The 64,074-nt window shown below is 40.6% G+C and overlaps 1 non-coding gene across 1 annotated transcript; it reads right to left on the reverse strand.

Annotated features, from left to right (window-relative positions):
• Positions 1 to 22,576: 22,576 nt before the first annotated feature.
• Positions 22,577 to 22,649, reverse strand: TRNAC-GCA (transfer RNA cysteine (anticodon GCA)). Its single transcript has one exon. It is a non-coding gene; the product is annotated as a tRNA-Cys (tRNA).
• Positions 22,650 to 64,074: the final 41,425 nt, after the last annotated feature.

Genomic DNA, 64,074 nt, shown 5'->3' on the forward strand with positions numbered 1-64,074 from the left:
ATCTAATTTTACCTTGGCCTCAAAGAGAAAACCATAGTAGAACTACTGTAAAATTTTTTTTCTTAAGAGAGGAAAAAATCCCTTAAATAGAACACCATAAGATGGAATTATTTAAAGTTTGATGGATAAAAACACATCTTAAATAACAAAAGTTGGGTGTCACTCCAATGTCTCCATTTCAGCTCTGCTTGAAGTTGTTTGTTGGTATAAATTTTTACCAGGGTACAAATTTTTCATGTGAGGAGATATAATTGCTTATGTCTCTCCATACTGAAATGACTTTGCTCCATAGCACTCAATTCTGCCAATGGTTGCAAGATTTAATATTAGCAATTCAGGGTCCGTTAATCAAGCAATCTCTTTGGATTAAATGCTGAGGCAGAAATATGAGTCTTCCCTGTCACATGAAGGGTGAGGTTGGGGGCAAGGGTGCTTCTGGAACATTTGGCACTGGGGCAGGGTGCAGGCGCCACTTGGCACTGCTTGTCGAACTGAAGGGCATCCCCTGGTCTGGTCCCATCAACACACCTGGTGTCTGTTGCTTATCTCTGCAGCTTTGCCGGCTGCCCTCAGGACCTTGTTACCTACTCCCCTTGGGGCCAGGTCACCTGCATCTGCTTTGTCTCAGCAGTCCTTTCTGCTCCAGGATCTCCCAAGCTTACTTGTAGTTTTTCCTGTTCTCCCCACCCTCTTTCTGGCTGGGTCCAGAGAAGCAGAGGGCAAGGCACTGGCATTTCTCAAAGACACAGTGCAGCTGAGCCTGAGTCTCAGAGTCCAGGGATCTCTCTTGCCTTCCTGGGTGTGTAATGCCTCTCTTTTTGGTGGGAATGGCTCTTATATAATTACGTACTTTTTCTGTTACATGGTTCATGATATAAATCCTATGCTCTAATTTGACCAGCTTGTGGCTCCTGATATTTAAAAGGAAGTTTTGTGTGTGTGTGTGTGTAAAATTTCAAAAAATCCTTTACCCTCAATTCCAGTCTTCCAGCTAGGTGCGGGTCTCCCTGGGTGCTCAAAAGCCAGGTGCTGAAAGGGTCTTTCTCTTTCCAGCCATGTTACTCACACCCTGAGAACAGTGCACAAAGAAAGCTCTCAATATAGCAGGCTGGGGATGGAGAGAAGAGCAAGAACAAAACGCCGGACAATACATTTTTAAACCAAAACACGATCCTGCCAAACTCCTATAAACCAGGCCATATTTTAAGTCCAATATGCCACCTTGATTCTTAAGGCGTCTATTTATAAGAGACAGAGAATTCAGTTGTATGAACTGTCTTTGAAACCGTTGTGCAGGACATTTCATAAGGTCCTACACAGTATATATTATACTTGTCCTCAGGTGTCTATTAGGTACCTCTTACTGTTGTAAAGGACTATCACAAACACAGAAACTTAAAACAACACAATTGTATTATCTTAACAGTTCTGGAAGTCAGAAGTTCAAACCTGGTTTCACTGGGCTAAAATCAAGGTGGGCTTCCCTGGTGGCTCAGACCGTAAAGAATCTGCCTGCGATGCAGGAGACCTGGGTTTGACCCCTGAGTTGGGAAGATTCCCTGGAGGAAGGCATGGCAACCTACTCCAGTATTCTTGCCTAGAGAATCCCCAAGGACAGAGGAGCCTGGTGGGCTACAGTCCATAAAGTTGCAAAGTGTCAGACACGAAAGTGACTAAGAACACACGCACAAAATCAAGGTGTTGGCAAGCCTGTGTCCTTTCTGGAGAGTCAAAGAAGGACCCATTTCATTGTCTTTTGCACATTCTCAAGGCTGCTTACGTTCCTTGGCTCATGGTCTCTTCCTCCGTATTCAAAACCAGCAGTGGTGCCTCTCTCCTCTCTGGCCTCTGCTTCCATCCTGTCTTCACTCTCTGATTGTGACCCTGCTTGTTGTTGTCCAGTTGCTAAGTTGTGTCTGACTCTTCGCGATCCCATGGATTGCAGCATGCCAGGCTCCCCTGTGAAGACTATCTCCTGGAGTTTGCTCAGCTTCCTGTTTATTGAGTCAGTGATGCCATCCAACCATCTCATCCTCTGTCGTCCCCTTTTCCTCCTGACTTCAATCTTTCCCAGCATCAGGGTCTTTTCCAATGAGTCAGCTCTTCACATCAGGTGGCCAAAGTATTGGAGCTTTAGCTTCAGCATCAATCCTTCCAATGAATATTCAGGGTTGATTTCCTTAAGGATTGACTGGTTTGATTTCCTTGTAGTCCAAGGGACTCTCAAGAGTCTTCTCCAGCACCACAGTTTGAAAGCATCAATTCTTCAGTGTTCAGCCTTCTTTATGGTTCAACTTTCACATATATACATGACTACTGGAAAAATCATAACTTTAACTATATGCACTTTTCATGGCAAAGTGATGTCTCTACTTTTTAATATGCTGTCTAGTTTTGTCATAGATTTCCTTCCAAAGAGCAAGCGTGTTTTAATTTCATGGCTGCAGTCACCATCCGCAGTGACTTTGGAGTCTCCTGCCTCCCTCTTATTAGGACTCTTGTGTTTGAGCCCCTTGGGCTCCCTCAGAATATCCAGGATAATCTCATCTCATGATCCTTCATTTAGTCACATCTGCAAAGGCCCTTTTAGGGTATAAAGTAGCATAATATTCACAGGTCCAGGGATTAGGATGTGGACCCCTTTGGGTAGAGGAGGGCATCAGTCACCAAGGGGTGCCTGAAGGACAGGACAAGGTTGAGAAATTTCCTGTGATACAATTGATTTTTGTTGTTGAATTTTTAAATTATTGTTTTATATTGGAGCACAGTTGATTAACAATGTTGTGTTAGTATCAGGCATACAGTAGTGATTCAGTTAGACATATACATGCACCTATTCTTTTTCACATTCTTTACACAGTTAGGTTATTATATTAGGTTATCCAGAATATTATGCTGAGCCCCCTGTGCTCTACAGTAGGCCCTTGTTGGTTATCTATTTTAAATATAGTAGTGTGTACATGCCAAGTTGATGCTTTTCTTCCTGTATCTTTTTCTTTATCTTCCTTCATTTAAGTAGGGAGCCAGGTTCTGACTCTGCCTTAGAGTGGGGAGGAAGCAGAAATTGCTGGCAGGACACTTCCCTTTCTGATTTTTGATTTTTAAAAGCCTAAGTGCAATGAGGAAATTGCACTGGGAGATCAAGGAGAGGTGGGAGGGAAGCAGGAGGTGCGAGGGGTTTCCCTAGCCTTGGAGGTGAGTGGGATTAGGAATGGGGTGCGGAGCCCTTGCTCCATGGAGGTGGTGAGACCTCAGAAATAAGACTGCGTATCTCTTGGTCTTGAATAGGACCCTAGTGCCCTCAGGCACTGCCCAGAATCAGCCCAGCGGCTAACTGTGCACGTGTCCAGTGTCCTGGTGACTGACATCCAGAGGAACCTCCCCAGGGTCTTGGTCCTGCAGGGCGCCTAACAATGTGTGAAACTAAGATACACCCCAGCATGGCAGGATGGAGGCTTAGAATCAAAATAAATTGGATGGAAGAAAATAAGGAAATTCAGTATTTCTTGCCCAATTGTCTAAATCATAAATATAAGATGAAATAGGATCACTGCTTAATAGACACATAGTGAAGAAAGCTAAGTTTCTTCGTTCCCCCCAGCTCCCTTTATGTCTAAGGTGTTGTGAAGTCAGATCATAGGGGATTGCTCTAGTGTGCGCGTGGTGTAATGGAGAGGGAAGGGCAGAGTGCAGAGGCGCACCTAATTCTAGCTCGGGGGTCAGGAAAGACTTTCGGAAGAATTGGCATCTAAGCTGACTGGGAGATGCCAGGTCTTAGTGACTGAAGGAAACAGTGACAGTAAAAGGAAAGACGGGAAGAAGAATGTCAGCCCAGGGGTTGAAATTCAGCAGGTGTTTTGCAAGCCAAGCTAAGCGCCCTGGCCTGCACACCCTCCTCCCTATTCCCCTGGAGCAGGGGGAGGGCATTTTTCATGTTTCTCTTCACTTCCTCGTCAACCCTCCCTGCACCCTCAACTCTAGGGAGCTCCTAATTAACATTCCCATAGGTCTCTGGGAAACCTTCTGGATGTCCTGGTATGAGATGTGTCCAAGGCCTTGGACAGTGTGTGTCTGGTGCTCAGACAAGTTGCACCGGAAGCTAGGATTTGACCACGTGCATAGAGGTGTGACCCTAAGCTGAGAAACTCGATGGGCTAAATAAGGTAGAGAAAGTAGAGATGCAAGAGAGGAAAATGGTGAAGAGAACCATGAGTTTGATTGTAGGTTGGTGGAGTTTAAAATGCCTCTCACCTATATATATATATATTTTAATCAAGTGTTGATTTAGTTTTCCTGGCCAGTCTTCACATCATGATGTAAGAAGGCCAAACTATAATATTCAAAGCAGTAGAGAAATCCCTTCTGATTACATTTCTATTTGTTCCAGTTTCCAACCAGGGAGTCCAGGAACTCTTATTTCCCTGCCTTTCACTCCCAGCCTCTTAGTTACACAGGCCTGACTTCCACATATGCCCTAATGACAGTGGTGTGAGATGGGGTAGGGGGCTTCCTCCTGGCACGGGCTGCAGGGGAGGGAAGGAAGCATCTGTGGAGATGGTGAGGGGGATGAAAGAGCAGGAGCAGTGAGGCAGAGGCCCCTGCCTGCTGGGTGTGCAGGGGAGGAGCTCACACAGCTGTGGTTCTTAAGAAGCTGGTTTCTGGGGTGCTAGGCAGCATACCTCTGCTTTTCCTACAAGGATTACAAAAAATAATCTATAGTATGAATCCTTTTATTTTTCACTCAATTTCGTTTCTGACTCTGTCCCCCTTCACCTGTTTACTGCTACATAAAAAGCATAGCATCAGGTCCTCTCAGGTTTCTCATCTGGCACCCCACTCCAGTACTCTTGCCTGGAAAATCCCATGGACGGTGGAGCCTGGTGGGCTGCAGTCCATGGGGTCACGAAGAGTCGGACATGACTGAGCGACTTCACTTTCACTTTTCACTTTCATGCATTGGAGAAGGAAATGGCAACCCATTCTGGTGTTCTTGCCTGGAGAATCCCAGGGACGGGGGAGCCTGGTGGGCTGCCGTCTATGGGGTCTCACAGAGTTGGACACGACTGAAGCGACTTAGCAGCAGCAGCAGCATCTCTTCTTTAATTCAGTATCTATGGTTTGAGGTCTTCAGAAGGGCACTGGAGGTAGGAAGGAGCATGTGGCCCTGGTCTACCCTGGCATCTGTGGAAAGAGATGAGCACAGCTCCTGAGGCTTGGCCAATGCTTGGACCACAGGAATTTTGTGGGGCTGCATCTTTTCCTTCCATCAGTTCAGCCTGGTGTGGCCTGTAGGTTGAGTTTAACCAAACACAGATACTGCAGTGGAAGAACATTTATGTCCCCTCCTCTCTCCCAATCCATAAATTAGAATCCTAACCCACAAGGTAGTGGTATTTGGAGGTGGGGCCTTTAGAGGGTGATTAGGTCATGAGGGTAGAGCCCTCAGGAAAGGGACTAGTGCCTTTGAAAAAGAGGACCCAGAGAGCCCCTTACCCCTTCCGCTATGTGAGGACACAGTAAGAAGGGGGCTATGAACCAAGGAGCAGGCTGAATTGTCTGGTTCCAGAATCTCAGACTTCTCGGCTTCTAGAATTTTGAGACATAAGTTTTTGTTGTTTATAACCCCCTCAGTCTGGTATTTTGTTAGAGCAGCCCAAATGGACTAAGACAGGTATATAGTTAGTTTGACCTGTACAACTGAGCCCATTAAAAATTGTTTGTCTTAAACTCTGCATTTGAAAAATCAGAAGGCAGTGGTGGGCCCACACTCCCGTTAGGCAGCTATCAGCAGACCGTGGGTTCACCGTTGCCATCCCACGGGGGCAATTCCGCTCCAGGACACTACAGCCTACAACTTCTTGCTGACGTTTTACAACCATCTCTGCCTCCTTCACTGATGTCAACTATTCAGCCCCTGTAGGCCTCTGAGTTGTAACTCCTAGCCTAGATACAGACATTTATTTTCTGGAATCTTCCCCTTCTTACCCCTGTCTCCTGCCCCACCTGGCAGCTACTGAGAACAGCGAACAGCGTACAAGTTATTTCTGTTCTAGAAACTGGAAAGATCTCTTTCTCCCTCTGAGTGCTTCTCACATTCTCTCCCTCAGCTTCTCCATCCAGTGGCCTCTTTTCCTGTTTCTGACTCTGCCTTCCCCTCGCTGTTCAATAAGACAATTTGCTTAGGCACATAACAAATTCTCTTCCCCTAAGAGTTTGTGCTTTTGGAACATAACAGCCAGAATGACTGGAAAGGCTATTTTTAATTTTTGTTACCTTCCTGGAGGGAATGAAAAACAGAGCCTGCTTGAATAAAAGAGAGGGAAGAAGAAAGACAACTCCACTGTAAATTAATCTATAAAAATATCACACAACCATGATTACTTGTTTTAAAAAGTTAGACATGCTCACTGTGATAGTTCAAGCATTACACAGATGATCTATCAGGAAAAGGAGGTTTCTAGATATCCCACCACCCAGAGATGACTGCTATTCACGTATTCTTTCAGAATTGCTATTAGGATTTTCTTCAGAAATGGGCTTACACAATTATATTGCTCTATACCTTGATTTTTTTTTCACCTTTCTATGTCAGTCCACACTGATTTACCTCATTGCTTTTATTGGTACTGAGTATCCCTGTACATGATTGAACCCTTGTTTAGTTCTCAGATCCGACATTGCTGGCCCTTTTGGTTGTTTTAGATTTTTGTTATAACAGAAGCAGTGAACGTTCTTCTACACAATTCTCTTCACAACTTGTGTAAGTAGGTCCCAGAAGAGGATCAACTGGGGCAAGGAACATGGACATTTAAAATGTTGGTAGATAGTGCCAATGAATCTCCCAAACCCTACAGTGTCAATAACATTGAGTTAGAATTTCTTTTTCCACACCCCTGCCAACATTAAGCTCTATCAAATAAAGCTGATTTGAGTCATTCTTTGCATATTAAAATACAAACAAAATATACTTTTCTGCCTTAGAAGAATATAGTAAGTATATTGGCAACAATGGAAATTTTCTTTAATGAGCAAGCATTTTGATGTGTTCCACTAAGGAGAGGCTTAATGAAAAATGATCAGCAAGAAGAAACAGACATTCAGGGGTCTAACAGAGACCAAGTCCAAGCAAGGGTGTGGAGATGAGGCCAGCCTCAAATCAGGTGATGGGGACCAAGTAGGTGTGCAATTTGAGGGAGAGAAAAATAAAATTATTTTTTAGTGCAAATGGCCCTCTAACTAAATGTAGGGAAAATATTTATGAGTAAAATTTATGAATAAAGTATCATCATATCTATTAAATACAGAATACCAAAAAAAAAAAAAAACACCTTCAATCTCTGATGGAAAAGCCATTTAAGCTTTTGTTGACTTGATCATGAATCAGTTAAAATTTTTGAGTTATGGGTTTCAGAGGACTGGAAATAGAAGTAGGAGGTACAAAGGAATGTTAAAAATGGTTTATTTACTTACAGTTTGAAATCTAATTGGAAGACAAAATTTAAATACAGGAAAGTTGAATAACTTTCCTAGATTAGAATATGAGGATTTATCATAATTTAGAAAAGAAAACTCCTTGATGAGGTTTTCAAAGACATTGGCAAGATGAGGCAGTCACTGGCATGTACAGAATTCTGGCTGAGTTCTGGGATGATTCTGACCCGAGAAACGAGAAATTATATTTCTCTGCTACTGCTCCCACTGCAAGCCCAAATAGTCAGACAGAAGGTAGGCCAGATTATTACCCACTTACAATTGAAAATTGTTTGATTTGCTCGGGCTTATGCATATGGCAAACATTTGGAAATTCTGGACTTGCTGCCTGCAGAACGTTTTAACTAAAAGCAGGAAAATGAACACAGATTTTGGACTTTTAGCCAGATCATTTTTTCTGTACACATTGCCATTTCTGCTTCATACTGAGAGTTTTAGCTGGCAACCTTAGGGAGTTTGCATGAGAGAAAAGTTGACTCCAAAAGAAACGCAGAGAATGCGAATCTCGTTCAAAGTTTGGCCAAAGTAAAGAAGTAGTTACACTTAAGCATGAGTTGCCAATAATAATGTTATAAAAAATGTTTTCCGGAAGCCAACAATCTTTTTTTTCTTTGGTCTGCATGAAATAACTGAAACCATACTTAGTAAACAGAAGTTCTGGATACAATTTAAAACAATGGATCTCCATTGTGTGACACATACAAATAGAAAGTTAAAGATGGAGAACTTATTCATGCAAAGGTAACTAAGGTTTCCCACAATAATTGGATCTGAGTCAGCAAGTACTCATTGAATGCCTTTTATGTGGCCAGCACTATGAAGGGATTGTGGAGGAGGGGAAGGGGACTAATGAAACACCATACAAAGCCCCTGATTTGAGGACCCTTCACCGATATGGAGGGATAAGAAAGAAACGCATGAAACTGCCAAGTAACCATATAAAGCAGTGTGAGGTGATATATTTGTGCGAGTAGTGAAATTCTGTAAGTGTGATGAGTGGTTGCAGAAAGTGAAGGTATTAGAGACTGAAGGAGGTTTTCATGGACTAGATAGTGTGGAGAGGATAACCCCAGTGAAGGACATTCCAGGATGGGAGTAGCAGGAAGCAAGGGGGCATGTAAGGGTGGGAGGAGTGGACTGGTCTGGAAGAATGATCGGGTCAGAGTGACCCAGTCACTTTCTAGCAGGTAGAAGTCTTGGCTGCCTGCCCACACCTGCTTACTGTATCCGTCCCTTTTGTTTTACACCCAACTCTATCTCTTAGCGCTGCTGGAACCATTTGTTTTTTCTGAATACTATGTTCCTCTCTCCCTACTTAGGCTGTTTAAATACTGTATCAGGAGCTAGACTGCTTGGGTTGAATCCAGGCTCCTCCACTTACCAGTTGCGCAAATTATTCAATTTCTTTTTGCCTTTGTTTTCCCATCTTTAAAGAGGAGTCGATAATGATTAAATTCATTAATGCATATAAGGTTTTTACAACCATGACTAGTACATAGTCAGCAATCAGTGAATGTTAATTATAATATTAGCTATTCCTTGATTGGTGGCAAGGATTCATTTAAAAAAATTATACTGGTAATATATGGGGATCATCTTTGGAGGCACTAACAATAATCCAGAGTCCAGGTAAGAGAGGCTGAGTGAGGGTGGATATAGTGGCTTAGTTGAGGTGCCAACCTTGATGCCCTCCCAATAGCCTCATCAGTACCAGTGTCATATCTTGGCACTGGCCCTGTCTGATATCCCCCACCCTCAGGAAACACTTCTACAGGTGGTGATGGTCAAGAGTAGATGGATGAAGACGTAGATTTTGTTTATGGACAAAGAGGAGACACTGAACGGAGACAGGATAAGATCCAAATAGCTTCTGAGAATAGTTTAAGGAATTGATTCTATAGATAGAGGATGTGAGACTTGGAATTAGGAAACCATGTCCATGAATGTGAAGTTTAAGGAAAGGGAAGAGAAAGAGGAGTCAAAGAACAGCAGTCAAAGAGAAGGGAGACAAACTAGAGAAGATGACCTTGTGGAAGCGGGGAGAAGAGTTTCAAGCAGAAGAGATTTTTATTTGTGACCCAAATGAATGTCGCATTCTTTGCTCAGAACTTAGGCTTCCTTTGCCTATGGTTTTTCAAACATTTCTCACAAACCCTAACATTTGGTGGCCCTGTCAACACTTTTCAGTGGTTCTTGTGATTTTGCTCATTATTGGCAAATTCTTCTGCACACGCTCCAAAACTAAACTTGACCTTTTGACCCTTAAACTCAAAAGGACCTAGTTCATGGGGTGCCCATCACTACCCATTCTTTCTGCCACTAGTCTGGTTTCTTCTTTCCTTAAGCAGAAAGGCCAAAATATATTTGTGATGATTTTGAAATTATAGCCATGTATCAAACCAGTCAATCTTAAAGGAAATCAACCTGAATATTCATTGGCAGGGCTGAGGCTGAGGCTGAAGCTCCAATACTTCAGCCACCTGATGCAAAGAGCCCACTCATTAGAAAAGACCCTGATGCTGGGAAAGATTGAGGGCAGGGAGAAAAGAGGGCAACAGAGGATGAGACGGTTGGATGGCATTACCGACTCAACGGACATGAGTTTGAGCAAACTCCAGGAGATAGTAGAGGACAGGGAAGCCTGGTGTGCTGCAGTTCATGGGGTGACAAAGAGTCGGACACAACTTGGCACCTGAACAACATATTTTAAACTCTTTGCATTTTTAAATGATGTAGTCCTTGTACGTAATTTCCATTTTCTTTCCTATCTCAGCTTTTCACATGTGGTGGACTGAGATGTAGCTGCTGATTTATGATGTTCCCCTGAGCAAGTCCCTTCCCCCTCTGTCTTAAGCTTCTCATTCAGGAAGTTACCAATTAATGTTTAGTAAACTATCTCAGAATGATCCAATAAAACAAACCTATTCCAAGGATTTCTAAATTTATTCAAGATTCTCCATCTTTCTCTCTGATGCCATCATTCATATTTTTGCTTTCCTTGAAGCTCCCTAAATGTAGCCACAGCCCAGGGCTCATGTGTTAGCTCTCTGTTCTCTCTCAAGGTGTTAATCTACCCTAAGGGCTTTATGTATCTCTTCTATACTGATGTCTTCAAATCTGTATCTCTGCTCATCTCACCTAAACTCTAGCTCTACCGTTTTCATTGCCCTTGGTTGGATGTGCCACCATCAGTCCAAACTGAGAAAGACCAGGCTCAGCATGGCACCAGCTGCCAGTCACTGGGACTCTCGTCCAACTTTTCACTTTCCCCTGCCCTCGTACAAGTTCGGTGGATGAGCCCTAGAAGTTTTTATAACAGGGAGCATCCTATTCTGCTCTCTAAAACAGTCCCTCTTAAACTATAATTCCTGTTTGGTTTTAAGCTTTTTGAGGATAAGGATTATACCTTGTTCACCTTTAAATTCCTATAATCCTTTATCTTTGAAAATAGACATGCAAAAAATATGTTTGAATTTAGTAATTGAGTTGCAAAGAGTATTCCATGCTGAAATATGTTTATAAAGCCCGAGTTGAAGTTAATTAGGATTCCTTATTAGATTGCTAATGGTTATTATTATTAATTCCTAAAATGAGCATTATAGTACACAAGTGGGTCAAAACTTCATTGATCTTAGGATCCATTTTCCCCAGCACCAACTGCATCTCTCTGAACAAAAGTCCCCAGAACAAAGTTTGTCAAATGTGCTAGGATGACTGATTAACTATCCATATACAAAATTATAAAATACAAAAATTAAACCCACATGGATCAAAATGTTATCTATAAAATACATACACATATACATACATTTAAAACAACTAAAGAACTTGAAGAAAATATACGTGAATATGTCTCAGTCTTGTTGTGGGAAAGAATTTTCTAAGTATAACACACATAGCAAGAACCACAAATATTGACATATATAACTATATATTTAAAATTTTTTTTTAATATTTCAATGCATTTAAAAAATTTTGAGATTAATTCCAACACCAGAAGATAGAACATTGTGAATAAAACATTGTAATGTATGTGACAGATAAAGAATGGATATCCTTATCATATAAAAAACTCTTAAAAAATAAGAAAAAGATGTACATCTCCAAAAGAATAATGGGGAAATACACACATAAGCCATTCACAAAAGAAGGGATATCTACAGATGGCCAAAAACAGCTGCTCAACATCACTAATAACTAGAGAAATGCAAATCAAAACTACAAAGAGGGATCACCTCACAAGTCAGAACGGCCATCATAAAAAAAATCTACAAACAATAAGTGCCGGAGAGGATGTGGAGAAAAGGGAATCCTCTTACACTGTTGGTGGGAATGTAAATTGGTACAATCATTGTGGAAACCATTATGGCTGCCCTGGTGGCTCAACCGCAAAGAATCTGCCTGCAGTGCAGAAGACCTGGGTTCAATCCCTGGGTTGGGAAGATCCCCTGGAGAAGGAAATGGCAACCCACTCCAGTATTTTTGCCTGGAGGATCCCATGGACAGAGGAACCTGGCAGGCTGCAGTCCATAGGGTCGCAGAGTCAGGACCCAACTAAGCAACTAAATTTTCACTTTTCTTTTCGTTATGGAGAACAGTGTGAAGGTTGCTTAAAAAGCTAAATATATAACTACAATATGATCCAGCAATCCCACTTCTCGGCTAATAGCTGGAAAAAAATGTAATTCAAACAGATACATGCACCCCAATGTTCACTGCACCATTATTTACAATAGCTAAGACATGGAAGCAATTTGAATGTCCCTGGACAGATGAATGTATAAAGAAATGTGGTACATTTATACAACAGAATATTACTGAGTCATTAAAGAGAATAAAATAATACCATTTGCAGCAGCACAGATGGGCATAGACATTGTCACACTAAGTGAAGTGAGTCAGACAGAGACAAGTCATAAGATGTCACTTATGTGTGGAATCTAATTTAAAAAGTGATACAAATTAACTTATTTACAAAACAAAGACAGACTCATAGATCTCAAAACCAAATTTATGATTACCCAAGGGGAAACGTGGGGAGAAGGGACAAATTAGGAGAATGGAATTAACATATACACACTTCTGTACATAAAATAAATAAATATACATATCTGATTCACTTTGCTGTACACTTGAAACTAAACCCTACATTATAAGTCTACTCCAACAAGTTTTTTTAAAAAAGAAAAGAAAACAAATTAAAAAACTAAAACTGATAAAAAGAAGAAACGCCAATGGTCAATAATGTTAGGGGACAAAATTCAACCAAGCTATGTATTTAATGAAATACAAGTTAATATAGAAGATTTGACAAGAATATGAGGGGAAATGGGCGCTCTATTACAATGATGGTGGAAGAGCAAATTTGTATAATTATTTGAAGAGTAACTTGTCAATATTTACCAAAAGCTTTTGAAAGTTGCCTCTGTTTTTACCCAGCCCATCTATTTACATGAATTTATGTTAAGAAATTATTAAAACAAGTATTCAAAATGAACGTATAATAGTATTTGTCAGAATGTTGTTAATAATATTAAAGAACTGAAAAAAAACTGGAAAAATCCTAATTGTTCAATTGCAGATGGAATTTTATATACCAACATTTAACAGCTAAATTGGGGTTAGAAGTGATCTGATTTTCTTTGCACTGTGTGCGTGTGTGTTTCCACACTTTCTAGTTTCAGCATGCATTTTTTTTTTATTTCTAGAAATAAGTGACTTCAGTTATTTTTAAAAGCAGGTTATTTACACATAATGCAATACTCAAGTTTCTGAATAAGGAATTGGAATTTACTGCTTCAAATATCATTGTTTTCATACAGTTCCCTTTTTAATTTTCATTCCTAATTCTTTCCCTTCTCCTAATAAAACACACTCGGAGGAAAACAAAAGTGTCTTCTGGATGTGGTATTCCAATTCCCCTACCGTAAGTCTCCCCTTTCCCTAAATAATCCAGCCCTCCGATCTGCCCGTGTGTGAACTTCCTCTCTTTGAATGTCAAGTTTCTTGGCTCCCTTTACTCCAGCTCCACCTCCACTCCTGAATAGACTCCGGAAGGAAGCCTCAAGGCAGTCCAGACCCTGCCTATGGGGTCAAAGCCTTCCCTCTCCTAGAAACCTGAGAGATTTTTAGTCTAACCCATGTGACAAGTGCCTGTTCAAACTAGAGACCCAAATCTTGCTTAACTGGTAGCACCGTTTGCTTGCAAATCTCTCCTCAGCCTCAGGATCTGCTCCTGGGGGTTGAGCAAGGATGAAAGATGTGTTTTTAATTTGCCACAAGATAATTGTTTCTCTGAAACCAGGTTAATCATCACCAAAGATTTGGTTGATCATTCTTTGACTTCTCTTGCAAGCACATTTTCTCTTTCATTCTCTGACCTTCCCAGACTCTGCTCTGATTCCTGTCACTACCAGATCCCTAAGTGTGCTTCCAAAGGTCCTGACTTCAGCCCCTCCCAAACACCCTCAGCCCAGGCTGTCACATCTTCAGTGCTCACCTGCCAGCTAACACTACCCAAAGAAGCTTTGCTCCAGTGCAATGGCTTTCCTGGCTCCAACTCCACATGCCCAGCCTACTTCTGGAAAGCTACTCCAGGCTGCCCTCGTGGTGCCTCAGACTCAATAAATTAGGTCTGTAATCAGCTAACTATGCCTTCCCCAAATCCCCCGACCTTCCTGTTTCTGAAGTAAAACTGCCTTTTTTCCTTTTTACTAAGCCCCAAACCTTAGTCACTTTTGACCACTTTCTCTTTTCCTTCCTTTCTGAAGCTCTCTCTACCTCCCATCCTCAAGTCCAGTTAAACCTTTCTTCATACCCTTTCTTCCATCCATCTTTTTTTCCCTCTAGTGCTACCATCTTCCCCTGAGCCCAGCTCTATCACTCAAGCACAGAGGCTGCTGTGATCTCTTGACTCCTCCCTGTCACCCCAACTCACCACCAAGCGAATCTTCCTAAGGCATTGCTTGGATCTGGTCATTCCTCCCTTCAGACACTGAGAAGGCTCCTGTTCAGTCCAGTCCTGCAAGCCTGGCATTCAAGGCCTTCTGTCATCTTTTCCCAATGGCAATCATCAACTCCTATGTCTTACTGCTTTGTAAAAAAATTTGGGGCTTCCCCAGTGTCTCAGTGGTAAAGAATCCGCCTGCCAATGAAGGAGACTCAGGTTTGATCCCTGGGTCAGGAAGATGCCCTGGAGTAGGAATTGGCAATCCACTCCAGTATTCTTGCCTGGGAAATCCCATGAACAGAAGAGCCTAGTGGGCTAAAGTCCATGGGATCACAAAGAGTAGGACATGGCTTAGTGACTAGACATCAATAACAATAACAAACACAAACTTAGTATCCAGTTCACCAGATATTTTGACCACTGTGTAATTCCATCTAGCCCTTCTTGTCTTCATACTTTGGCAAAACTTCTTCTCTCATATTTCTTTCCCTTCTACATAAGTACCACCTCCTGAAATTATCACTGCTAGGTTCCTAGAGAGGACTTTGTTTCAAATGGCATATAACCCATTCTCTATTGCATTACTGTCTATGTTCATGTCTAATCTCCCCTACAGGATTAAAGTCTTTGTCTTACACATCAATGTATATTCACATCTCCTGGCACATATTAACTACTGACTATGAAGTACTTGTTTAATGAGGAAATGAATGAACACTTATAACAAGTTGGCAGCTTATGTTTCAGCCTTTCTGCCTCTTAGTGGGAATCATCTAGGGATGGCCAACTGGCTATATCATTAAAATCAGCCTGTTTTGGCAAAGATGCTCACATACAGCTACCATTTTGTAGTGTGACTTCTGTCTCTATAAAACAAAACACAAATTGTTGTGATGTGTTAGTGGAGAAGACACCAGAAAAAAAAATTGCCATATGAGCAGGAGTAGGGTCAGCTCTTCTGCCTTAGATGCTTTTGTTCCTTGTCTATGTGGAAACCCTGCCACCTTCTTTCTAGTAATGGACCCCGCATACTTTCTTGGCCCCATTACCTCCAGCCACAAGAATCAGAATGTGACAGGTAACATGCAGTCTTAGGAGTCTATTTGCATGTGGACTCTGAGCTCAAATCATACCAGTTAGATACTTCACAGAGACTTTCTTTTGGAGCTAGAAAGGAAGTGGAAATAGAGTATTGCTTCCCTGGTAGCTTAGTCTGTAAAGAATCGGCCTCCAGTGCGGGAGCCCCGAGTTCAATCCCTGGGTCAGGAAGATCCCCTGGAGGAGGAAGTGGCAACCCACTCCAGTACTCTTGCCTAGAGAATCCCATGGACAGAGGAGCCTGGCAAGCCCCACTCCATGGGGTCGTAAAGAGTCAGACATGACTGAAGTGACTGAGCACACACCATGGAGCACATCTCCAACTAGAAAACAATATAGTTCTCTTAAATTTTATATATCCTAAATAGAGTTCTTTATCATGCTAATGTATTTTTCTCCATCTTTTCACATCAAAAGAAATGGCACCAGGATCCACCTGATTAGCCTATCTCAACAAATTCTACGGATTTTCGTCTAAATGGTCCAAATCTGGCCCTTTCTTTGTCTTCTCTGTCACAGAACAAACTCTCTGCTGGCCTCCTGGCAGCTGTTTGTCCAGCCTCATTTCATACCAGTCCTCTGCCTGTTCAGTAGGCCCCAGCCACACTGGTCTCCTTTCTGCTTCTCTGATGTCCCTTTCTAATGACTCCACACTTTTGTTTTTGTTGTTCTATCTACCTAGAACATTCTTTCCACAGCTCTGGAATAGCTAACCATTTGCGGGTCTCATTTCAAATGTCGCTTCTTTAAGAGCTCTCATCTGGCAGACTCTACAGCCCTCTCCCAACTTCTTCGTCCTGTTTCTTTATGACACTTATGACAATGAATAATTATCATGCTTAATTTGTTTACCTTTGCTTTTTACTGGAATGTAATCTCTCTGAAAGTAGATTCTTTTTTGGTCTGGCACTTAATGAATGTTTATGAATTATAATAACAGTAATTATCTATAATATTTCTACTCTTTCTTTCTTAACATTTCTCCTCCTTTAATATCTGAGACATGAAATTCTGTTTTCTGTCTTGCTTTTCTTCCTCTTCCATCTTCTAAGAGTATATATTCTCTAAATTCTACCTTTTTTTCCCTTCTCTTTGGTCTACATTCTAGAAAATAAATTCCATGAAGGCAAGACCTCTGTTACTCTTGTGTCCCTAAGATCTCAGACAGAGATCCTGTGTTTGGTACAGAATAAGGGCTCAATAAAAATTAATTGAATGAATGAATGATTTCTTTCCCATGGTACTTACATGACTTCAGTTCTTCCTGCATGGGACACACTCTGATCTTCTGATAATCTGTCCCACACTTTCAGTTCCTACTCGGTGTTTGCTCCTGAACTTTTTGTGAACACATACATGTTGGTATATCCATAATTGAATTCATCATTTCTCTTTAAGCCCTCTTCCTTCTTGGTTCCTTTCTGAGTTCCATTATCATTTCTGATGCCAACACCATCATTTTTCTAATCAACCGGAGTGAAAAATCTGAAGAGTCAGTCTTACTTATGCCCCACATTTGTTTGCCAACTCTTGTTAATTTCACTTCCCATCCATCCCCTTTCCCTTAGTCCCTCTATCCCTGCCCTGATTCAGTTCTCTACCACATGGCTGGAGTTCTCAGCCTTCATAGATTCCAGCTTCCTTAATGTTCTTGCTCACTCAAGCTCACCCATTTTCAATTCTCACTGCAGACCACTTCCAGACTTCTTTATTGAAAGCACTCTCCTGCTTGAAAATATCAATTGTTCTCTGGAATGAATACAGTCAAATCTAGGCTGGAAATTTAAAGTTCTTCTTTAACCATCTCTAACTTCCATTCTGACTGCATCACCTCCTACCTCCTTTCAAATTTTCTCCTCTCTGGCAGTCCAGAATTAATCAACATTCTGGTATCTATCTTGTACTTTTCGTCTCTGATACCTGTGCTCATGCTATTCACTCTGTCTCTAATCACTATGAAAGTGAAAGTGTTAGTCACTCAGTCATGTGTGAATCTTTGTGACCCCATGGACTACAGCCCACCAGGCTCCTCTGTCCATGGAATTCTCCAGGAAAGCATAGGGAGTGGATTACCATTCCCTTCTCCAGGGGATTTTCCTGACCCAGGGATCAAACTCAGGTCTGTTGTATTGCAGGCACATTCTTAACTGATTGAGCCACCAGGGAAGTGATGTTTTAAATTCCTATTGCAATTAATTCTCCTTTATATTTTACCTATTTGATTGGATCCTGTTTATCCTGTTAAATCATAAACTCCTTGAGCACAGGAACCATGTCTAATCATGTGTTTAACCTCCAGAGGTCCAATATGGTGCCCAGCACATATCTGTCGAATGCTGAGAGGCACCATAATAGAGTATTTAAGGGTATGGAGGACTTGGGTCCAAAATCCAGCAAACTTGAGCAAGTAATAAGCCTTGTTAAGAGTCAGTTTCCTTTGAGTTGAAAAATTGGAAGAATGCTGCCTACTTTGTGCAGTTGTTGTGAGAATTAAATAGAACATTTAGAGCACCTGGAGCCTGATAAGTACTATTATAAAATGAAAGGGACCTCTCTCTCTCCTTGATCATGAGGAGGTATAAAATTTAAAGAACCCACTATGCAGTTACAGCCATTTCTTTGGGGGAATTAAGGCAATTCCATGGGAAAAGTTCAATATAAATTATGTAATTCTACATAACGGATCATTTCCACTTTCATAACAGGTTACAGTATATTCATAGAATTTCAGAGTTTAAAAGAAGCTTAACCATTTTCTCCTTGAATTCTCTCTTTTGATATGAGGAGACTAAAGCCATAGAAACAAAGAAATCTGGCCAATGTCATACAGTTAGCCCCCTTTGCATTGTGCATATTTTACTTGTTATAATAACAGTTTTAGGTCATTACCATAACAATCTGATGAGAAGTTTCATGTAATTCTTATGAAAATTACAACTTAAAAACAAAATGACATTAACCAAAGAAAAAAAAGTCATTAATTTTCTTCAAGATTTTTATGGATAACATTTAACAAGTATAATACAATCCAGTAACCCCACTTCTATATACATCCAAAGGAATTAAAATCAAAATCTTGAAGAGCTATCTGCACTCGCATGTTCATTGTAGCACTATTTACAATAGCCAAGATGTGGAATCAACCTAAGTGTCTATCGACAGATTCATGGAGAAAGAAAATATAAATATACAGTGGAATATTATTCAGTATTCAAAAAGAAATCCTGCCATTTGTGACACTATGGATGGACCCAGAGGATATTATGCTAAGTGAAATAAAGCAGACAAGGAAGGACAGATACTACAAGACACTATTTACATGAGGAATCTAAGATAGTCAAATCCATAGGAGCAGAGAGTGAATGGTGGTTAACAGGAGCTGGGGGGAACAGGAAAATGGGGAGGTGTTAGTCAGAGGGTACTAACTTTCAATTATGCAAGATGGATAAGCCCTTGAGATCTACTTCACAGTGCAGCAGCTAAAGGCGGCCACACTGTCTTGTTCTCTTAAAAACTTGCTAAGCGGGTAGAACTTATGTTAAGCGTTCTTATCATATACATGCAAATAATAATAATAATTTTGTAGGAGAAAAGTTTTGGAGGTGATGGATATATTTATGGCATAGATTGTGGTGATAGCTTTACAGATGTGTACTTATTTCCAAACTCATCAAAACTGTACACATTAAGTATGTGCAGCTGTTTGTATGTCAATTGTACCTCAATTACCCTAGCAACTGAAAAAGAAGATGATACGGATATTATATAACAACTTCACTAGCCTATGTATTGTTTTGCTTCAGTAAATGAAAATTCTAATCTATTGACACTTTTTAAATGTTCTGAGATCCTCGGTTGGGTGGACCAGTGGTGGTGGTTTAATCACTAAATCGTGTCCAACTCTTGTGACCCCACGGACTGTGGCCTTCCAGGCTCCTCTGTCCATGGGATTTCCCAGGCAAGAATACTGGACTGGGTTGCTGTTTTCTTCTCCAGGAGATCTTTCTGAGCCAGGGACTGAACCTGGGTCTCCCGCACAGCAGGCAGATTCTTTACTGACTGAGCTACCACGGAAGCCATGGAGCAGTAGATACTTGTAACGTGGTCACTTCCTGCCTTGGTGTTCTTTGATAAGCTGAGAACTAGATGTCATGTTTGGCCATAGAGGAATTTAACTTTCTATTGATTGTGTGACTTGACTGAACAGCAATTCATCTGTGGCTTGCTGTGAAATTTCTAGGTTTCTCATACCCCCAAGAAACACTGAATAATCTACTGTGGGAACAAACTTAATTCATTTTAGCACCACTTTGGAGCAAAGGTCATAAGGACAGCGTGTCTCTGGTCTATTATTACCCAGTTGCTCCTGTCCATAATGGATGTGTATGACTCATTTCTTACTGAGGAACCACTTTTTTTTTTTTTTTTTTTTTGAGGAACCACTTCTATGGAAAATTGCCAAATACCTTCCAAAAATCCAAAACAAAATGTCTTGGCTCCCAGGGTTTGGGGTTAGATCTGAATGGCTCATTTTCAAGTTGTTCAGGGTCATACCTCAAGCTATTGGTAGAAAAGATCAAGGAAGCTTAGGAACCTAAGCCTAGGCTGGGGGTGTGGAGTGCCAGTCTCAGAACCCAGGCCCTGCTGAAGTTCTTAGAGGAGGAAGACTTCCTGATGCCAGGCTCGGAGGAGAGGTGATGTGGGCGTGGTAACAATTCTTGTGCAGTGTTTTCAAGGCATGGCAGACCAGAGAGGATCTATCTATATCTTCCCACACCAGGCTTAAGGGGTCACTGGCCTACTCATTCTTGGAGCACTGGTCACAAATGATGCTCCGTGGAAATGTTAAGAAGAACAACTTTGGGAAATAAAACAAAATTAAACAAATTTCTTTACCGCAAGATTTCTATGAGCCTTCAATATAGATTCATATTCATTATGGTTCATTGTGAATCTTCTGTAGATGCTATTTTTTTTCCCAAGTCTATTTGACCAGGAGATCTCCCCTCCTTTTCAGTGGCACAACTATTAGCATTTGAAGAATTGTTTATGGGGTTAATGACATTTCAATCTTGAGAAAAACACAGGAAGCTCCAAACCAATTTTGTTTTGAAGAGTTTCCAGGACTTTTTGATGGTTATCTCAAAATGAATGGCAGGTCGAACCCTTAGGTTTTTGGGTTTTTGTGTTTTCCTTCAGATTTTGAGTCTGGGTAGTGGGTCTTAAAAACTAGAATGGCTCCAGAAGCGATCTAGTCTCCCTGAGGGCTTTGTACCTGACTGGCCCTACTGGAGCTGTGAAAAAATAGTGTGGTTTAGTGCTTGAGAGCACTAGCTCTGGAACTGTGAAACATGGATACGGTACTTAATCTGTCTCAAATTCCTCATCTGTAAAATGGAGATAATAATAGCATCTAACCCATGGAGAAGGCAATGGCACCCCACTCCAGTACTCTTGCCTGGAAAATCCCATGGATGGAGGAGCCTGGTGGGCTGCAGTCCATGGGGTCGCTAAGAGTCAGACACGACTGAGCGACTTCACTTTCACTTTTCATGCATTGGAGAAGGAAATGGCAACCCACTCCAGTGTTCTTGCCTGGAGAATCCCAGGACAGGGGGATCCTGGTGGGCTGCTGTCTATGGGGTCGCACAGAGTCGGACACGACTGAAACGACTTAGCAGCAGCAGCAGCAGCATGTGCTTATATGAGAATTCGGCAAATTAATACATTTTGGTGGTAGTGGTTTAGTCACTAAGTTGTGTCCAGCTCTTGCAATCGCATGACTATGCCCACCAGGCTCTTCTGTCCATGGGATTCTCCAGGCAAGAATACTGGAGTGGGTTTCCATTTCGTCTCCAGAGGATCATTCCAGATCCAGGAATTGAACCTGGGTCTCCTGCATTGCAGGCAGATGATTTACCAACTGAGCTATGAGGGAAGCCCTACATTTTAAAAGCACATAAACAGTGCCTGGCACAAAGTAAATACTAAAGAAAAAAAAATTAGCTATTTTGGGGCCTGGACTTCAGTCTCTGAGGCTGCCCTGTACATGGAGATGGTGGGAAGGGAAGCCCTCTGTCTCTGCATTTGCTCAAGTTAGAGGCTCTTGACTGTGGATCCAGTCTAAGTGCAAATTAGCAACAACATTTTTTCACAAATGCAATCTTGCCTCTCAAAACTGACCACACATAAATAGCACCGATAGGGAATGCCTAGAAACACAGGCTTTTTTCTCAGAAAAATTAAGCATTTGTTTCCATCTGAATGAAATATGATACCCGGCTTACATGATTATTATTTATGGCAGGGTACCTTTGTGTTTACGAAATGTTCAGGAAGCACAGATCCTCTGCATAGGAAATAAAAGTATCCATAAGGCTGAATAAATTTTCCTTATCTCATCTCGCTATGACCTTCAGAACTTGCTTATTCAATTTAAAAATTACTGGTGCTGATATACAAATTGTGGGCTGCTTCCTTCTGATTCAGCCTCAGCAGTACAACTTTGAATGGGAGAGAATCTAGGGTTTCTGGCCCATTCTGGAACAACATCAGGTCGTCAAAAGTTTAGGGAATATCTATGAAGACAGGGATGAACAACACATTCTACTTATTCCCACTGCATTCCACTGGAGTTAAACTTATATATATTTTTTGCCAGATAATATCATCTAATGGTGGTCTAAGTTGAGACAACCTGATTTATTTTAACTAACTGAATTAAATGAACTCAAACCAACAGTTTAATCAGTTTAACTAAAGCTACACATCAGCTCTCACATTTCCCCCAAGCAAATATGAATGAAAGAGTCATCTCGTTATCTACTTGTGGATGGAAAACAAGACAATGACAAAAAGGAAAAAAAATGAACTATGAACAGTCATTAGAGACCTCTTCATCAGTTCACGTGCTGTTCTGGGTTTAGTTGCTCAGTCATGTCAGACTCTTTGCGACCCCATGGACTGTAGACCACCAGGCTCCTCCATGGGATTTCCCAGGCAAGAATACAGGGTTGCCGTTTCGCACTCCAGGAGATCTTCCCTACCCAGGAATTGAACCTGGGTCTTCCTGCATTGCAGGCAGATTCTTTACCAACTGAGATACAAAGGAATCCAACAATTCATAATTTGCACTAATTATTGATTTATTTTGCTCTTAACATTGGATTATTTTCTTTTCTCTCATATCTTTCTAGGTAATATACGATCTGTACATATAAATGGTTGTAATGAAATGCTTTAATGGTAATTATTTATGTTAACATTTAATATGTTAATAATTAAAATCATGCTTGGCTTCCCCGGTGGCTCAGCAGTAAAGGAATCCACCTGCAATACAGGCGATGCCCAGGAGACCTGGGTTCAATCGTTGGATTGGGAAAATCCCCTGGAGAAGGACATGGCAACCCACTCTAGTATTCTTGCCTGGAAAGTCCCATGGACAGAAGAGTTTGGCGGGCTACAATCCATGGGGTTGCAAAACAGTCACAGCTTAGTGACTAAACAACAATAACACAAATCATGCTTAGTAATTCAGAAGTTTAGGTTTTACGGGTTATTTCAGCTGGGTTCTAGATGTTACTTAAGTGGATTTCCTTGAAGAAATCACAGAATAGCTAAAATATTGAGATTCTTGGTTTACAGCTGAAGTTAACACAGTATCATAACATCAACTACCTTTTAGAGATCCAATACTTGGATTGAGCAGTCCTTATTAATATAAAATAAGAAAACCTGTAAATTTATTTGCAGTTTGATAGAAAAATAGTTCTTGGGACCATGGAGAAGGAAATGGCAACCAACTCCAGTATTTTTGTCTGGAAAATCCAATGGATGGAGGAGCCTGGTGAGCTACAGTCCATGGGGTCACAAACAGACACGACTGAGAGATGATTTTTTTTTTTTTATGAAAGAGAGAAGGTTATGCGGGTCTAAGATTTCCCCAGGGGAACTAAGATTTGTTTAATTAAATAACCTGGGATGAAGGGAGTATATATACCAACAAAATTGAAAGTTATTTATGGTAGGTAAATTATAATATGTAAATAATTATATAACCCTTAACTAATTAAGAAAATTGTAATTAATAAAGCAAGTGAGCAAGGAAGCAATGTCCTAATGTCTCATAAATGAATATTAATTATCCCACAAGATGATATAATCCACCAACCATCCTTGATTCTGCTGAATATCTCGGTCACCCCCAAGGTCAAAGCAGTTTGAAGATACATTCTGCACCTAAAGATGCTAGAGTAATATTTAGATTAAAAGTTGGAAGCAGAAATTCCACTTGTTGGAGTCAATCTTAGAGAAACCCTTGCACCTACACACTTAAAGTAACGCACAAGGAGGTTCACTCAGCAGTATAACCTGTAATATTTGAAAGTTTACAAGTTTAAAATTCCTACTAGCAGGTCTAATAAATGAACAAATTATAGTGTGTCCTCATAATGGAATACAACCAATAGTTAAACTGAATAAACGGGCTATATTATGAATCTTGAAAAAACAATATTAAGTGACCAAAACATGTTGCAGGCTAAAAATTTATAGTGTGATAGGACTTGGATAATTTATTGTAAAAATTGTTTAAGATGAGAAAAACTATACTGTATGTTATATTTCTCATACATGTATATTCATATACATTTCACATACACATGATTTTCGTATCTGTGAAGTCACCTTTCCATCTATATACAGTAAATTCAGGAAAGTAGTTGCCTCCAGGAGGGAAGGAGACTAGCTTCAGGGAATGATATGAAAGGGACTTCAACTATATGTGTAAAGTTTTATTCTTAAATAACAAATACATGAATCATCTGTTAAACTTTTAATATCTAAGTGGCAAGTATCATTGTACTTCACATGTTCTTCAAGTATTTCATAATTTAAAAAAGAAGGGGACTTCTCTGGTGGTCCAGTGGTTAAGAATCCACCTTGCAACGTAGGGGACACAGATTCAATCTCTGGTCGTGTAACTAAGATCCCCACATGCCACGAGGCAACTGAATCTCTCTGTACCACAACTACTACAGCCCACACGCCAGACCTAGAGAGTGCTTGCACCGCGACAAGAGATCCCACATGCTGCAACTCAACTAAGACCCAATGCAGAGAAAGAAAGAAAGAAAGAATTTTTTTTTTTTAAAGGATTAAGCCATAGGTATAGGCTCTTTTAGACTCACCACAGTTGTTCCACCTTTAAAGGATAAGGAAACAGACAGATTTGTTTCGAGGAGGATGTTATTTGCCTAGCCAAAGCCAAGAGACAATCCAACTGCTTCTTTTGGACAGAAGAAACAACATGTTTTACTATTGCTCCGAGACAAGTTTGCAGTCTGGAAGGACTCCTAGCTAATAGTTAATACTCCTCTAGGAGTATTACTTTGGGGAATTCAAGTAATGCACTGTTGTTTGTAAATAAGCTGGAGTCTGACCTTTCATCCAAGTTTATATGTGTTTGGGAGAGCCTGGCCCCATTTCCCTGGCCCTGTCTCTCCCAGCTTTTCCCAGCTGGCCCTTCAGCTCTCTCCATCAGTAAATGGAGCACCGCTGACTTCAATCAGGAAATGCCTAACCAGCTTCTCTCCCTGCCTTACTGCCTCTGTCTGGTCAGGCTTGGTAAGGAGCCCATATATCTGACAGATTAACATATGACAAGGCATCTGTGTGGGTCCCTAGAGATTCTGTCTACACCTGACTGGCCTCTGGGCCCATCTGGAAGCTGGCTCCAAGCCCCAAACCTTCAAGTCCTCTCTTGCTACCAAGTATTCAGCTGCTTCTTTTCATGAGCTCCCAGGGTTCTATTGCATTTGGGAAAAATACATTTCTCCTGCATTTGGCTTGGCCATCACTTCCCCAGCCAAGGCCAGATCTCCTGGTGTTAGATATTCTCCTCACAGCCTAGACTTCTCCTTTGAGGTCTCATCACAGCTTCAGTTAAGTAATTAATTTCACAATTAAGTTAATGTTTGCTTCCTTGTCTCCAGTGTAGGTTCCCATCAGGGCCTAGATTACATTCCCAACGTGAGGAGCAGCACCAGTCATAGAACATATATACTGATTAATGAATGACTGAGTAAAAGCAAACTTCCTCTATACAAAGAAAATATATGTATATTTTAAGAATAGAAGTGGAATGTCCTCAAATTTTAGTTTTTACAAGTTGTCCCTTTTAAATTTTTTCAAAAAATTTCAGAAAATAGATTATAATGAACTCTTTCTGCAAACACTTCTCCGTGAGTATAGTGATCGATATTTTGCCATATTTCATGCTTTTCTAAATCTATCCTTTTCTTTGCTGAAATATTTAAATCAAATCCTAGATGTCATGACATTTCAACCCTAAATCCTTCCATACAGAGTACTCAATACAGCTCCACACAAAAAGCTAATTGCACATAACAAAATTGACAACAATCCCTACAACATTCAGTAGGTTTTCAGTTTTTCTGATTGCCTTCCTACAATTGTAAAAAAAAAATTCTTTCCACAGTTACTGAGATTCAGGATTTCCTTTTTTTTAACCATTAAAAAAATTAAGTATAGTTAATTGACAATATTGTGTTAGTTTCTGGTGTACAGCAAAGTGATTCAGTTATTCAATTATTGTGTATATATATATATATATTCTTTCTCAGATTTTTTTCCATTATAAGCCATTACATTGAATATAGTTCCCTGTGCTATACAGTAGGCCCTTGTTTTTTATCTATTTAATACATAGTAGTGTGCATATGTTAATCCCAAATTCCTAATTTATCTCCCTCTCCTCACCCCCCTCTATATCCTTTGCTAACTATGAATTTGTTTTCTATATCTGTATATCTATTTCTGTTCTTGTAAATAAGTTCATTTATATCATTTTTTGAGTTTCACATATAAGTGATATCATACGATATTTGTCTTTCTCTGACTTATTTCACTTAGTATGATAATCTCCAGGTCCATCCATGTTGCTGCAAACAGGATTATTTCATTCTTTTTTACAGGATTGATTTTCTTTTTTTTTTTATTTTTGAGGCAAGGAATATGACTTTATTTGGAAACTCAGCTGACTGAGAAGGTGGCAGAGTAATGACTCAAAATAACCATTTTATTGGGGTCTGGATGCCAGGTTCTTTTATAGAACAGAAATGGGGGGAGGTGAGGAAACAAAGTAAAGAAACCATTAATCTTACAAATATCTCCTATAATGGCAATCCTAGGAGACTGTGTTTATTTCTTCCATCCTGCCACCCACAGGTGGACAGGGGCCTGAACAAAGGCATTTTGGTTTAACATTCAGGCAGAGAGGTAGGGTTTCCTGAGGCAGGCTACTTTGTATGGGCAGTGTCCTTTCAGTGAACAAAAGCAACAGGAAGCAAAGGTTAAAGAAAAGGATCCAAATGAAGCTGTAATTGGCTCTTCCCCATAACACAGCTTCTGGTGGCATGCTGGCCATCTGTGGTGTCCCTGGGCTTATGGACACTGCATAACACTGATCTCTGCCTTCGTCTTCACACGATGTCCTCCCTGTGTGTGTGGCTGTGTCCAAACTCCACCCTCTTCCTTTTTTAAAAAAAATAAAGACACCAGTCATGTTGGATCAGGGGCCACTCTATCCAGTACGACCTCATCTTAACTAAGTTCCATTTTCAACAGCACTGTTTCCAAACAAGGTCATATTCTGAGGTTCTAGAAGATAGGACTTTAACAAATGAATTTTATGCAGGCTAAGTCGCCTCAGTCCTTTCTAACTCTCTGCGACCCCCTGGACTGCAGCCCGCTTCCCTGTCCATGGGATCCTCCACGCGAAAACACCAGAGTGGGTTGCCATGCCCCTCCCAGGGGATCCTCCTGAGCCAGGGATGGAAACCAGGCTGCTATGTCTCCCACACTGGCAGGTGGGCTCCCCACCCCTAGCACCACCTGGGAAGCTTGGGGAGAGACAATTCACTGCACAGCAGATGATGTCTCTGCGAACCTGTAAAAAGCCACTTAGAGCCTAAGCTGTGTTTAGCACCCCTTATCCTGAACTTTGCACTGCAGGGAATAATCCCCAATGTAGTACCAGCACAAGCCCGTGCTCTTGCTATTTGGCTCTTGTCTCCAAGAATTGATTTTTTTTTTACAAGACTGCTTCACAGATGGTGCCACGTCCTTCAGATTGCAGCAGCTAAAGAGGGTCACCATAGCTAGTTTTCCCACTGTTTAGGGTCAGCAAGATTCATCAGTGTGGTCAAGGTGTCAGCCTAAACCCTCCAATAGGAAGTTTTTCTTTCCTCCTTATAACCAGTAAGCAATCAGTGCTTGGCACCCTGCCAATGTCTAGTTCTCATTGACCTTTCTTCTAGAATTTTAGCATTTGTTGATGGCCATAGCCTGAATCAACTATTTCATTAGGGTTTGTAGAACAGATGTTTTTGCATTCTACCATTCCTTTCCACACTTAGCAGCTCTAAGCATTTAGTAATGCAGCACATTCTGACATCAATTAGGGCTATGTAAATACTTTGAAATAGAACTTTTGTAGGAAAGGCACAGTAATTCTTTTGTGCTAATTTGTGCTAATTCTTCCTCTTTCATTACCAGTAGTAATAGAGTTCACACACAAGCTATTTCCAATGGACACAGATTGTTTCTTGAGGGCTTTTTTGAATATATTATAAATGCCTGGCTTTTAAAATATTTAGTATGATTTCAATCAATTAGCCTTGATTCTTTTTGATTCTCAAATTGACTGTGGAGAGCACATTCAAGCTGGCTCCCCCATCTTTTATAAGTGACTGTGTTAATCTTTAAAACACTTCGTTATTCTCTAGCACAGCAGAATGCCTGGGGTCATGTTGTATATTTTCTTTCTTCCCTCCTTACCCTCCTGCCTCCCTCCCTCCCCCTCTCTTTCTCACTCTCCCTTTCTTTCTTCTTTCCTTCTCTTTCTCCTTCCCTTTCTCTCTCTTCCTTACTGCCTTCCGTTCTCCCTCCTTCTCTCTCTCTTCTTTCTTTTTTTCTCTGCAAACTTTATTCATTCCTCCAAGAATTCTCTTTAGTGTTGTTTTTTGCTTTATTTTTTCTGGTAATGAAGATGATATTTAGAGACCACATTCTCAGTATTGCAAGTGATCATTGGTATTGGAATTTTCAGTGGTCAGAGGCAGAAAATATATTTTTAAATTTATGAGCTAATATTGATATTTCCAATAAAAATATGATTACAGAATTCTTACTTAAATTGTTCGATTTTATTCTTGTGTCTATTTTTAACCTAAAAACTTTATTTCTCTGTAATATTAACAAAATCACTTACTTCATCATGAAATATATAAAAGTTTCAAAATAACAGTAATAATAATATAAATATTACTAACCAAACTAATAAATTATACTGAAAATTATATTCAGTTACTGACTATATTGTTTCCAATAAACTGACTATATCCTATCAAGTACATGTGGTCAAACCACTATATTCTGAAGTTCCTTGAAGCTTTGCCTTTCTCTGTAAAGCTATGTTATCAATATGACATATAATTAGTTCCATTTATTCCAATTTGCTTTCAATCTATAGAGATTTATTTTTTCATTTTGACTTAATTTTTTGAATGAGTTAAAAGAAGTACATGTCTTCTGGCCAAACTTTAAGGAGGTATTTTAAGAGAAATATTGTTCCATCTTTGATCATTCCATTCTATTTTCTACCTCTCCTATGTGTAATGATTTTTACTAATTTTTTACTTAATCTTTTAGTATTTATACTGTGAAAATATAAGGACTTATTTGTATATATGTATTCCCCTTTCTTACCTAAAATATAGCATATTAGCACACTATTCTGCACTTTGCTTTTTAAAATAGTAATTTAATACTATATCCTGTGCGTCATTCTATATCAATAAATCAAGTGCTGCTCTAATTCTTTTTATAACTGCATAGATTCTACTATGTGAATGCACTTTAGTTTTTTTTAGCCAATATCCCACTGATGGACGTTTGAACTGATTCCGATCTTCTGCTGTTATAAATAATGTCACAATAAATAATTTGTGTATATATAATCTTTTCCTTTGGGATACATTTCTAAAAATGGAATGACCGAGTCAAGGATAAATACATATCATTTTCCTAATTATTGCTAAATTTTCCCATCTTCAGTGGCTGCACAGTTTTCATTCTCACCAACAATATATTTAAGTTCCAGTTTCTCTACAACCTGGTGAACAGAAGAAATTGTAGGAGTTTGCATTTTTGTCAATCTGTTGGTAGAGAAATAATATCTCACTGTATTTTAATTTTTATTAGTGTGAATGATGTAAAAAATTTTTTTCCTGTGTTTAAAGGGCATCTGTTTTTATTTTTCTGGATAGTATCTATTCATGTCTCTCCCAAGTTTTCTATCAGGTTGTTATCATCTTCCCTCCAGTTTTACTGAGATGAATTGTTCAATTGGCATCACCAGTACACCTTAAACTTACCTTGTGTAAGTTCAATAAGTGCACAGGTGATCATTTGACACACATATTGCACAATGACTATTGTACTAAGATTAGTTAACACCTCCGTCACCTCACATAATTACCATTTTGTTGTTGTGAGAATAGTTAAGATCTACTTCCTTAGCAACTTTCAAGAAGTATATATATTGTTAACTATAGTCATCATGCTGTACATAGAGCCCTAGAACTTAATTCATTTTATAAATGGAGTTTTGTACCCTTCAACCAACATCTCATTTCCTCCACCCAGGTTGCCAGTCTTTTTTTCTCAGTCTATGATAAATCTTTCCGAGAAGGCAATGGCAACCCGCTCCAGTACTCTTGCCTGGAAAATCCCATGGACAGAGGAGCCTGGTGGGCTGAAGTCCATGGGGTCACTAGGAGTCGGAGACGACTGAGTGACTTCACTTTCACTTTTCACTTTGATGCATTGGAGAAGGAAATGGCAACCCACTCCAGTGTTCTTGCCTGGAGAATCCCAGGGACAGGAGCCTGGTGGGCTGCCGTCTATGGGGTCGCACAGAGTCGGACACGACTGAATGACTTAACAGTAGCATGATAGATCTTTATATTTTACAGAGATAAGCTCCATGATAAACATTGCAAACATATCCTCCAATTTCTCCTTTGTCTTTTGCCTTAGCTTATGAAGATTTTTGCCATGTGAAGGCTTTTTTTTTTTTCTTATTGTGTCTGGATATTGAGTCCTAGATAGGAACATTTTCCTCACTCCCAGGTTTTAAGAGATTTCACTCATGTTATCTTTTAATACTAATAAGGGTTATTTTCATACATTTAGACCCTTGATCCATCTAGAATGTATCCTGGCATATGCTATGAAATATGAATCCAATTTTACCTTTGTTTAAATGGCTATTCATTCTAAATTTTCTAAGTCAAAAACGTTTTAATTAAAAAGATGGACTTTTAAAGTGGTCTTCTCTCCTGATTTGAAATACCATCTATATCATTTATTATATTTCCCTATCATTTGGCTCTAGTTTTGTACTTTCTATCATTCCATTGGTCTGTCTTTTCATGTAGCAGTACCATATAACTGAATTATAGAGGCTTCTATAATACGTAATGCTTGATAGGGTCTATGCCTTTCCCCCATACTGTTCATCCTTTTCAGACTTTTGCTTTCCTGGCTATTCTTGCTGATTTATTCACTTATCTTTTAACACAAAGTTTAAAATACATTTATCTAGCTCCAGAAAAGAAATCTGATGTTATTTTTTTATCGAGATGGCATGCCATTTATTGCAAGCAGATTCTTTACTGTCTGAACCGCCAGGGAAGCCCAACTAACTTAAAACTGGTATTTTTTTCATGTTGCATCTTCCTATCCAGAAAACAGAATATTAAATATCTTTCTATGTGATCTGGCTTTGTTGCTATTGTTTAGTCTCTAAGTCATGTCCGACTCTTTGCAATCCCAAGAACTGTAGCCTACTAGGTTCCTCTCTCCATGAGATTTCCCAGGCAAGAATAGTGGAGTGGATTGCCATTTCCTCCTCCAAGGATCTTCCTGATCCAGGGATTGAACCCGTCTGTCCTGCATTGGCAGGCAGATTCGTTACCACTAAGCCACAAGGGAAGACCATGATCTGGCTTACTTGCATATAATTTTTAAAAACTAAAGAGACAATGTTTTGTAATTTGCCTTTACATTTTTTAAAAATTTATTTTTATTTATTTTTCATTAGAGGGTAATTACTTTACAAAGTTGTGTTGTTTTCTGCTGTGAAACAACATGAATTGGCCATAAGTATTCATATACCCCCTTCCTCTTGGGCCTTTTCACTTTCTTAACTGTGTATCTTGGAGAATTCTACCTCAATCTACATAGCTGCATCTCATTTTTTAAGGTTGTGAAGCATTCCCTTATACGAATGCAACACAATATGTTTGTGTTTCTTTTGATGAACATTGTTTTTGCTACTATAAATACACTATGATGAAAATTTCTAAACATGCATGGGCAAGTATCGCTGCAGAATCAATTCCTAAAAGGGAAATTTCTGGGCCAAAGTATATGCAGAGTTTTGCCAAATTGCCTTCCAAGAATCATACTATTTATCACTCCAACAAAGGTCACGTGAGAATGAGTTTTTCACATGCTTGCCAGTACTGTACAGAATCAACATTTATCATCTGTATCATCTGATGCTTTAATACACTGGCACCATCTCACCTAGGCCAGCTTCTCTAGTCCCCACTGAGCCTTCTGTGAAAAGACTGAATAGAAGCTACCAGGACTGCTCTGCCTAGGAGTATGTTTGATGGTATTACATGGATTTGCATGGCACCTGGGGAACCCTGGGAGATGATGGAGAATACGCCTCAGGGTTATACTAGTCAGGAGCGAAGAAGTTTTATCTTTCAATTTCCCATCTACGAAATGGATTGAGTGTTACTCTCAGGGTCACTAACTCTAACACTTGTGGCTCAGCCTCCAACCACGCTCCCTGTCCAGGTGGAGAAACACGGGCTTTCCAAGCCATCAGTGAGGCGAATGCTGAGAGGATAGGAAGGGGCGCCAACAGTGGTGGCTGGAGATCTCTGTCAGGAAACCACACTTTATGCCTGAAGAAGGAAAATAAAATAATTTTTATATTGCCACAGAGGATAGAACACAGCACAAAAAGAAATATAAGATATAGAGTTCTTGGAACAGATATAAAGAAAACGTTACAGGATTGTGCAATGGGGGAGGAGACGAGATAAGAATGACAGAGAGAAACTATTCACTGAGGTGAAAGGAAAAGGTGGGGGAGGACTTCCCTGTGGTCCAGTGGTTAAGACTTTGCCTTCCAATGCAAAGGTTGGAAGGGATCAATCAGGGTTGATCCCTGATCGGAGAGCTAAGATCCCATATACTTTGCGCCCAAAAAAACCAACACATAAAACAGAAGCAATATTGTAACAAATTCAATAAAGACTTTAAAAATGGTTCACATCAAAAAAATGTTTTTAAAAAAAGTCTACAGCAGGCAGTGTGCAAACCTCAGTAATCTATTGATAATGATGTCGAGCCTAAACTTTGAACAATTCCCGATCACCTAGGGGCAAGGACACTGTGAGATAAATAGACTGGGAGAGTGAACAATGAGGAGAACATTTCCACTGGTCCAGATAAAAGGTGATTCTCTTAACCTTAACTGGTGAAAGGTTTTCATTAACCCCTCAGAGAGGAGAAAGTTTATGTATGAACCTCACTGTATGTTTTTATGCGGTTTATGCAGTATTTTAAACTAACCCAGTCATTCTCAACTAACTCTTCTATAATTTTCACATAAAGCCCTGCATTAAGTTGTAGGCATTGTTATTACTTAATTGTATGTTTGTTTAGTAAATTAAATTTTTTTTAAGTCTTTCACTTCAAGAAAACTACTTCCCAAAAGATGGTACAGTCTCTGGACTCAAACTGCTTGCAGTAGACCCTAGTCTCTACTGGAGTCTCTACTGGAGGGACTAGGTTCAATGGCTCAGCTGGATGATCTTGAGCAACTTTCTGAACTTCTCTGATCTTTCGTTTCCTCATCTATAAGATTAGGAACCTACTCCTTAGGAATGTGGTGAAGATGAAATAAGCCAAGTCTACCTAAATGCCTGGCATATAATGAGTACATCATAAATATCAGGTATTTTGTTAGAATATGATGAAAGTCAAGGTTCAGGTGCTCCAAAAAATACAACTGGTGAAACAGCTCTCCTGGCAGAAGGCTGCTTCATCAAGCCCATCTGTGCCTGAGCATGTCTGCACTGATGCAAGGATAGCCTGGTGGGTCTGGGTATTTCACGTTGTTCTTCTAGGCCTATGGACACACTCAAGGTCATGTGTTTGGTGGGGAAAGACTCCAGGGCTGTGAGTCTTTACTGACCTAATAAGAGTAGAGGCTTGTCCTGAGGAAACAGCACCCAAAGCGGCCCAGAAGCAGTATACATTTTGAAAACTGACTGAAGAGGTACTTCATTCCTACAGTAAACAGCCAGGCTGCTTTGTCACCTGGTGAGGGGCACTGTCCTGTGCGTGCAAAAATGCCCCTGGTAAAAATAAAAGGAACTGTATCCTGAGCATCAAAGCACAGTGCTTCCTGGCATATTTAACAAACTTTCAAAAAGGAATCAAAGCAAAAATAAACAAACAAACCCCAAAGAATTCTCTGGATGATTACCCCCAAGAATTTAATTTTTTGCCATTAATTAGTATCTGGCTTATGATAGAGATCAGAAGAAATGAGAGTTGTTTTCTTTAAGGAATTGTGCAAGCTAAGGAACAGGCCAAACGAGAAAGTGGGCTCCTGGGAGATAAAAGCCACGCTGGAGCCCAAGGGTTTCATACCTCCTTTCTTGATAAATAAGCTTAATTAAAGCTTTTGCACTTGAATTCAATTCCCCTTGTGCTAACTTTTGCTCAGAGCATACTTCTCTCTCTCATTTCATCACTGAGTAGAATAATTCTTAGAGCCAAGAGAAGTTATGGAAGCATCATAATTTAGTTTAAATGTATTGAAGTTTCATTCTGAGATGACAAGTAGCAATTTCAGGCTCCATTCCATGGCTGGTAAGAGACGCTTGAATAACTAACTGGGTAGAAAATTTCCTCATGGAAGATCGTTTAAGACATTAATGTGACAAGTCATTGGAAAAAAGAAAAGTCTCATTCAGAAATGCCACAGTTAAGCACTGAAAGTCTTGCTTTTTTTTTTTCATTTTGGTTACGCCTCCTTCAGTGGAAGTATGGGCAGGTCTGCCAGATGTGTGTGTGTCTTCAGTTGCTCAGTTGCATGATTCTTTTTTCCACCCCATGGACCGTAGCCCACCAAGTTCCTCTATCCATGGGATTTTCCTGGCAAGAATACTGGAATGAGTTGCTATTTCCTCCTCCAGGGGATCTCCCCGGGATCGAACCCACGTCTCTGGTGCTTCCTGCATTGCAGGCAGATTCTCTACCTCTGAGTCACCAAGGAAGCCCAGGGAAGTCCCTGAAAATCTTCCTTTTTATCCATATATACTTTATGGAAGATAATTCTGAAGGTCAGATAATATGAATACCTAGGATGGAGCTGCCCATCAGGATTTAAGGGCACTGGGTTGGGATGCTTATGGCCAAGTTCTTGTGAAAGGGATTTTATCTGTGGCAAGTCTATAAAGATCAAGACACCAATTTTTAAAAAGCACCAGCCTCTTTAAGACATCTTTACTCTCAATACAAATTTTTCCCTAGGAAGAGCAATGAACTTTTATATGACAGCAATGAGGTTAAAAGGGAGTAAAGAATCCATCTGAAAAAAATGGAAAGTCACCAGTTTTCATTTTTTGCTATGCTCATTGGGATACTGATTTAATCAGTTTGTAAGAAACTACTACTCTTGAACTGTGGTTGTTCTACAGAAAGTAGAAACACAGAACCTATTCTAATTACTGAGAATTTGTTGCTATTTTGTTGTTGCTGTTGAATTCTTTTCCCTAGTTTATGTTTCAGAAATGAATAAAATTCCATGAATGGAATTTGGTAACCTTCCACACTGAGTCATAGACAACATGTAGTCAAATCCCAGTTCTCAATGGGCTTTCCTAATGACTCCCCACCACCACCCTCTTTGCTGCTCAAATGGTTAGTCCTACAGCTTCTTTAATCTCAAGTGTTTCATTTGGTGGGGGGCTTTGTCCTCCACATACTCAGGACGGTTCTGTGGAGACCTGGGCAACTTGAGTCACTGAATTCTATGCCTTCCAAGGCCAGTACGTGAAGCAAGCCACACTACTGTGTGCATGCAATGGCTGTTGTCCAGTTGGGAGATAACACACAGCTGGGTTTATATTTTGTGAGTTGTCTATAAAAGTGGGAGAATCAGTAACCCAGGCTAGAAGGGAGTAGCCAATTTGTTATTCTAATCACCATGTCTCTATAAATTATTTGTGCCTCTCAGATGGGAAAGTAGGCCTAAGTGGATAACTTGGGGTGAAGAAAATTTAAAGAAAAGAAATACAAGGAAAAGGTCAAAATCAGTGTTTAAGATAAGTCATTTTAGATTGGTTCTTATGGATGTAATTTCCATGATTTTTTGGCAGAGTTGAGAAAAGTGGGGAACTGGAGGAGATGCAAGCCGGGCAAAGTGTCCAAAAAGTTCTACAGTCCTTTAGGGCCAGAGGGAGGTTATTTTAGGAGCAGAAACATATACTTTTAAAATGCGCCTATATTAGGGTTCTGGATTTTCCTGATTTCCTACGTTCTCTTTAATTTAGTCAAGTTTTTTTTTTTTAATTTTATTTTTAAACTTTACATAATTGTATTAGTTTTGCCAAACATCAAAATGAATCCATCACAGGTATACATGTGCTCCCCCTCCTGAACCCTCCTCCCTCCTCCCTCCCCATACCATTCCTCTGGGTCGTCCCAGTGCACTAGCCCCAAGCATCCAGTATCGTGCATTGAACCTGGACTGGCATCTCGTTTCATACATGATATTTTACATGTTTCAATGCCATTCTCCCAAATCTTCCCACCCTCTCCCTCTCCCACAGAGTCCATAAGACTGTTCCATACATCAGCGTCACTTTTGCTGTCTCGTACACAGGGTTATTGTTACCATCTTTCTAAATTCCATATATATGCGTTAGTATACTGTATTGGTGTTTTTCCTTCTGGCTTACTTCACTCTGTATAGTAGGCTCCGGTTTCATCCACCTCATTAGAACTGATTCAAATGTATTCTTTTTAATGGCTGAGTAATACTCCATTGTGTATATGTACCACAGCTTTCTTATCCATTCATCTGCTGATGGACATCTAGGTTGCTTCCATGTCCTGGCTATTATAAACAGTGCTGCGATGAACATTGGGGTACACGTGTCTCTTTCCCTTCTGGTTTCCTCAGTGTGTATGCCCAGCAGTGGGATTGCTGGATCATAAGGCAGTTCTATTTCCAGTTTTTTAAGGAATCTCCACACTGTTCTCCATAGTGGCTGTACTAGTTTGCATTCCCACCAACAGTGTAAGAGGGTTCCCTTTCCTCCACACCCTCTCCAACATTTATTATTTGTAGGCTTTTGGATCGCAGCCATTTTTTTTAATGTCAATGATAAGCCACAATAGCAAAATCAAAAGCAATATGAGTATATGCATTCATAGTATAAAAGACAATACTATATCTACTTCAACTGGGTCAAGGGGAGTTAAAGATTGAGAATGGGAGCCAGTGTGTCTCTTCTTGAGTCAGAGCTTCAGTGGGAATTAACATACAGGAAACCTAAATGACTTCCTTGGAACTTTTATTTTCTGCTAAAATCTTGGAAGATGTGTGTTTACTCATAAGGGAGGCTGTTTCCATTCACAACATATATAATACCAAAATTGTATTCATAAAGCTGCTTACTAGAACTAGAAAAATAGAATATGTAAATAAACTTTCCTTCATGTTATCAAAGAAGAAATGTTTTCTAGGTTATTGTCTGTATAAACCCAAGTTTTGGTGTATTAAGTTTGCTAAAGAAAGGTGGAAGGTAGTTACTCTTTAGTGATTTTTCATCTGAAAAATCTTAGTCATAGATTTCAACTAGTTTCTATTTTACTTTTTCTTTTCCCTGGAATAAACTTGATTTGCTTGACTGATTAAAAGAACTCCTGTGTTTGTATAACTACTTGTCAGACAATAAAATGGGCAGAACCATGTCGCATCATACCATTTTATTTGTAGTATTGCAGGTGAAAGATATCAGTAATAGTATTACTAAGGTACTAAAAATGTTTTCTAGGATGTTTGACATTTAAAACTAATTGATAACCTAAAATCTGCAAGTTTTTATTTAAAGTGAACTACAGTATCACAATCATACCAAATAGCCTAGCTTAATCGTTCTCTTGGGAGAGACCTTCTTTCCTCTTTGTTCTCCACCTCCCAGCCCTAAGCATCCCAAGTCATAACCTACTGTATATTGTTTTGAGTTAAGTGAAAAGTGAAAGTGTTAGTCGTTCAGTCATGTTAGAGTTAAAGGAGTGATTTATCATGTACGTTATGTGTGTGTGTGCTAAGCCCCTTCAGTAGTCCAACTCGTTGCGATCCCATGAACTGTACCCCTCCAGGTTCCTCTGTCCATGGGATTCTCCACGTAAGAATACTGGAGAGGGTTGCCATTTCCTTCTCCAGTGGATCTTCCCCACCCTTGTTGAACTGGCAAGCAGGTTCTTCAGCATTAGCGCTGCCTGGGAAGCCCATCATGTAAATTACTCCTTTTCAAAAAGGATCTGGGGTGATTGCTCTAGAAGCTTTCGACAAAAGCTGAATAATGGATAAAAAGAAATGCTGATATTTTTAGCAAGGGTAGCAGTGAGTGGAGAAGAGAGAGAAGAATCTGGCCATTAAGGGTGAGGACAGCACTTTGGGGTGGGGATACCATACCCAGCACGTCTCAGCTCTGGAAGGGCAGGAATGGTGTTTGGTTTCCCGGGGCAACGCTTTGAGGTACCTCCCCCTTGGAACCCACAGTCAGAAGAAAAGTGAGGTAAGTACACAAATGACTGTGGTTCTAAACAAGCCAGTGATCCAGTGAGCTTTAAATGTTTGAGGCTCTTTTAAAAAGAAATACAGTGGTAGTGTTGTCAAGTATATAAACTGAATTAATTGCCAAGAAATATTATCTAATTTTAGTTACTGGTGATGACTCAAGTTTTTGTTGAAATGTTAGACAGTTTTTGACCTTTAAATCATGATAATATGTTCTAACTAGTTTAAAAGGACTAATTTTAATTGTGAATGTATGTAAATTTTAGTTTTCTGATGTTTTGGGCTTACGCATAGGAAAACGAAGAACAAAGAGGTTTTGCTCAGAATCAAACCATTGTGGTTGTTTTACTCCCAGGGCGACAGTCTTTAAGGACATATAAAAGCTTTGAGGAAAAAAATTTTTAAAGCACAGTGTTTACATAAGCAGTGGTTGAGTCACTTCATTGAATGTAAAGCTGAGAAATCTCCGGATAATTGATCATCTGTCCAAAGTGCTGACAATCTTTTCTGCTTACTGACATTTATACAAAGCCCAGTGAGCCAAAGAAAATCAAATCTGATTTTAAAGCAGTAAAAAGAATGACATAGTTAAAAGATAAATGTCTTTCTTAAAAATTGGTCATTTCTAGAGGGGAAAAAATATCAGGTTGTTGAGAGGTGAAATGTCTCAGGTCACTCACTGAACCTCTGTGAGCCTGTATGCTCCCGGAGTGGCAGAGATGTAATTCCATGGCTCAGAACATCACTGTCTCCCTCACAGACCTTCCAAGACCCAGGATGAGAATTCCCAGAGCCAACTGCATGACGGGAGAAAACTCACCATGGGGGAAGATAAATGTTTTGCAATAAGTGTGAGCAATTGGTTGAAGGGAACAATTACTTTTATCTTTGCTACTGAGCCTTTGGTTTCTGCCAAGTATATTTATGCTCCTTGGCGAAGACTCCATTTTAATTTCTTGGCAAAACAGATGCTCAGACATCTCTTTTTACAATATCTAGTAAAAGATGCTGTTTTGTAAACACTCATTCTGCAGGGCTTAAAAGCTACAGTGGGGGATTGAATTACATCTGCCTCCTTGAATCTTTAGAGAGGAAAGAATTCTTCAGGAAAAGAACTTTACATAGGCTGTTAGAAAAGAGCCTGTTTAGTGAAGATACTTGGTCAGTTTCCTCTTCTTCTGAGTGTTCTCACTGACTCTGAAAGACAGTGTCAATTTTTGATGCCATTAAAAAAAATAGAACAATACCCACCCCCAGTCCACCTTTCTATTCCTCATAAATTCTGGGGCAGGACAGGCTCATATTATCTTATTTCCTGTCTGGTATGAATGCAACAGGGTACTTTCAGCTCTGGGAAGTCACTGAGAACACTGGAGCAAGCGATTAGTGAAGTTATTATGTGTCACTCAGGGAAAATTTCCTATAAAAGTCAGGCCAAAGATCCAGGCGTAAGTGAGCTCCTGGCACATGGTACTAAACAAAACTGACAGAAACAAAACTTGGAGTTCTTGAAACCAACGCCTTTCTCCTACGAGAAAGTGCTCTGACAACGAAAAGTATTTTGTGTAGTGACCCAGATTGCCTCCTGGCTGTGACCACGCTTCTTAGAACAGGATGGATGTTTGACGCGGGTTTGTGATCCATCCCTGAAAAGTTACTGTTTTGTTCGAAGGGAAAAGTATTGGGTAGAAAAAACACTGATTTCTTTTTTTTTACTTCTAAATGCTAGGTATCTTGTCTATGGTAAAATGCAGCCTACCCACAACCCCCAAGTTACATGTCATGTGTTACAAGCAGACATGAAAGGGATATCCCTTAATTCAGGTTGTGATACCATTAACAAGGATTTAAATTTTCATAGTTTAAGCCCTATTTTGATAAGAAAAAAAAATTATTTACACTCAGTCATACCACTGAGTGTATACACACACACACACACACACATCATCATTGTTCTATATTAAAAATTATAGAATTGGCAAGGCTGAATGTAAAGAATTTTTTATATATAAGAAACTGTTTATATATATGGCCTCCCTGGTAGCTCAGACAGTAAAGACTCTGCCTGCAAGGCAAGAGACCTGAGTTTGATTCCTGGGTTTTGAAGATACCCTGGAGAAGGGAATGGCAACCCACTCCAGTATCCTTGCCTGGAGAATTACAGTATTCTTGCCTGAAGAATTCCATGGACAGAGGAACCTGGAGGGCTACAGCCCATGGGGTCACAAAGAGCCAGCCACAAATGAGTGACTAACATTTTTACTTTTCACTTTCACACACACACAAACACACATGTATCTCAAATAAACAAATACAACTCTCTCGTGTGATAACCATGTTAGATATTGTTAATTATGCATTTCAATAAACTTTCAGCATTCTTCTCAACAGAGCTTCCAGGCAGCTATCACCCAGAAGACTTCTTATAAGAATGTAAGAAATGTGTCATGACATGGGAGGCAGGGATACTGGAACACCTTGACTTGGTCCAGACGTTGGAATCTTTTATTTTTCTTTTTCTTTCATCTTTGTTACTCCATGAGTATTTGTGATAGGCAGAATAATGACCCCTAAAGATGGAATTAGGAATACAAACGCCAGTTTATGTGACAAAAGGAACTGTGCTGATAGGATCAAGTTAAAGATCTTGAGACAGGGAGATTGTTCTGGGTTCTCCAGGGGAACACAGTTTAATCACAAGGGTCCTTAGAAGAGGGAAGCTGGGGGTCAGAGTCAGAGATGAAGATGTGACAACGGAAGCATAGGTTATAGTGATACAAACATACATCAAGGAATGCAGGCAGTCTCCAGAAGATGGAAAAGGCAAGGAAATGGAATTTCTCCCAGAGCTTCCAGAAGGAATACAGTCCTGCCAACTGGTTTCAGACTTCTGATCTCCAAAATAGTAAAATAATAAATATGCTTGTTTAAACCACTAAGCTTATGGTAATCTGTTACAGCATCAGTAGGACATTAATACAGTTTTTACTTCATTGAATTCATTGTCCCCTGGCTGAGAGAATGGCTGCTTTTTTTATTTTCCTGCTCCTAGTTCATGTGGCAAAACACAGCCTCCCCAGAGCGCCCAAGCTTACAAGTCGCATACAGATTCTGACTCAACCTTCTTGGCTTTCATTTCCAAATTCCAGAAAGAGAATGTGATCGGGGGCTGGGCAGTTCTCAGAGATGAGGAGCAGGGCAGATATCTCAAACAGGCACCCACAGCATTGTTCATGCCTTTGTTTACTGACTTCCTAAATTTTAAATTTTATTTTACAAATTCCACATATCTGGGGTATTGTAGATGGTGTTTCATGCCTCTCGATAGCCCTTTTGATAGTGCCTCTCTAACCACATCTGACCTTGGCCATGTGCTTTGCTTTGGCTGATGGAACAATAGCAAACAATTGGTCTTGTAAAAGCATTTGTATATTTCTGCTTCTTCTCTTGGAGCCTTATCCCTGTCCTAAGAGCAGTTCTTGGCCAGTCTACTGGAAGATGAGACACCATGTAGCCCAGAACCAAGTCATCCCAGCTGAGGCCATCCTAGCCAGCCAGTCCCCAGCCTACCTAGGTGCTGATCACAGATATTTTAAGTGTGCACCCCCTAGCCCAGTTCAGATTCGCACAATTGCTCAGCCAACCCAGTATAAGTTAGCAACTAACCACCAACAATCACAATCCAGACTCATGAACAAGAATAGGTGTTACTGATGAATGTCACTGTGGTTTCATGGTTTTTCATTACACACCATTATTTCAGTTCATTTCAGTTCAGTCACTCAGTCGTGTCCAACTCTTTGTGACCCCATGAACCACAGCATGCCAGGCTTCCCTGTCCATCACCAACTCCCAGAGTTTACCCAAACTCATGTCCATTGAGTCGGTAACGCCATCCAAACATCTCATCCTCTGTTGTCCCCTTCTCCCGCCTTCAATCTTCCCCAGCATCAGGGTTTTTTCAAATGAGTCTGTTCTTCACATCAGGTGGCCAAAGTATTGGAGTTTAAGCTTCATCATCAGTCCTTCAAATGAATATTCAGGACTAATTTCCTTTAGGATTGACTGGTTGGATTTCCTTGCAGTTCAAGGGACTCTCAAGAGTCTTCTCCAACATTACTTTTCAAAAGCATCAATTCTTCAGTGCTCAGCTTTCTTTATAGTACAACTCTCACATCCATACATGACCACCAGAAAAATAGTCCATAGCTTTGACTAGATGGACCTTTGTTGGCAAAGTAATGTCTCTGCTTTTGAATATGCTATCTAGGTTGGTCATAACTTTCTTTCCAAGGAGCAAGTGTCTTTTAGTTTCATGCCTGTAGTCACCATCTGCAGTGATTTTGGAGCCCAAAAAATAAAGTCTGTCAATGTTTCCACTGTTTCCCCATCTATTTGCCATGAAGTGATGGGGCCAGATGCCATGATCTTAGTTTTCTGACTGATGAGTCTTAAGCCAACTTTTTCACTCTCCTCTTTCACTTTCATCAAGAGGCCCTTTAGTTCTTCTTCACTTTCTGCCATAAAGGTGGTGTCATCTGCATATCTGAGGTCATTGATATTTCTCCTGGCAATCTTGATTCCAGCTTGTGCTTCATCCAGGCCAGCATTTCACATGATGTACTCTGCATAGAAGTTAAATAAGCAGGGTTACAATATACAGCCTTGATGTACTCCTTTTCCTATTTGAAACCAGTCTGTTGTTCCATGTCCAGTTCTAACTGTTGCTTCCTGACCTGCATACAGGTTTCTCAAGGGGCAGCTCAGGTGGTCTGGTATTCCCATCTCTTTCAGAATTTCCACAGTTTCTTGTGATCCACACAGTCAAAGGCTTTGGCACAGTCAATAAAGCAGAAATAGATGCTTTTCTGGAACTCTCTTGCTTTTTTGATGATCCAGTAAATGTTGACAATTTGATCTCTGGTTCCTCTGCCTTTTCTAAAACCAGCTTGAACATCTGGAAGTTCATGCTTCATGTACTGCTGAAGCCTGGCTTGGAGAGTTTTGAGCATTACTTTACTAGTGTGTGAGATGAGTGCAATTGTGTGGCAGTTTGAACATTCTTTGAAATTGCCTTTCTTTGGGATTGGAATGAAAACTGACCTTTTCCAGTCCTGTGGCCACTGCTGAGTTTTCCAAATTTGCTGACATATTGAGTGCAGCACTTTCACAGCATCATCTTTTAGGATTTGAAATAGTTCAACTGGAATTCCATCACCTCCACTAGCTTTGTTCATAGTGATGCTTCCTAAGGTCCACTTGACTTCACATTCCAGGATGTCTGGCTGTAGGTGAGTGATCACACCATCATAATTATCTGGGTCATGAAGATCTTTTTGGTATAGTTCTTCTGTGTATTCTTGCCACTTCTTAATATCTTCTGCTTCTGTTAGGTCCATATGATTTCTGTCCTATATTGTCTCCATCTTTGCTTGAAACATTCCCTTGGTATCTCTAGTTTTCTTGAAGAGATCTCTAGTCTTTCCCATTCTATTGTTTTCTTCTATTTCTTTCACTGATCACTGAGGAAGTCTTTCTTATCTCTCCTTGCTATTCTATGGAACTCTGCATTCAAATGGGTATATCTTTCCTTTTCTCCTTTGCCTTTAGCTTCTCTTCTTTTCTCAGCTATTTGTAAGGCCTCCTCAGACAACCTTTTTACATTTCTTTTTCTTGGGGATGGTCTTGATCACTGCCTCCTATACAAGGTCATGAACCTCCATCTTCCTACTTGTTACTCTGTCTTCTTACTTCCAATGTCATCTTACTTCCCAAGATGGCAGAGTAGAAGGACATGCGGTCATCTTCTCCTGCAAGAACTCCAAAATTACAACTCACTGCTGAAGAACTGTTGACAGAAGAATGTTGAATAACACCAATAAAAGATACCCCACGTCCAAGGGCAAAGGAGAAACCCCAGCAAGATGGTAGTTGGGACAAAATCACATTTAGAATCAAACCCCATACCTGCCAGATACACTCGAAGGGTTCAAACAAACCTCGTGCACACCAAGGCCCAAACAGCCCTCAGAGACTGAGCCAGAACTGTGTTTGAGTGTCTCCTGTGGAGGTACAGGTCAGCAGTTCCCTACCGCAGGGGCAGGGGTGCTGAGTGCAGCAGACCTGGATATGGCATTAACCCCACCGTAGAACTGCCAGAACTCACACAGGACTGGAGAAACAGACTCTTGGAGGCCACAAACAAAACATTGTGCACACCAGGACCCAGGAGAAAATAGCAGTGACCCCACAAGACACTAACCCAGACTTGCCCATGAGTGTCCAGGAATCTCTGGTGGAGGCATGGGTCAGCAATGGCCTCCTGTAGCATCGGGGCACTGAGTGGGGCAATGGGTGTGCAGGACCTTTTGAAAGAGCTGGCAAAGGACAGAAATAGTATAGACCTGACAGAAGCAGAAGATATTAAGAAAAGGTGGCAAGAAATACACAGAAGAACTGTACAAAAAGATCTTCATGACCCAGTTAATCACAATGGTGTGATCACTCACCTAGAGCCAGACACCCTGGAATGTGAAGTCAAGTGGACCTTAGGAAGCATCACTATGAACAAAGCTAGTGGAGGTGATGGAATTCCAGTTGAACTATTTCAAATCCTAAAAGATGATGCTGTGAAAGTGCTGCACTCAATATGTCAGCAAATTTGGAAAACTCAGCAGTGGCCACAGGACTGGAAAAGGTCAGTTTTCATTCCAATCCCAAAGGAAGGCAATACCAAGAATGCTCAAACTACTGCACGATTGCACTCATCTCACACACTAGTAAAGTAATGCTCAAAACTCTCCAAGCCAGGCTTCAGCAGTACATGAAGCATGAACTTCCAGATGTTCAAGCTGGTTTTAGAAAAGGCAGAGGAACCAGAGATCAAATTGTCAACATTCACTGGATCATCAAAAAAGCAAGAGAGTTCCAGAAAAGCATCTATTTCTGCTTTATTGACTATGCCAAAGCCTTTGACTGTGTGGATCACAAGAAACTGTGGAAATTCTGAAAGAGATGGGAATACCAGACCACCTGAGCTGCCTTTTGAGAAACTTGTATGCAGGTCAGGAAGCAATAGTTAGAACTGGACATGGAACAACAGACTGGTTTCAAATAGGAAAAGGAGTACATCAAGGCTGTATATTGTAACCCTGCTTATTTAACTTCTATGCAGAGTACATCATGTGAAATGCTGGCCTGGATGAAGCACAAGCTGGAATCAAGATTGCCAGGAGAAATATCAATGACCTCAGATATGCAGATGACACCACCTTTATGGCAGAAAGTGAAGAAGAACTAAAGGGCCTCTTGATGAAAGTGAAAGAGGAGAGTGAAAAAGTTGGCTTAAGACTCATCAGTCAGAAAACTAAGATCATGGCATCTGGCCCCATCACTTCATGGCAAATAGATGGGGAAACAGTGGAAACAGTGGCTGACTTTATTTTGGGGGGCTCCAAAATCACTGCAAATGGTGATTACAGTCATGAAATTAAAAGACACTTGCTCCTTGGAAAGAAAGTTATGACCAACCTAGATAGCATATTCAAAAGTAGAGACATTACTTTGCCAACAAAGGTCTGTCTAGTCAAGGCTATGGTTTTTCCAGTGTCATGTATGGATGTGAGAGTTGTACTATAAAGAAAGCTGAGCACTGAAGAATTGATGCTTTTGAACTGTGGAATTGAAGAAGACTCTTGACAGTCCCTTGGACTGCAAGGAAATCCAACCAGTACATCCTAAAGGAGATCAGTCCTGGGTGTTCATTGGAAGGATTGATGTTGAAGCTTAAACTCCAATACTTTGGCCACCTGATGCAAAGATTTGACTCATTGGAAAAGACCCTGATGCTGGGAAAGATTGAGGGCAGGAGGAGAAGGGGTGGACAGAGGATGGTGGGTGGCATCACTGACTCAATGGACATGAGTTTGGGCAAACTCCGGGAGTTGGTGATGGACAGGGAGGCCTGGTGTGCTGGGGTTCATGGGGTTGCAAAGATTTGGACATGACTGAGCAACTGAACTGAACTGAATAGTTTGGCCTCAAGTCAAACAAGAGGGAGGGAACACAGCCCTACCCATCAATAGAAAATTGGACTAAAGTTTTACTGAACATGGCTGGCCCATCAGAACAACACCCAGTTTCCCACTCAGTCAAACTCTCCCATCAGGAAGCTTCCATAACCCTCTTATCCTTATCCATCAGAGGGCGGAAAGAATGAAACCACAATCACAGAAAACTAGCCAAACTTGACCACATGGAGCACAGCCTTGTCTAACTCAATGAAACTCAAAGAGCCATGCCATGTAGGGCCACCCAAGACGAACAGGTCATGGTGGAGAGTTCTGACAAAACGTGGTCCACTGGAGAAGGGAATGGCAAACCACTTCAGTATTCTTGCCTTTAAAACCCCATTAACAGTATGAAAAGGCAAAAAGATAGGACACTGAAAGATGAACTCCCCAGGTCGGTAGGTGCCCAATATACTACTGGAGATCAGTGGAGAAATAACTCCATAAAGAATAAAGAGATGGAGCCAAAGCAAAAACAACACCTAGTTGTGGATGTGACTGGTGATGGAAGTAAAGTCCGATGCTGTAAAGAACAATATTGCATAGGAATCTGGAATGTTAGGTCCATGAATCAAGGCAAACTGGAAGTGGTCAAACAGGAGATGGCAAGAGCGAATATCGACATTTTAGGAATCAATGAACTAAAATGGACTGGAATGGGTGAATTTAACTCACATGACCATTATACCTACTACTGTGGGCAGGAATCCCTTAGAAGAAATGGAGTAGCCACCATCACAGTCAACAAAAGAGTCTGAAATGCAGTACTTGGATTCAGTCTCAAAACCGACAGAATGACCTCTGTTCATTTCCAAGACAAATCACTCAGTATCACAGTAATCCAAGTCTATGCCCCAACCAGTAATGCTGAAGAAGCTGAAGTTGAACGGTACTATTAAGACCTACAAGACTTTCTAGAACTAACACCAAAAGTGATGTCCTTTTCATTATAGGGGACTGGAATGCAAAAGTAGAAAGTCAAGAGATGCCTGGAATAACAGGCAAATTGGGCCATGTAGTACAAAATAAAGTAGTGTAAAGGCTAACAGAGTTTTGCCAAGAGAACGCCCTGGTCATAGCAAACACCCCTTTCCAACAACACAAGAGAAGACTCTACACATGGACATCGCCAGATGGTCAACACCGAAATCAGATTGATTATATTCTTTGCAGCCAAAGATGGAGAAGCTCTATACAGTCAGCAAAAACAAGACTGGGAACGGACTGTGGCTCAGATCATGAACTCCTCATTGCCAAATTCAGACTTAAATTGAAGAAAGTAGAGAAAACCACTAGACCACCATTATTTGGCATTAGATAATTGATATTTCCTTAATTCACTTGCCTTCAAGGCTGAGTCTAATTATCTTAGACAAAAATTGGCTATAAACATCTCAGCCAGAGATCAGAGCTGAAGTACCAGAAGAGTAGGAAGGCAGATTAATGATTTTTTTTCTCTTTTTTTGCAGGTCACCTATTTATCCAGCCCTCTGGCACTATGTTAAGAGCTCTCACAAAACCTACCTTATTAGAACCTCATAAACACTCTGAGAGGTGGGTTTGTTTGTAGATGAGGAAATTGAAGCTCAGTGGGAGTTAAGTTAACTTGTTCAAAGTTGCTTCCACACTACTGATACACCCAAGAATGAAGATTTTTTTTCTTCCTATGCATAAGAAAGGCAGATCAGAGCAAATTAATAATAGCTCATATGGTGCTTATTTTGTACTAGCAATTTTTCTAAACATTTAAAATATATTAACTCATTTAATTCTCACAAAAAGCCTCTGAGGCAAACGGTACTATTATCCTTTTATTTTAAAGGTGAGGAAACGAAGAGATTAAGCATGTAACCTAAGCTTACACAGCCAGTAAGAGGTAGTTCTACACTTCAAAGCCAAGCCATTCGACGCCAGAGTTCAGGTATTTAACAACTGTGCTATAGTCCTCTCAGCAAGTGTCTGCTGAATTTTCACTATGTGCCAGGCATTGTTCAAGGTTATGGGACAGAGTAGTGAATACAGTTTCTGCCTTTGCAAACCATGCAATGTGGCAAAGATAGGCAGAAAATATAGAGATTAAAAAAATGAGTTCCAGTTGTGATAAGTGCTATAAAAATAACAAAGTAGGGTCATATGATGGAGATTTTCTAGCAGAAGAATGGCTTCATTAGAATTGGGAATCTTTTTTTTTTGCAGAAGTGACATTGAGATGAGGTCTTACAAGAAAAAGGAGCTAGTCGTGCAAGGACCTGGAGGAAGAGCCTGCTAGGCAAAGGGAATGCTCTTGTGGTAAAGGCATTTGAGAAATAAACATAACGCTAGTGCTGCTGAGATGGAACCAAAATGGGAGAGGGGTAAGATGTGACCTGAGGCGCAGGGTCAGTTCATGGGAGGCTCTGAGGGCCATGGTGAAGGAGAACTGTATTCTCAGTGGAAGGGACAAATATTGAAGAGCTTTAAATATGGTTGGGACATGATCTAATTTTTAGTTCTAAGGGTCACTGTGCATGTTATGTGAGGAGAGCATGAGTCAGTGCAGGGTGAGTGTTGTTGACAAAAGCAGAATAAGGGGATAAGTTAGAAGGGTACTGCATTAGTTCTTAAGAGAGATAGAGGATTGGGACAAGGGTGCCAGAGTGGGTGGATTTGGGGTGTGTTAGTAAGGTAGACCTGGCAGGACTTGCTGATGGATTATAGGTAGGGAGTAAGAGAAAATGAGGAATTAAAGCATATTTTGTCTTGAGCAACTCAGTAAATGTGGTGCCATTTAATAACATGAGGAAGCCTGGGAAAGCAGCAGAGCTTGTGGAGGGCAGGGTGAGGTGGGGTGGAACAGAGTCTGTTTTGACCATATTAAGTCTAAGATGCTGAAGAGACACCCAAGAGGGACTCTCAGGGAGTCAACTAAACTGTCATCCTTTCCTTCCTTTGTCTGTATGTCCTCTCTTTCTTTTGCTCCATGTAAACCCAGAAACAAGAACTCAGCACGTCTCTTAGATCCTTAGATATCATTCAGTCATACAGAAATGCATTAGGGAGGAATGTAAACTGAAGACTTCACTCAGGAGATAGGGGAGGCATTTCATGTCATAAATCCCATAGCAAACAGAATATACACTAATGAGACAATTGTTTCCCAAAGGCATTTCCCAATCCTTAGCCATATCCTCACAGGAATTTTCTCTTTGATCTTTATTGTATGCCACACACCAAGTGTCTTGGGCTCTTTTTCAAAAGTATTTCTACTATGCACTGATTGTCTTCAGATTGCAAATTCCTCTCTCTGCTATTACACAGAACTGTTTGGCCACCTTGCTTATACCCAAATTTACATACTCAACCCATCACAGTCCTTAGCAAAGGAAGTCTCCCTTAAGTACCAAGGTCCAGTTCAGTTCAGTCACTCATTTGTGTCCGACTCTTTGCAACCCCATGAACCGCAGCACGCCAGGCCTCCCTGTCCATCACCAACTCCCAGAGTTTATCCAAACTCATGTCTATTGGTCGGTGATGCCATCTAACCATCTCATCCTCTGTCATCCCCTTCTCCTCCTCCCCTCAATCTTTCCCAGCATCAGGGTCTTTTCAAATGAGTCAAATCTTCGCACCAGGTGGCCAAAATATTGGAGTTTCAGCTTCAACATCAGTCCTTCCAGTGAACACCCAGGACTTATCTCCTTTAGAATGGACTGGTTGGATCTCCTTGCAGTCCAAGGGACTCTCAAGAGTCTTCTCCAACACCACAGTTCAAAAGCATCAATTCTTCTGTGCTGAACTTTCCTTATAGTCCAACTCTCACATTCATACATGATTACTGGAAAAACATAGCCTTGACTAGACAGACCTTTGTTGACAAAGTAATGTCTCTGCTTTTTAATATGCTGTCTAGGTTGGTCATAACTTTCCTTCCAAAGAGTAAGCGTCTTTTAATTTCATGGCTGCAATCACCATCTGCAGTGATTTTGGAGCCCCCCAAAATAAAGTTAACCACTGTTTCCCCATATATTTGCCATGAAGTGAAATGTGGCCCACTGGAGAAGAGAATGGTAAACCACTTCAGTATTCTTGCCTTGAGAACCCCATGAACAGTATGAAAAGGCAAAAAGATAGGACACTGAAAGATGAACTTCCCAGGTTGGTAGGTGTCCAATACACTACCAATACACTATCAGTGGAGAAATAACTCCAGAAAGAATGAAGGGAGGGAGCCAAAGCAAAAACAATACCCAGTTGTGGATGTGACTGGTGATAGAAGTAAGGTCCGATGCTGTAAAGAGCAATATTGCATAGGAACCTGGAATGTCAGGTCCATGAATCAAAGCAAATTGGCAGTGGTCAAACAGGAGATGGCAAGAGTGAATGTCGACATTCTGGGAATCAGCGAACTAAAATGGACTGGAATGGGTCAATTTAACTCAGATGACCATTATATCTACTACTGTGGGCAGGAATCCCTTAGAAGAAATGGAGTAGCCATAATGGTCAACAAAAGAGTCCGAAATGCAGTATTTGGATGCAATCTCAAAATGCATGACAGAATGACCTCTGTTCGTTTCCAAGGCAACCTATTCAATATCATGGTAATCCAAGCCTATGCCCCAACCAGTAATGCTGAAGAAGCTGAAGTGAACGGTTCTATGAAGACCTACAAGATCTTTTAGAACTAACACCCTAAAAAGTTGTCCTTTAAATCATAGGAGACTGGGATGCAAAAGTAAGAAGTCAAGAAACACCTGGAGTAACAGGCAAATTTGGCCTTGGAGTACAGAATGAAGCAGGGCAAAGGCTAATAGAGTTTTGCCAAGAGAACACACTGGTCATAGCAAAACCCTCTTCCAACAACACAAGAGAAGACTCTATACATGGACACCACCAGATGGTCAACACTGAAATCAGATTGATTATATTCTTTGCAGCCAAAGATGGAGAAGCTCTATACAGTCAGCAAAAACAAGACTGGGAGCTGACTGTGGCTCAGATCATGAACTCCTTTATTGCCAAATTCAGACTTAAATTGAAGAAAGTAGGGAAAACCACTAGACCATTCAGGTATGACCTAAATCAAATCCCTTATGATTATACAGTGGAAGTGAGAAACAGATTTAAGGGACTAGATCTGATAGACAGAATGCCTGATGAGCTATGGAATGAGGTTCGTGACATTGTATAGGAGACAGGGATCAAGACCATCCCCATGGAAAAGAAATGCAAAAAAGCAAAATGGCTGTCTGAGGAGGCCTTACAAATAGCTGTGAAAAGAGGAGAAGTGAAAAGCAAAGGAGAAAAGGAAAGATATAAGCATCTGAATGCAGAGTTCTAAAGAATAGCAAGGAAAGATAAGAAAGCCTTCCTCAGTGATCAATGCAAAGAAATAGAGGAAAACAACAGAATGGGAAAGACTAAGATCTCTTCATGAAAATTAGAGATACCAAGGGAACATTTCATGCAAAGATGGGCTCAATAAAGGACAGAAATGGTATGGACCTAACAGAAGCAGAAGATATTAAGAAGAGGTGGCAAGAAATACACAGAAGAACTGTACAAAAAAGATCTTCATGACCCAGATAATTATGATGGTGTGATCACTGACCTAGAGCCAGACATCCTGGAATGTGAAGTCAAGTGGGCCTTAGGAAGCATCACTACGAACAAAGCTAGTGGAGGTGATGGAATTCCAGTTGAACTATTTCAAATTCTGAAAGATGATGCTGTGAAAGTGTTGCACTCAATATGTGAGCAAATTTGGAAAACTCAGCAGTGGCCACAGGACTGGAAAAGGTCAGTTTTCATTCCAATCCCAAAAAAAGGCAATTTCAAAGAATGTTCAAACTGCCACACAATTGCACTCATGTCACACGCTAGTAAAGTAATGCTCAAAATTCTCCAAGCCAGGCTTCAGCAATACGTGAAGTGTGAACTTCCAGATGTTCAAAGCTGGTTTTAGAAAAGGCAGAGGAACCAGAGATCAAATTGCCAACATCCGCTGGATCATGGAAAAAGCAAGAGAGTTCCAGAAAAAACATCTATTTCTGCTTTATTGACTATGCCAAAGCCTTTGACTGTGTGGATCACAAGAAACTGTGGAAAATTCTGAAAGAGATGGGAATACCAGACCACCTGACCTGCCCCTTGAGAAACCTGTATGCAGGTCAGGAAGCAACAGTTAGAACTGGACATGGAACAACAGACTGGTTCCAAATAGGAAAAGGAGTTCGTCAAGGCTGTATATTGTCACCCTGCTTATTTAACTTCTATGCAGAGTACATCTTGAGAAACGCTGGGCTGGAAGAAGCACAAGCTGGAATCAAGACTGCCGGGAGAAATATCAGTAACCTCAGATATGCAGATGACACCACCCTTATGGCAGAAAGTGAAGAGGAACTAAAAAGCCTCTTGATGAAAGTGAAAGTGGAGAGTGAAAAAGTTGGCTTAAAGCTCAACATTCAGAAACGAAGATCATGGCATCTGGTCCCATCATTTCATGGGAAATAGATGGGGAAACAGTGGAAACAGTGTCAGACTTTATTTTGGGGGGCTCCAAAATCACAGCAGATGGTGATTGCAGCCATGAAATCAAAAGATGCTTACTCCTTGGAAGGAAAGTTATGACCAATCTAGATAGCATATTCAAAAGCAGAGACATTACTTTGCCAACAAAGGTCCGTCTAGTCAAGGCTATGGTTTTTCCAGTGGTCATGTATGGATGTGAGAGTTGGACTGTGAAGAAAGCTGAGCACCGAAGAATTGATGCTTTTGAACTGTGGTGTTAGAGAAGACTTTTTTTTTTTTAATTTTATTTTATTTTTTAACTTTACAATATTATATTGGTTTTGCCATATATCAAAATGAATCTGCCACAGGTATACATGTGTTCCCCATCCTGAGCCCTCCTCCCTCCTCTCTCCCCATACCATCCCTCTGGGTCGTCCAGTGCACCAGCCCCAAGCATCTAGTATCGTACATCGAACCTGGACTGGCGACTCGTTTCATGTATGATATTATACATGTTTCAATGCCATTCTCCCAAATCATCCCACCCTCTCCCTCTCCCACAGAGTCCAAAAGACTGTTCTATACATCAGTGTCTCTTTTGCTGTCTCATATACAGGGTTATTGTTACCATCTTTCTAAATTCCATATATATGCATTAGTATACTGTATTGGTGTTTTTCTTTCTGGCTTACTTCACTCTGTATAATAGGCTCCAGTTTCATCCACCTCATTAGAACTGATTCAAATGTATTATTTTTAATGGCTGAGTAATACTCCATTGTGTATATGTACCAGAGTCCCTTGGACTGCAAGGAGATCCAACCAGTCCATTCTAAAGGAGATCAGTCCTAGGTGTTCATTGGAAGGACTAATACTAAAGCTGAAACTCCAATACTTTGGCCACCTCATGCGAAGAGTTTACTCATTGGAAAAGACCCTGATGCTGGGAAGGATTGGGGGCAGAAGGAGAAGGGAACGACAGAGGATGCAATGGCTGGATGGCATCACCGACTCGATGGACATGAGTTTGAGTGAACTCCAGGAGTTGGTGATAGACAGGGAGACCTGGTGTGCTGTGATTCATGGGATCACAAAGAGTCGGACACGACTGAGTGACTGACCTGAACTGAACTGAACTGATGGGATGGATGCCATGATCTTAGTTTTCTACTCTAAAAATTAGAAATTTTAGGGTTTAAATGAAAGTAAAAGTTTCCTGTTTGTAAGTATGTGTAGGCATACACAGAAAAATGAATATTCTGGTCCTTGTTCTTCAATATAAAGAATTGTCCTTTAGATATAGATGAATTACTTAGCAATTTATCATAACAGATTTTAGTGTGAAATGTTTTTTTTTTTCCTTCTGGAATCACAACTGTTGTATTTGTGATTCCTCATTTGTTCTCTTGATTGAGAATTATTTGAATCCTAGTATTTTTAGTTCTTGTTTGTTATTGTTTCCTTATTCCATCTTTAAGACCAGAGGGTAGAATATGCTTCTTGTGTCCTGGTTAGATAAGGCAAACATGATCCATGTGGTCATCTGATATCTACACTATTCTCTACAGATATCAGCTAGGTGCCAGGCACTGGACGAAATAAGTAGCACCAAGTTCCTGTCACCAAGAAGTTTACATTGTCACAGTGAAGGTTAGAAAAATTTGGATTATGAGAATGAAGGGAAAAGATTATAAATTTTATCTTGTCCCCTCCTTCAGGAGTAAGTGCATTCTCCTTATTTCAGAAAGAAAGTGAAAAGTGAAAGTGAAGTTGCTCAGTCATGTCCGACTCTTTGCGACCCCATGGACTGTAGCCTGCCAGGCTCTTTCGTCCATGGGATTTTCCAGGCAAGAGTACTGGAGTGGGTTGCCATTTCCTTCTCCAGGGGATCTTCCTGACCCAGGGATCGAACCCAGGTCTCCTGCATTGTAGGCAGACTGCTGTGCAAATAACAGTCACCAATACGATCAAATAGAAATTCTATTTTAATGTCACATTTACTGACACATATTTATAAATTTGTGGTGATTCTTTGGAACAGAATTCACTACTTTAACTCCTGTGATAAGGTTCAGAAAGCCAAGAACACTAAGTCAGGGCTTCTGCCAACTAGCCTTGCATTAGGAAGAAGTGTTTATTAGTTCCGAAAAGTAGCATGTAAATCAAGCATTCCTGCCTGCTGAGCAGGCCAGCAATCTGGACACAACGCGGCAATAAACTGATCTCAACTGTGGGCCGCTGAACTTCTAAGCCCTTTTGTCAAGAAGTTGTCGTTTCTGTATAGCTTATCTGAATGGCAACTCAGAATATAAAGCCCAGAAAATCAGCAGCTGATCCTCTGTTAAATAAGTGGTGGTAACATTTTCCAGTTGTTATCCTTCAGAAAACCTGGTGTCAGGATTAGCCTCAAAAGTAAATGGGCTGGAGATCACTCGTATTCCCAGTTGTAATCATGATGGCTAAAGTAATCTAAAAAACTACATCTGGTCAAACTGATGGCATTATGTCCCATATCAGACTTAAGTCAATAAGCAAATAGATGAAATTGGGGTCTATGAAAAATACTGAGAGAGCCAGGAATGGGTGATAGTTTTTGTGCTGGATTTGTTGCTTGGCTGCCTTCTCTGGGAGAATGACAGGAAGTGCCTTGAGTCAATAGCAGCACACACTGTCCTGGGCAAATGGACAAGTGTCCACAGGGGTGTGACACTGTCCAGGGAGCTCTGATCTCTGACTAGAAAGTGTCACTGAAGTTGTCATTATGAGGTCTCTCCTGCAAAGAAACATAGCCTGGCTGCTTGCACTGCTTAGAGCATCTCTCTCTCACACACACACACACTCACAAACACACAGACACACAGACAAACTTATTTGGTCAATTTTCTCACCAAAGGAAAATTTACACATCTATGTACTGAGTTTTTGCAAAGCAGCTTCTTACTCTATTTCTCCACATTAAAAGTTATTAGTTATTTTATGCTGAAAAGTTTCAGGCTCACAGAAAGCATGGAGAGCAATATAACAAAGGCATTGCTGCTAAGTCACTTCAGTCGTGTCCGACTCTGTGCGACCCCATAGAAGGCAGCCCACCAGACTCCCCCATCCCTGGGATTCTCCAGGCAAGAACACTGGAGTGGGTTGCCATTTCCTTCTCCAATGCATGAAAGTGAAAAGTGAAAGGGAAGTCGCTCAGTGACGTCCAACCCTCAGTGACCCCATGGACTGCAGCCTACCAGGCTCCTCCGTCCATGGGAGTTTCCAGGCAAGAGTACTGGAGTGGGGTGCCATTGCCTTCTCCGAACAAAGACATTGGTGCACACTATTCAGAAAGAACACATATTAACCGTGTATTTTATTTGCTTCAGATTTTTTAAGACATTAAAAACTAGAGACAATGTTCTTTTGTGTCATCCTACTTCCCCGCTTCCATCTCCAGAGACAAACACCATCAGAAAGTGCCTGAAATTTGTCTTTTTTCACTCAACATTGTTTCTGAGAACTATTCATAGGGAAGAATTTAGATCCAGTTTATCTGTTCATTATAATAGATGAGGAGCTATTCTGCAATTTATCCATTTATTTAAATCTTTTTCCTCCCCACCTCCTTCTGGTAATAATAAAGAATGCTACTGTGAGCATATATGTACACAACTCCTTGTACCAAAACAATGTTCTCTATGGTGTATTTCTATAAGTGGAATTGCTGGTCGGTACATACCATGTATAGATTTTTACCTTTCTCAGCTATTGCCATACTGGCCTCCAAAGTTGCTCCAATGTGCATTACTAGTCATGTGTTAGAGATTCCATTTCTTTACATAGTCACTAATACCAAGTATTATCAGACTTCTAAAGCATTAAAGTATTACTTGATAGGGTGCAAAATATGTTTTCATTTGTATTTTCCTCATTACTGATGAAAGTGAAAGTCATTCAGTTGTGTCTAACTCTTTGCAACCCCATGGACTATACAGTCTATGGAATTCTCCAGGCCAGAATACTGGAGTGGGTAGCTGTTCCCTTCTCCAGGAGATTTTCCCAAACCAGGGATCAAACCCGGGTCTCCCACACTGCAGGCAGGTTCTTTACCAGCTGAGTCATCAGGGAAGCCCAAGAACACTGGAGTGGGTAGCCTACGCCTTCTCCAGCGGATCTTCCCAACTCAGGAATTGAACCAGGGTCTCCTGCATTGCAGGTAGATTCTTTACCAGCTGAGCTACCAGGGAAGCCAATTACTGATGAACCAAAATATTTTCACATTTTTCAGCCATTTAGGTTCTCTCTTCTATAAATTGCCTCACTGTGTCCTTGCTCATTTTTCCATTGTGTTACTTGCATTTTTTGTAGAGCTAAACAAGTTCTCTTTAATATTCTTGATATTATGATTTTGGGCTGTATGAGTGGCAAAAGTCTTTTAGAGTTTGTGACTTGTCTTTTGACATTATTTATGGAGCCTTTAATTGTGTATGGATGACTCAACATTCATAAAACTAAGATCATGACATTTGGTCCTATTACTTCATGGCAAATAGATGGTGAAAAAATGAAAGCAGTGGCAGATTTTATTTTCTTGGGCTCCAAAATCATTGCAGATAGTGACTGCAGCCATCAAATTAAAAGACATTTGCTCCCTGGAAAGAAAGCTATGACAAACCTAGACAGCATGTTAAAAAGAAGAGACATCACTTTGCTGACAAAAGTACGTATAGTCAAAGCTATGGTTTTTCCAGTAGTCATGTATGGATGTGAGAGCTGGACCACAAAGAAGGCTGAGTGCCAAAAAATTGTTGCTTTCAAATTGTGGTGCTGGAGAAGACATGAGAGTCCTTTGGACTGCAAGGAGATCAAACCAGTCAGTCCTAAACCCTGAGTATTCACTGGAAGGACTGATGTTGAAGCTGAAGCTCCAATACTTTGGTCACCTAATGTGAAGAGCTGACTCATTGGAAAAGACTCTGATGCTGGGAAAGATTGAAGGCAAAAGAAGAAGGGGGTGGCAGAGGATGAGCTGGTTAGATAGCATCACTGACTCAACAAACATAAATTTGAGAAAACTATGGGAAATAGTGGAGGACAGAGGAGCCTGGCGCACTACACTCCATGGGGTCACAAAGAGTCGGACACAACTTAGCAACTGCGACAACAACAACAATTACATTTTAATGACTTCAGGTCAGTTCAGTCACTCAGTCACATCTCTTTGAGACCCCATGAACTGCAGCATGCCAGGCCTCCCTATCCATCACCAACTCCCAGAACTTACACAAACTCATGTCCATTGAGTCAGTGATGCCAGAGATGGATGGCATCTCATCCTCTGTTGTCCCCTTCTCCTCCTGCCTCAATCTTTCCCAGCATCAGGATCTTTTCAAATGAGTCAGCTGTTTGATTAGGTGGCCAAAGTATTGGAGCTTCAGCTTCAACATCATTCCTTCCAATGAACACCCAGGACTGATCTCCTTTAGGATGGACTGGTTGGATCTCCTTGCAGTCCAAAGAGATCCAAGTCTCAACAGTCTTCTCCAACACCACAGTTCAAAAGCATCAATTCTTTGGTGCTTAGCTTTCCTTATAGTCCAACTATCACATGACCACTGGAAAAACCATAGCCTTGACTAGACAGACCTTTGTTGACAAAGTAATGTCTCTGATTTTTAATATGCTATCTAGGTTGGTCATAACTTTCCTTCTAAGGAGTAAGCATCTTTTAATGTCATGGCTGCAATCACCATCTGCAGTGATTTTGGAGCCCCAAAAAATTAAGTCTGGCACTGTTTCCACTGTTTCCCCATCTATTTGCCATGAAGTGATGGGACTGGATGCCATGATCTTACTTTTCTGAATGTTCATCTTTAAGCCAACTTTTTCACTCTCCTCTTTCACTTTCATCAAGAGGCTCTTTAGTTCTTCTTCACTTTCTGCCATAAGGGTGGTGTCATCTGCATATTGGTGGTTATTGATAGTTCTCCCGGCAATCTTGATTCCAGCTTGTGCTTCTTCCAGCCCAGTGTTTCTCATGATGTACTCTGCATAGAAGTTAAATAAGCAGGGTGACAATATACAGCCTTGACGTACTCCTTTTCCTATTTGGAACCAGTCCGTTGTTCCATGTCCAGTTCTAACTGTTGCTTCCTGACCTGCATACAGGTTTCTCAAGAGGCAGGTCAGGTGATCTGGTATTCCCATCTCTTTCAGAATTTTCCACAATTTCTTGTGATCCACACAGTCAAAGGCTTTGGCATAGTCAATAAAGCAGAAATAGATGTTTTTTCTGGAACTCTCTTGCTTTTTCCATGATCCAGCGGATGTTGGCAATTTGATCTCTGTTTCCTCTGCCTTTTCTAAAACCAGCTTTGAACATCTGGAAGTTCATAGTTCATGTATTGCTGAAGCCTGGCTTGGAAAATTTTGAGCATTACTTTACTAGCGTGTGAGATGAGTGCAATTGTGCGGTAGTTTGAGCATTCTTTGGCATTCTTTTCTTTGGGATTGGAATGAACACTGACCTTTTTCAGTCCTGTGGCCACTGCTGAGTTTTCCAAATTTGCTGGCATATTGAGTGCAGCACTTTCACAGCATCATCTTTCAGGATTTGAAATAGCTCAACCGGAATTCCATCACCTCCACTAGCTTTGTTCATAGTGAATACCTAAATCAAATCCCTTATGATTATAGAGTGGAAGTGAGAAATAGATTTAAGGGACTAGATCTGATAGAGTGCCTGATGAACTATGGATGGGGTTCGTGACACTGTACAGGAGACAGGGATCAAGACCATCCCCAAGAAAAAGAAATGCAAAAAAGCAAAATGGCTGTCTGAGGAAGCCTTACAAATAGCTGTGAGAGGGGTTTGGGATCGGGAACACGTGTATACCTGTGGCAGATTTATGTTGTTGTATGGCAAAACCAATACAATATTGTAAAGTAATTAACCTCCAATTAAAACAAATAAATTTATACTTAAAAAATTAAAACAAACAAACAAACAAATAGTTGTGAGAAGAAGAGATGTGAAAAGCAAAGGAGAAAAGGAAAGATATACCCATTTGAATGCAGAGTTCCAAAGAATAGCAAGGAGAGATAAGAAAGCCTTCCTCAGTGATCAATGCAAACAAATAGGGGAAAACAATAGAATGGGAAAGACTAGAGATCTCCTCAAGAAAATTAGAGATACCAGGGGAACATTTCATGCAAAGACGGGCTCAATAAAGGACAGAAATGGTATGGACCTAATAGAAGGAGAAGATATTAAGAAGAAATGGCAAGAATACACAGAAGAACTGTACAAATGAGATCTTCACGACCCAGATAATCACAATGGTGTGATCACTCACCTAGAGCCAGACATCCTGGAATGTGAAGTCAGGTGGGCCTTAGGAAGCATCACTACAAACAAAGCTAGTGGAGGTGATGGAATTCCAGTTGAGCTATTCCAAATCCTGAAAGATGATGCTGTGAAAGTGCTGCACTCAATATGCCAGCAAATTTGGAAAACTCAGCAGTGGCCACAGGACTGGAAAAGGTCAGTTTTCATTACAATCCCAAAGAAAGGCAATGCCAAAGAATGCTCAGACTACTGCACAATTACACTCTTCTCACACGCTAGTAAAGTAATGCTCAAAATTCTCCAAGCCAGGCTTCAGCAATATGTGAACCGTGAACTTCCTGATGTTCAAGCTGCTTTTAGAAAAGGCAGAGGAACCAGAGATCAAATTGCCAACATCCACTGGATCATGGAAAAAGCAAGAGAGTTCCAGAAAAAACATCTATTTCTGCTTTATTGACTATGCCAAAGCCTTTGACTGTGTGGATCACAAGAAACTGTGGAAAATTCTGAAAGAGATGGGAATACCAGATCACCTGACCTGCCTCTTGAGAAACCTGTATGCAGGTCAGGAAGCAACAGTTAGAACTGGACATGGAACAACAGACTGGTTCCAAATAGGAAAAGGAGTACGTCAAGGCTGTATATTGTCACTCTGCTTATTTAACTTCTATGCAGAGTACATCATGAGAAACGCTGGGCTGGAAGAAGCACAAGCTGGAATCAAGACTGCCGGGAGAAATATCAATAACCTCCGATATGCAGATGACACCACCCTTATGGCAGAAAGTGAAGAGGAACTAAAGAGCCTCTTGATGAAAGTGAAAGAGGAGAGTGAAAAACTTGGCTTAAAGATGAACATTCAGAAAACTATGATCACACATCCAGTCCTATCACTTCATGGCAAATAGATGGGGAAACAGTGGAAACAGTGTCAGACTTTATTTTTGGGGGCTCCAAAATCACTGCAGATGGTGATTGCAGCCATGAAATTAAAAGATGCTTACTCCTTGGAAGGAAAGTTATGACCAACCTAGACAGCATATTAAAAATCAGAGACATTACTTTGTCAACAAAGGTCCGTCTAGTCAAGGCTATGGTTTTTCCAGTGGTCATGTGTGGATGTGAGAGTTGGACTATAAAGAAGGCTGAGCACAGAAGAATTGATGCTTTTGAACTGTGGTGTTGGAGAAGACTCTTGAGAGTTCCTTGGACTGCAAGGAGATCCAACCAGTCCATCCTAAAGGAGATCAGTCCTGGGTGTTCATTGGAAGGACTGATGATGAAGCTGAAAAGATCCTGATGCTGGGAAAGATTGAGGGCAGAAGGAGAAGGTGACAACAGAGGATGAGATGGTTTGATGGCATTGACTCAATGGACATGGGTTTGGGTGGACCCCAGGAGTTGGTGATGGACAGGGAAGCCTGGCATGCTGCAGTTCATGGAATCACAAAGAGCTGGACACAACTGAGCGACTCAGCTGAACTAAACTGAATGGTCTAGTGGTTTTCCCCACTTTCTTCACTTTAAGTCTGAATTTGACAATAAGGAGTTCATGATGTGAGCCACAGTCAGTTCCTGGTCTTGTTTTTGCTGACTGTATAGAGCTTCTCCATCTTTGGCTGCAAAGAATAGAATCAATCTGATTTCGGTGTTGACCATCTTGTCATGTCTATGTGTACATTTATCATTTGTGGGTTTTTTTAATTGTGGTAAAATACACATAGCATAACATTCACCATTAGTGAGATTTACTACATTTACAGTAATGAACAATCATCATTATCTAGTTCCAGTGTATTTTTTATGATTATAAAAGAGACCCCATACTCATTAAGCAATGACTCCCTGATCTCCCCTGACCCAGGCCCTGGGAACCACTAATGTGCTTTCTGTATTTATGAATTTGCCCATTCTGTATATTCCATGTGACTGGAACTATATACTATGCACCCTTTTGTGATTGGCATCTTTCACTTAGCATGTTCTCAAGGTTCATCCATGTTACAACAAGTATCAGTACTTCATTCCTTTTTATGGCTGGATAATATTGATTTGTATGGATATACCACATTATGCTTATTCATTCATCAGATTAACATTTGGATTGTTTTCACATTTTGGCTATTGTAAATAGTGCTATTATGAACACTTCCCTACAATTATCTGTTTGAGTGTCTGTTTTCAAATTTTGGGGTATATTTCTAGGAGTAGAATTGCTGGGTCTGGCGTGCTGCAATTCATGGGGTCGCAAAGAGTCAGACACGACTGAACGACTGATCTGATCTGATCTGATAGAAATTCTTTGTGTAGCTTTTAGTGGGACTTCTGAAATGTCTTCCACAGCAGCTACACCAATTTACATTCCTACCAGCAATGTAAGAGGGAGCTAATTTCTCCACATCCTCACCAACACTTGCTATTTTCCATGTTTTAAAATTACTTTGATTGCCATTCTAAGGAGTGTCAGTGGTATCTCATTATGGTTTTGAGTTGTATTTCCTTAATGGCTAATCATGTTGAGCATCTTATTCTTGTTGGCATTTTAATATCTTCTTTGGAGAAATGTCTATCAAAGTCCTTTGCCCATTTTAAAAATGAATTGTCATAGCTCTTTGTATATGCTGGAAGATCAGATTTCTACTTTGTTGAGTTTTAAATCTTTAAGTAGTGTAACAGTGTTGCAAAGATTAAAATAATAAGAGGAGTCTCCCCCCAAGGGTCCATATCTCAATCCTTAGAACCCTTTTATGGCAAAAGGGACATTGCAGAGCTGATTCAGTTAACAACCTTGAATGAAGAAATCATCGTATATTATCTAGGTGGACCCAGTGTAATCACAAGGGTGCTTCCAGAGGAAGGCGGGAGGGTCAGAGGCAGAGAAGAAGATATGATGGGGGAAGGATGGGTCAGAGCAGAGTGACACGGCCAGGAGCCAAGGAATACTGGCAGCTTCTAGAAACTGGAAAAGGCAAGAGATGGGTTCTTGCCTAGAGCCTCCAGAGGGAACACAGCCCCACTGACACCTAAATCTTAACTTTTTACGTCTCGTGAACTTCTGATCTCCAGAACAGTAAGCAATAAATGTGTGTTGTCTTGAGACTACGTCTGTGGTAATTTGTTACAGCAATGATAGAAAACAAATACACTTGGCTATTCTGGCTCTCTACTCTTCGACATGAATATTAGAATGGTTTTATTGTTCTCAGATCAGATCAGTTGCTCAGTCGTGTTCGACTCTTTGCGACCTCATGAATTGCAGCATGCCAGGCCTCCCTGTCTATCACCAACTCCCGGAGTTCACTGAGACTCACGTCCATCGAGTCGGTGATGCCATCCAGCCATCTCATCCTCTGTTGTCCCCTTCTCCTCCTGCCCCCAATCCCTCCCAGCATCAGAGTCTTTTCCAATGAGTCAACTCTTTGCATGAGGTGGCCAAAGTACTGGAGTTTCAGCTTTAGCATCATTCCTTCCAAAGAACACCCAGGACTGATCTCCTTCAGAATGGACTGGTTGGATCTCCTTGCAGTCCAAGCGACTCTCAAGAGTCTTCTCCAACACCACAGTTTAAAAGCATCAATTCTTTGGCACTCAGCCTTCTTCACAGTCCAACTCTTACATCCATACATGACCACAGGAAAAACCATAGCCTTGACTAGAC

This window comes from Bos mutus, chromosome 10, assembly GCF_027580195.1.
Source record: "Bos mutus isolate GX-2022 chromosome 10, NWIPB_WYAK_1.1, whole genome shotgun sequence".
NCBI classification, from domain to species: Eukaryota; Metazoa; Chordata; class Mammalia; order Artiodactyla; family Bovidae; genus Bos; species Bos mutus.